A 72,089-nucleotide genomic window follows, 5' to 3' on the forward strand; every position below is an offset into this window, starting at 1 on the left:
CAAATGACTTCATGCTACTGAACTTTCTATTAGGAAGATTTCACCTTAGTAGGTGCAAGATAGGAAGCAAAAAGGTTTATGTTTTTATTGTGATGAAAAATACATTCGAGGCCACAAGTGTGCAAATAAACAATTGTTACTTTTAGAAGTAGAATTTGTATCTCTAGGAGGGTGTGATGTAATGTTGGGAGTGTAGAGTGGCTATCCATTGTTAGTCCAGTCCTTTGGGATTTCCAAGCTTTGAAAATGTAATTTACAGTGGAAAGGCATACTTATCAGTTGAGGAGTGAAGTTTCTAATCGTTTTATTGTACAAGATGTATCTATTTCAGATAGAGAAGGATTTGCAGATTGCAAGCTTGAGATTATTGAGGATTTAATGGTAACTAACACTGGAAGTCCTTCATCTGTTAGTTAACAAGAATAATTGGACAAGTTGTTATAGACATATTCCAGAGTTTTTCAATCTCCATCTGCCTTACGTCTTGTGAGGGATCAAGACCATAGAATTCCATTGGTTCATGAAGCTAAACCAACCAATAGAAGGCCTTATCATTATGGACCAGTACATAAATATGAAATCGAGAAGGCAGTACAAGAGTTGCTTCAATATGATTTTATTAGACCTAGCCATAGTCATTTCTCTTCTCATGTGTTATTAGTCAAGAAGAATGAGGGCACTTGGCACATGTGCATGGACTACAAAGAATTGAATCAACTTCCTATGAAAGATAAATATCCAATACCACTCATTGATGACTTGTTGGATGAGTTGCATGGTTCACACTTTTTCTCTAAGCTTGACTTAAGATCAGGCTACTGATGTGCATATAGGATACCACTAGATTCAAATGTATTCTGATGACATTGAGAAGATATTCTTCATAACACATATTCTTTGAGATGTCAGTTGGCCATACCAATGTCCCAACAACTTTTCAGGAATTGATAAATGAAATTTTCAAGCCATTTATGAGAAAAATTATGTTGGTCTTCTTTGATGATATTTTAATATATAGTATTGATTGGAAACAACACTTATATGATATCAAGCAAGCTTTTGAAGTGTTACAACATCATCAACTTCTTGTTAAAAAGCATTGTGTGTTTTTGGAACTAACAGAGTTTATAGGAACTTTCAATGGCCAGCATTACACATGGAGCAGGGGTCGTCGTTCTTCCGTATGGAGTGGGCTTCGTCATCCTTCCACATAGAGCGGGGGCGTCAGTGGTGCCTTAGACCTGGAGGTGGCGACTTATGCTCCTAGGAGCTAGGGTTGGCGATTTCTGTACCTTGAAGCTAAGGGGGAGACTTCCGTGCATTGGAGTTAGCCCTGCCACTCGGTATATATGCTCTTCAACGGTTAGCATTTGCTCAACAATTTGAGCACCACCTTCCACATATTCATCCTGATATTTGCCTGATTCATCAAAAAATTATGCACATTTTTCTCCAACTCTTCCATAATTTCTCGAATCTCACATGCGTGCTCACTCCCCTCGTCTTTTGGTTCAGTAAAGCAAGTTGGTTTTTTTTGCTCGATTGTAAAAGTTGGTTCAGAAAGGCCATGTTCTTCAACTGTCATAATGCACACAAATAGATTTTTGAGTAAGACAAATAAAAGAAGTAGGCACTATAGAAATTCTAAAGTAACAAACAACGCTATAGGAATTAAAAAGTTCAAGAAATTGAAATTAAGATTAACATACTATCACTTCCAATCAAGTTGTATTCACTGTCCACGGTCACATAGTTGATCTTTTCTTCACTTTCTTCCACATACGGATTCATTGATAATAACATGATCGAATCCACACAAAGCCTTTTTTGCTCAAAGACAATCTCAGCTTCTTGCATCAATAACTTCCTCAAGCTTGTTCAAATTTCACCATTTCTAAACATCTGAGATATGCCGAACTGCCTTCCAAAAAATCATGTTTTTCCTCAGTCATTTCCATGTTCTTCATTAAGACATCTTTCAATAATGGATACATAGACAAATTCTTATAATCTTGTCTAACACCATTGTTCTTGTTATTAGGACCATCATCAATATCATAACATATAAGATTTTCTAAATGAAACTATTCTTTTGTTCATGGGGCTTCAAATTATAGAAATTCACATTCAACTTTCTCAGCATATAATTTTTCTTCAATATTTGAATCACATCCATTATTTTTTCACTAGAACAAACAACTTTCAAATCTTCTTTAAAGAAATCTTCCTAGTCTGTTGTATGAAGATTTGGTTCCCCTTTGCCTCTATCACTACTAAAACTGGACTAATAAGTCAACAGTAGGTTTTTTGGTACCCTTGGTGGTACTCTTGGGTTGGATACTACTTTTGCTGGTCCTTCTATCATTCCTCCCCAGGTTATGGCTGATCTGACTTCATCTGTGGCTGCTCTGTATATTCAAGTTACTATTTTAATTGACTAAGTCTCTATACTGATATCTCAAGGGATTGCTCTTACTGCACAAGTGTCTGATCTTTCTACTCTGATCACTTCACTTGACTATTCTCTGTCTACAATTTAGAATGTCAATCCCAAATTTGCAAAGCTGGATCAGGATAGGGCTCAACTGGCATTAGTTCTTGATTACATGTTTGCACAAATTGATTGAGCTTTTGGTTTAAATGTTGGAGTTTTTACCCCAACTGAATATGATAATACGAGTGGTCAGACATTGTGTGCTGAATGATCATTGTATACTTGAATGCCTTAGACATATTTGTGCAAGATATACTCGTTTTATGCAGGGATGTATCTTGAGGTAGCCTACTCTACTGGACAACTTCGTGTATCTTGATGTAAGCTATGTTAGTCGTGCTTCTGGATCAGACCAAACATGTAACAAGTATTCCAAGTCAGCAATGACGTGGATCAGAATACTTTATACTTTATAAGTCAGCAATGCAGTCTACAGCTCCTAGGGTTACTACGGCACAGATTGAAGACTATTTATATAAGTCATCCAAGATTTGCATGGTATCGAAGCTCACAAATACAGAGCAATTTCTTTTTGGCTTTGGAGTTTCGTTTCATATGTTTTCTTATTGGAGAATAACCTTGGCGTGAGACAGCTCTTGGTGGAGTTGATCACTTGTTGGTGGAGTATCAAACAACTTCTTCTCAACTTAGAGTCTTTGGTTGTGACCAAAGTTTGATCAACTAACAGATTTGTTACGTTTTAGGAAACATACGCTGAATATTTGATGTACTAAGGTATATTAGGGTTAGATCATTTGTAATTTTTATTCGCATAGTGGATTATTTCCGAGGTTGGTCGCTTAATAGACTTGATGTTTTTTCCTAACGGGTTTCCTCGTTATTGTTGTATGTTAATTATTGTTTACTTATTCCGCATGTTCCATATTATTTGATTAACGATTCTTGAAGAACACTCAATTAAAAGTAATGATGAGTAGTGGTTGGCATTGACAGTTATATCGTTTAGACTCTCGAATTCTGTTATAGCACCACACAAATTGAAAAAAATATTTTGTTAAACATTATCTTGAGCCTGAAAAATTGGAGAAGAATGGGCTGGGTGGGCTGGTCCAAAATTACATGTGTAGGATGTTAACTACAATAGTACATTACACCCAAAAGGCCCAAAGGAGAAATTTTTTTTTTTTTATTGACAAGATTTGCTGAATATCCCAATATTACTAACTAAAGAAAATTATTAAGGCAAGTCAAGATTTCTACACCTATATATTGTAATGGGCCTAGGAAAATTTGAACATGAATGGGTTGGTGGGTCAGGCCCATTTGTACATATATATGGGAAAATTAAGGTCTATGAGCAACTAACTGGTATTTTGCTATTTTCAGGTAAAGCAAATAAAATGTAATTCTAAACTTTCCCACCTTCAATACCAACAATACCAAGCCAAAAAACCAGACTGAGAAGTCCGAAGACAAGCACAAGCTCTCTCTTGTAAGTCATATGTCTCTCTCTTTAACAACTCCCCTCCTACGCCTTATATTCAAAACTAGTGTAATAATCGCGCTACGCGTGGTAGAATTTTTCAATTTTTTAGAATTTTTTTATTGATACATTGTTCATCTCAAAAAATATTTTCCACGTGACATGTAAACACATAACCATGCCACTTACGTGACTTGATAGAAATGTAGGCATACTTTCTCGTAGCTTCCATTCTATAAAATTGTATAGATAGATGATGACAAGAGGGAAAATTAATTAAAAATAAAAATCAGTAACATTATTCATTATCTAAGCTTTAGTTGAAAAATGTATATGAACAACAATTCTTCAGGTAACTCTGCGTGCAAAATCTTCCAGTAACAGTTAATGAGGTAGGATAGTGGTGATATTGATATAGATGAGTCACAATGCCAGCCAGGGGAACAACAATTCTTCAGGTAACTCTGCGTGCAAAATCTTCCAGTAACAGTTAATGAGGTAGGATAGTGGTGATATTGATATAGATGAGTCACAATGCCAGCCAGGGGAACAGAACTCTGAAAAGACACCAAAGAAAATCAGAAGTCGGATTCTGTTGGTGCTTTGGGGTCTTGCTCAAGACCCTTGCGAGATTCTCGCCATAGCTGGTTCTCAATGCCGAGCTTCCTCAGCTCCACAAGGCCCCGCTCAACTGTGTATAGAGGATCAAATTATTAAAAAAAATAAAACTAAATTAAAGTTCCAAATTTTTCAATATTTTAAAAAGGTGATTATTTAGTTATCCAATTCCAAGTTGCAGGTTCAGTTTCAACACACCTCATTTCACAATTATTTAAACCTATGCAGGTTTGGGTAAGAAAACAGTTGGTGCATAAATCCCAATAAGAAACATGCTCTGAGAATGAAGGGCGGAAAAAAAAAATGCCAGTCAGAGACGGAGTACCATCAACTGCATCATGTGAGGTGGAAGATCGAGAACTGTGGTTGATCCAGAATTGCAAACGCTCTTCTGCTACATCCAATTCCACCCCATGGTTTTTTGCTCTTCTCCAGAAATACATAAGCCAAGCCTGCGTGAGGATATTGCAAAGCATCTTAATTAACAACCATCAGATCAATAAGATGGACTACGAATATACTACATACCAATTTATGCTTTAACCAGTGTCAGAAATACAACTTATCCAACCCAAGGAAAAACTCAATGAGAAAAAATAGCTAATACAATAAGACATCCACTTTATTCATCAATCTTAATTCACTTGTTTGTCCAGTTACTTTTTCTAGTTTGAAGTTGTCTCAACTCCAAACACGTCTTCAACCACTTAGTATATTTACCGCCACAGTTTTGCAAAAAGACTAAGAGGCCATTTCAGAATGTATCTGCTTGCTGTCCAGATCTGGCAACAAGAATGAGATAAGTGAAGGTATGAGTAAAAAGCCAGCCAACAACATGAGTGATTAACTCCAATTACCCAATGCCACTTTACCCACACACTAAGTTGAGATAGCCATTAAATCTTGTTGAAACAAGGAAATACTTGGTTGGCACTCAACACCCAACAATAGCAATGCATGTAGAAGTCGGCGAGTAATCTAAGTCCTAAGATTTATGGTGCTCCTTATAAATAGCCAGATTATAACATAATTAATAATTATAGCTTTATGTTCCTGAAAACCAAAGGCCCAGTGTTTTGACTTGTTAGCTCCTCTCGTATCTGATCTCCAAGTATGTACAATAATCTCTCCACTAGTACAAGCACAAAAGGCGAAGGGAAATCCTTTCTCATTGCACTCACGGATGATGGCATTATTGTTTTTGTCCAGGCACACTCACCCAATGTTAATAGGTAAAAGCAAACTACATATAACTATCTCTTTTGCTCTTCACTAATAATCTTCTTTTTGGCTCACATCGTGAAGGATATGTGGTCACATTTTTCATTATATCTTAGGGACTCTCACCATGTAATTTATTGGGAAACAAAATCTTGATGATCTATCTAGACACCACATATGAACCTATTCTTAATGGTGCAGAGATATAAATTATTAACTAAATCAATAAATTTTTAATAATTTGATAACCTATAAATTATTTTGATCCTGCTAAATCCTTAGGTTGTGAAAGGTACGGTGTTTCACGGACTTAATTTCCCCTCTCTCCCCTCTTTAGTATGTGTGCTTCTTCCATTGCTGACTGCATCTAGGATCTCACAAATTGACATACCACAACCTGTTATCAGTACTTCTCTTGGGTGATTTCTCAATATCAAGGGAGGGTAAGAAACCATGTTGTAAGATGTCCAAAAACTAACTCAAATTTTGAAGCATTCGCAAATGTCACATCTAAATCAATTTGGTAACTTTTGGTATTGCATGGTCGTGGAATTCTGGTTTATATGGTTCTCTTGTTTCTGCAATAGCCAAAGTGCGACTGAGACCACTCAAAATAATGTTTGCTGATGAATGCATTGAACTTATTGAAACTAATCATCACCTATTCATTACAAAATTAGAACATGATAAAAGATCTTATTCTAAATGGATCCACGTAAAGTCATATACCCAAATAATTATTCAATGGCAAATACTGCAATAAAGATATTGTCTTACCTGTTTAAAACACACATCTTCTGACTCATCTTGGCTCAATTCTGAAAGCAAAAAGACTTCTAGTTTAAAAAAAAATACCTAATACTTCAAACCAGAGAGATTGTCTTCGAGAGAGGAACATTTTTCATCAAATTAAGTAAATGAAAATATAAATCATAGATATGAACAGAACAAATCAACAATCTTGGAAACCATAACTGCATACATGTCAATATGGGAAGAGAATAACCAAAGGTCATAGAGGTTGTTTATCTCAATGAGGTAAGTGGAAAACATTTACACGTATAAATTCTTGAATGAAAAGCTCACCAAATGCTTCATATTGCCCCTCGGTTGGTAGTTTCACTTCATCTACACAATCATACCAAACACAGTTGTCAAGCAATTAGATGAGCCACTTTCAATAAGTTGAATCACAGAAAGAAGATTTTCTAACCACATTTCAAAGAAAAATTATGGCAGAGAATGAAAGTTAAAAGTGAGCAACGAGACCGAAATTAGCATGCCAAAAAAACTCCGAGTAAAAAAAATCTGGTGCAACCTAGTCATAATTTCTTTACAAGTGTTGAACTGTTCACACATGACATAAATTACAAAAGAAAACAACTTATCATCAGTCAACGGCCCACATTAACCCATCATCTAACAGTTCATCAAGCAAGGGAAGGTAAAGGTAAACAACTCCCGTGCACAAGGCTCCCACAGTGGGTGGGGTCGGGGATAGACAATATGTATGTATGCAGACCTTATCCCCACATAATATGTGGAGAGACAAACAACTATGATTCACTAGTAAGATCTAGTAAATTCTAAAATCTAATGAGAAACTCGTCTCCTGAACAAGCCAAAACACCTATGCACCGGATCAAAATCACACCAATTTCTAAAGAAGCATTACAAATCCTTATGCCACAATAGCGAACAACAGGGTAAATGCTTACTAATGACCGAAGTCTCCCTACCTCAAAAAGAAGCAATAAAAAAGTTCATATTTAAATCAAAGTTGAACTATTCTTAAAAAAAAGGAGCAATATGCCATCCGTTATATACTTGTCCTGAAAAATTCTTCATGACATGTAATAACATTGGGAGAAGTCTACCATATTATGTACTGCAGATATTTCCTGAACCTACATATTTCTTCCAAAGGGCTAAATAACTTTATTCCGGGCAAGTTTACAAAAGGATCATGATATCGTTCATCAATGACTAGCCATAGCATGGAGTGAGATGGTAGTCACAATTATGAAAACTTAGAAAAGTGGTTTTCATGATTCCATAACTAAGCTACTATTTCCAGCATTCTTACACTGGCTTTCAAGTTTTATGTATGGATAGGGGTATAAATAAACAAAATTGCAAAAGACTAGGCTGATCTGAGAAAATAATAAATGACTGAAAAAAGAGAATGCACCAAGAAACCATCTACTAACTTCATTAGGTTTTTCTGCATAATCCATTTCTTGGTTTCTACGTGTATTTCAACGTCCTATTATATACTAACAGCCATTGACATTTAAATGTCATTATCTTGTGAGTTGTGATCAATCTGAACCACGGACATTATACTTACTCACAGCTTGATATTAGAGTCATTTGTTTGGCCGACAGCCCGCAACATTTTTAGAATCACTAGATAATTTTCACACTAAAAAATTTAACCGCATCTTAGTTGATATGTTGCACATTTTATGCTCTAATCAAAATGGCACCATACGGCCCAGTCTATGTTAGGTTTACTATACTATTTTGGGATCACAAATATATGAACATAAAGGAAGTCTTAAAATCCAATGATGTAATGTCACACCTGAGGAAGTAGATTTCAGAGAACTTGGACGGCGATTTTGTGCCATGGCAAGGACTAGTGCATCCTCTACCTTTCCAAAAGAAAAAAATACATGAGCAAATCCCAACTGTAAACCGAATATATGTCAAATTATCAATAATTAAATTTAGAGTTATAATCTACATGGACAACTTTTTTCGAACTGTCAGTTGGATGTCAAATTCGGAAAATAGAGCAACAAAGGATATATGCAAAATAATGAAAAAGTAAGTAGTTACTCTCAGCAGACAAGATTGTGCCAGTTTACAGTGGCCAAAACTGATCTTCCATTAACTCCAATATAATACATTTTACATAATAACATCCAAAGCTGATTTTTTTATATGCTAATTCAAAAATAAAGACAATTTTGAGATGGCAAATGGTTGAAATTAAGAGAAAGACACCAAGGGGGTGCCACCCTGTTAATATGTTTCATTTGTCAAGAAAAACAACACTAAAGTATCAAGTCAAAATATGGTTGAAATGGTAAACTGATCCAAGCAGTTTCTGATCCAAATGTGGAACTCAATGCACTCACAAACAGACTTTCTCGTACAAGAAAGGAAAAAAAAAAAAGAAAAAAGAAGAGGAAATTAGGAGATGATGAACATTCCAAGAAGCAAATTGGACTCTCCATGAACAGCTGATCTACAAGAAGAGTGCAGACGAAGCAGAACCATAATGCATTCATCTATAGGGAAACTCAGAGCAAAATTACAATAAATTTGAAGAAACATGATCTTTCTAAACAAAATAAACAAATTTAAACCGGAAGGACATGGCAGAAACCTTTAATGAAGCCAGTTCACGTAAACCTCTCTCAACTAAAACCATGCTCTCAACGTTTCCATCCGTAGAAAGTTCGGTCAAGTCTCGTATACATTTCTCTCTTTCCTCTTCATTATTATTCACTGCTCAGAATTGAGTAAGAACCAAAATAATGAGCAGAGCTGAGACATAGTAATAATAATAAACAAGAAGAGTAGACAATAATTAAAAAGACATGAGGATATCATAATTCAAATTCAACAGGGTAGAAAAGCTGATAACAAAAGCCAAACAAACCAATTGGATAAATAAATAATTACGAGATGAGGTCTCATCTTTGGCTTTCTGTCCAGCAGCCAGTACAACTTCAAGAGGAAGAGGTGCAAGTGATGACCAATACTCAAATCTTGCTCCAGCAATCTCTGAAAGAATACCTGCCAAATTATTTTGTTAAGCCTGAAATATGGAGGAATTTCATCTGGAACATTTAGCTTAGAGCCAAAAAAAAACAGTAGTAGCAGACCAGCTTCATGAATATCCAAGGCAGTCCTGACACTTGAAAGTCCAAATGTAATATTAGCGCTTGTTTCCAGTAATCAAGAGAGTTCTCAGAATGTATTGATAGATTTCCAATTACAGCCACAGGCTTTTCAGTAAGAAACAGCAATGGGACATCCTAAACTGACTACATTTGTGACTTAATAAGCTCCAATATCATTGCTAGGAAATGATTGAGGTGTTATGAAAGAATAATTAATCAACTGCTACTACAGAAGGTAGGCAGACTGCTCATTAAAAATATGCATTCCAATGATTCCATTTTCTGTATATTTTATTTGTCTTACGTGATTCTCTGATAGCACTTTTTGTTTAATGTATGCTTGCTATAATTTCCGTACTAACTAAAAGAACCAAAATTATAACTATGAATAACCTTAGCATCAAGGGTAAAAATATTAGGAAATGGATGTTCTCTGATGGCACTTGTTTAATGTATGCTTGCTATAATTTCCATACTAACTAAAAGAACAAAATTTATATCAAAAAATAACCTTCGCACCAAAGGTAAAAATAATAGGAAATGAATATTCTAAAGCTTGAAAACCACAATAACATACCATGTCGAACACATAAGCTCCAATAGCGAGCAAGCCAACACCTTTTTAGAACAACTTCTTCCTAACATGAAAACTGCAGATTACGTAACTATGACATAAAGAAGTAACAAAACTAGATTTAAAAGATAAGCTAGGAATATAATCAAACCATCTCTTCTTGAGTCAATATCAATCTCTGTGTCATGGTTCGCAGTGACTTAACTTCACCCTCAGCTTCATGAAGCTGGTCCAAAGCAGAGGTTGCCTCTTCCCTAGCAATCTGAACCACAATTTTAGAAGTAGAGTTTAAATCTTCATTAGACATTGTTATCACGCATAGAAAGACAGCTGAAACATCTAGAGAGAGGGAAAACCATAATGGAGAAAATCATTGATACCTCAGCTTCTGTCCGAAGGGAATCAATCTCTCCCGGATTACCACCATGAGTTTGTGCCGCAACCCTCAAAGCTGCCTGTCCACAAACATCAACTATTTCATTACAACCTACATCCGATAGACTCTAACAAAAAGAATTAAGAAAGACATTATCATTCTACAATGCATTCTGAAAGAGTGACACATCAGCTAAATGAAGCAATAATTGACCAAAACAAGAAACTAGCTAAATACCGATCACGTAACTGTGTGCAATGTAGTTTCACTCCATCCTGTCTATGTTAAAGAGGCATAATGCCTGAATGTCTTTCACTCCTAACTTAATTGCATGTGGTAGTTCACCTCTTTATGAGAGTCTCCAAATTAACCTCAAGACTTATATTGGTATTTCATATATCTATCTGCCCATATAGGTTTCTCTCAGCAACATAAAAGTAAATACATAACTAAGAAAACAACCGAATAATAGTAACTCATAGCTGCGACAACCCGAAAATGTCACTTATAAGCAATTAATGCTTTCTTCAAATGCCAGTTAATCAAAACAATTAATGCTTTTTGCATTAATTTTTTTTTCTCCTGAGCACTTTGCACTTTGTTCTGATAAATAAAATTAAAATGGGAAATCTTAAATATACTTTCATCCAAAAACAACATCAGCCTTGTTAAGATTAGAAACTTCGTCATTCAACCCACTAAGTTAACTTGTTAGGTTGCTGGGTTGGAGCATTTCATATCATTTATACATATTCTAACACTCCCCCTCACGTGTGCGTTGGCAATCCAACGGCTTGACATGCGCACAATAAACGAGGCCTATCACTAGGGCTACTATCAAACAAAGTCCTCACTTGGGGCAACAACAAATGAGAGTTTATATGGTGGAAGCTAAGGTTTGAACCCAAGAAAACCTCAACCCAATAAGTTAACTTGTTGGGTTGGAGCATGTCACATCATTTATACATATTCTAACAAGCCTCATAATGCATCTTTTAAACTCAGATTTTCCAGAAAATATTAAGCATGCAAATGTCACACACCTCTTTCCTTTACTTCTTTTTCAATAAGCACAGTTCAAACAAACCTTGAGGATGCAACCAAATCAAATCTCACACAATTTTAGAAATTTAGATTTTGTTTAAGAAGTCATTTGTTTTTGAATCTACATGAATGTGCTGCTTGCCAGATAGATCAGACAAAAAAAATAGATTTAACTAGAATAAGTACATTATATGCAATGCTTACAAAAAAAAGTTACATTATCTTCTGTATATCTGTACCTTATGGCATATCAATGCCTTAATCCATCAAGGATCTAATTAACATAGGTTCAGATATACAGGGGAAAAATACAGATGAGCATAGAAATGACCATGCAAAACCTCATACAATATATACACGTGTGGAGTATTTAGTTGATTAGCTCTAGAAAAATAGAAATGCTCTATTGGTACAAACCTCCCGTTGCTGCAGCACTGCCTCCTTCCTGAAGAATAAAACAAGCAAAGGAAGCTAGTAATTTAGAAATATTGAAACATATCAAAAATTATCCTAGTCACAAAAGCTTGCCTGCTAAGGAGACGGGCCTCCAAAGTTACACCTTCCCCAAGAGTGGAAATCTAAGGAAGAGATAACATGAGACAATAATAAGACAGCATAAAAGAGGGAAAGAATAAAGCAAAGGTATGAATGAGGAAAGAACTTATATATTTAAATCACTCCATAATTGTCAGTACCATTAAAATTTAAAAGTATAAATCACAAACAAAAAAGATCAATAAAAAGAATTAGAATTCACCATCTTGTAACGACAGGTGAAAATATTAATCGGAGATAAATAAGACAGAGCAAACCTAATGTGTTAGACATAACTTACAAGCACTCATTATCAAGCATGGAAAAAAAACAAAAGAAGTTGGCACTATTTGTTAGACTACAAAAATTGATTAACTGGATCAAAACAAATTATCATTGCGTCCGTTCTTCTCCTTATGCTTATATAATTTGACAATGTCTGCTAGGAGAATCAGAACCATCACTCTCCCAGGATAACACGCTCACCAAATCCATACTTACCAAAGAATCTCATCAATAGAAGGGAAAGACCTTAAATACTCAAATGGACTCTATAACTGTAAATGCTAATATGTGTATCATACAGACAACAAAGGCTGAACAAATTCATCAAACTCATCATTCAAGAATCAAAATGAAGTAGAAAGAATGACTGGAAATATTTAAGACAGTGTAAACCACTTGCTTACATACAAGCACACATTCACCTGACAAAGAGAAAGGGGAAGAGAGAGAGAGAAACACTTGAGTTAATAAATATATTAATAAGACTGAAAATAAATCAGTATCGGGGTACCATTCTATTCCCTCTGCTTACAAAATTAAACAATGTTTGCTGGAAGGCTCTAACCAGGATCATGACTCTTATAAGATAATACATCCGACTAATCGATGTGTTAGAGATGTGTATTTTGTATATTTTAGTATAGAAGGGTAGTATGGTATTCTCTTCATTCTCTTGTCTATATACTCGCGTATTACTCATTTGTTATACAATACAACGTACAATTTTACCTTTGTTAACATGGTATCGGAGCTAGGTTTACTTTCTATCAAATTTTTTTTTTCGTGCCGCCTCTTTCCTTCCGACACTCTCCTTCTCCGGCGAGCTCACTCTCTCCTACTCACTGCTTCTCCGGCGAGCTCTCTCTCTCTCCTGCTCACTCTGCTCAACTGCTTCTCCGGTGATCTCTCTCCTGCACACTGCCGTGTGTGTGTCTTCAGTCATGCTGCTTCCCCCACTGTCACGCGCAACCCAGCCAGCAGATCTGTTTTTTATCTTCTGAAATTGCAGTTTGGCCCTCCAGGTTTCTGAAATTGCAGTTTGGTCCCTCCAGATTTTTTGAAATTGCAGTTTGGTCCCTCCACATTTCTGAAATTGCAGTTTGGTCCCTCCACATTTCTGAAATTGCATTTTGGTTCCTCCAGATTTATGAACTTACAGTTTAGTCCCTACAGATTTCTGAAATTGTAGTTTGTGTTGTTGGCAACTCTTGGTGCTGATTTTCCACCTTTGACGGGGACTGGTTCCTCGGCCACTCGGTCTTTGTCGACCTCGGTTGTTACTACGGCACTCTCATCATCATCGACAACTGTTAATTTGACCACCCCGGACCTTCCTTGGGATTTTATTCCCACTTCGACTGATTTTCGGCTCACTTCAGCCGGTGACTGGCCTACTTGGAGTGCCACGGTTCGTAATGCCTTGTTTGGCCGAGGGCTCTTATCTTATCTCACAGATGGTCCACCTGCTGATGGTTCTGATGATGTTTTAGCTGCTTGGACTCTTCGAACTAACCGGGTCTCCAGTTATCTGATTGAGTCTCTCGACCCAGCTCTCCGTCCTGATCTAGTTACTCGATCTGCTCATGTTGTTTGGACATCTCTTACCGCTCGTTTTGTTGAGCGCAGTGGGGCTCGTCAGTATTCACTTCTCACTCAGGCTGCTACTGCTCGTCAGGATGATCGGTCTATTCATCAGTTCTATCACCACATGCGTGGTTTTTGGCGTGAGTTGGAGGTTTTTCTCCCTGCTGGCAGTCATATTGCTGCTGATGTGGTTTTTTGGGATATGCGTCACATGTACGAGTTTCTGATGGCTCTCCGCCCCGAGTTTGGTCCTCTGGTTGGTCAGCTTATACATCGCGATCCCCCTCCCAACCTCGAGACTGCAGTTGCTGAGTTAGTCGCCGAGGAGACTCGTCTTCGCCTACTAGGTGGGGTCCAGTCTCCTCCTGCACCCTCTAGTTTCTCTGGTGTTCTTGCTGCAGCCCCCTCTGGTGTTTCCACAGCTCCTTCACCTCCATCTGGTCGTCCTACTAGCACTCATTGCATGCGGCCAGGTCATACTATAGATGACTGTTGGAAGCTCCACCTCGAGCGTCGTGTTGGACCTCGTGGCCGTGGCCGCCGTGCCTCCACTTCCACTGTTGCGGCTGTTACTCACGCACTTCCTTCTCCTGCTCCTGCTCCTGCTCTTGCTTTGCCTCAGATTGATATTCAGCAATTTTAGCAGTTCCAGCAGTATCAGCAGCATCTTGAGCAGATGACTACTTCTTCTAGCACTGGTAGCACTCCTGCACCCTCTGCTTTCTCAGCCACCGGTATGCCTAGTACTTGGATTTTTGACTCTGGGGCCTCTCATCATATGACCTCTGATGCCTCACTGTTGACTGATTGTAGTCCCGCACCTCCTATTCCCTCTATTTACACTGCTGATGGTTCTCCATTGAGAGTCTCTCAGGCTAGCTCTATTACTACTACCTCAGAGCCCTCAGACCATCTCTCTCTACCCTCTGTTCTTCATGCTCCTCAATTGAGCATGAACCTTATTTCTGTTGGTGGTATATGTGATTTTGGCTATGATGTTTTATTCACACCCTCTTCTTGTCGTGTGCAGGATCCGTCTACCAACCGGGTGATTGGCAGTGGTCGTAGAGTAGGTGGCCTCTATCATTTCCAATCCCTCCACATTCCCTCCTCACGTCCCAGTTTTTGTGGTCTTGCCTCTCCTACTCCTGATATCTGGCATAGACGATTAGGTCATATTTTTGAATCGCGACTGAAGAGTCTCTCCCTGTCTGGAGCTCTCGGTCGTGGTCCTTTTTCTGCTTTGAGTCCTTGTCTTGGTTGTAAGCTTGCTAAAGCTATAACACTTCCCTTTTCCCCCAGTGTATCCCAAACTTCTAGTGTTCTTGATCTATTACATTCAGATATTTAGGGCCCTGCACCTCTCCCTTCTATTTGTGGTTATCGTTATTATGTTTCCTTTGTTGATGACTTTACTCGTTATACTTGGGTCTATCTCTTACAGCATCGCTCTGAGATTCTCTCTGTGTATGAGCACTTTACCACTACGATTTTCACTCAGTTCGGTCGTCGTATCAAGACGCTTCGCTCTGATTGTGCTCTTGAGTACTTGTCTTCTAGTATGCGCTTGTTGCTCTCCTCTCACGGTACCATTTTTCAGCACTCATGTCCTCACACACATGAGCAGAATGGTGTTGCTGAGAGGAAGCATCGACACATTCTAGAGACTACTCGGGCACTTCTACTTTCGGCTTCTGTGCCTCGTTCTTACTGGGCTGAGGCTGTTCTCACTTCAGTCAATCTCATCAACATTACTCCCTCTTCAGTTCTCCTTGGTCGTATCTCTCCTCATGAGCGGCTCTTCAGCTCCTCACCTGACTACACTCGTTTTCGCACATTTGGCTGCACTTGTTTTGTCCTATTACCTCCTCCTAAGCGTTCCAAATTGTCTCCTGTTTCTGTCAAATGTGTTCTCCTCGGTATCAGTGCTGAACACAAGGGTTATCGTTGCTACGATCCCTTGACTCGACGCGTCCGTATCTCTCGTCATGTCTCCTTTCTTGAGGATGTTCCTTATTTCTCCTCGACATCTCAAAATCTTACCTTTCTTACGCTTCCGCCCTTACCCACTCCCGAAATTTCTACTCTCTCTCCTCCTGTTTCCTCTACCTCCATTCTAGATATTTCAATTTCTTCCACTCCCTCGATTCTACTCCTACTGAGCCTGATCCTCCATCTTCCTCGTCCTCTGTTGCCCCTGATTACATTCCCACTGTACCTGATCCTCCATCTCCATCTTCATCGTCCTCCTCGACTGATATTGTTCCTCCTCCTCCTTCATCTGGTATTACTCCTTATCCTCTTCACTACACCCGTGATCTTGACTATGTCCCATCTTCTAGTTTTGATACTACCTCATCCTCCTCGACCACTTGTCCATCCTCTGCTAGTACGGATCCTCCTGCACCTCGCTATCCTCAGCGCGAGCGACGTCCTGTGGAGAGGTATGGTTATAGTTCTGTTTCCACTTATGCTCTACAGTTTACTGCTTTTCTTACTGCTCTTCATTCGGAGTCTGAGCCTAGTACATACAGTGAGGCATCTCAGTTCGTTCAGTGGCAGCAGGCTATGGCAGAGGAGTTTGAGGCTTTTAGGGAGACTCGAACTTGGGATGTGGTTCCTCTTCCTGCTGGTGTTAGGCCTATTGGCTGCAAATGGATTTACCAGGTCAAACGTCGACCTGATGGATGCATTGAGCGCTATAAGGCACGTCTTGTAGCTAGAGGTTTTTCTCAGGTGCATGGCATTGATTATGATGAGACCTTTGCTCCAGTTGCTCAAATGACTACTGTTCGCACTTTATTGGCAGTTGCGGCAGTTAGTCAGTGACCTCTTCTTCAGATGGATGTGAAGAATGCCTTTCTCAATGGTGATCTTTCAGAGATTGTTTACATGCAACCCCCTCCCAGACTACGAACTCCTCCTCAGCATGTTTGTCGCCTTCGTCGAGCTATCTATGGTCTCAAACAAGCCCCTCGGGCTTGGTTTGAGCGTTTTCGTCAGGTGGTGACTCAGGCTGGATTTACTGAGAGTTCTCAGGATCACTCTCTATTTGTTCGGTCATCCCCTCAGGGGCGGGCGATTCTGCTGTTGTATATGGATGATATGATCATTACAGGTGATGATACCATTGCCATTCAGTATCTTCAGCGACACCTTCAGTCTCAGTTCCGGATGAAAGATCTTGGTTCTCTCAGGTATTTTCTTGGTATTGAGATTACTCGTTCTGATCATGGCATTCTGTTGTCCCAACAGAAGTATCTCTCCGACATCCTCAGTCGGGCTGCTCTCGTAGATACTCGCAGTGTTGACACTCCTCTTGAGCTTAATGTGAAGCTCCGTCCGACTGATGGTCAACTTCTTCCTGATCCGACTCGCTACAGGCAGATTGTTGGTCAGCTTGTGTACCTATGCATCACTCGTCCGGATATTGCTCATGCTGTGAGTATTGTGAGTTAGTTTATGTCTGCTCCCAGCTCAGTTCACTATGGTGCTCTCCTCCGGATTCTTAGGTATCTCAGTGGGACTATGACTAGGTCCTTGTACTTATCATCATCCTCGCCTCTCACTCTTCAGGCATACTCAGATGCTGATTGGGCAGGTGGTCCTACTTCTCGTCGCTCTATTACAGGCTACTGTGTGTTTCTTGGTGACTCTCTCATATCTTGGCGCAGCAAGAAACAGAATGTAGTCTCTCTTTCTAGCACGGAGGCGGAATATCGTGCTATGGCCACTACGGCTAAGGAGATTGTTCATCTCCGTCGTCTCCTTAGTCACTTGGGTGTCCATATTTCTGGACCCACACCGATGGATTGTGACAACAGGAGTGCTATCCATATTGCCAGCAATCCTGTTTTTCACGAGAGGACGAAACATATTGAGATTGATTGTCACTTTGTTCGTGAGCAGTTTCTATCGGATGTTCTCTCCTTGCCTTTCACTTATTCTGCTGCACAGTTGGCGGATTTCTTCACGAAGTCTCACACTGTTTCTCGTCATCAGCTTCTCATTGGCAAACTCTCGGTGTTTGACCCACCTTGAGTTTGAGGGGGGGTGTTAGAGATGTGTATTTTGTATATTTTAGTATAGAAGGGTAGTATGGTCTTCTCTTCATTCTCTTGTCTATATACTCGCGTATTACTCATTTGTTATACAATACAACATACAATTTTACCTTTGTTAACACGATGAACGAGAATATTTGCTCTAGGATAGATAGGAACCATCAATCAAAGATAAGAGGAAAGAAGACTGTTTAAGACAGTTTGGGCATATACAACATAGAGAGTGGTGCAACAGCGAGAAGAATTGCGAAAATTCAATAGAGAGTAAAATGAAAAGAGATATACCCAAAAAAAAAGACAGATGGAAGTAATAATACAGAATATGGCACTATAAGGTAAGTGGAGAGTGTACCTGTAAACAGTTAGGAGTTGCCAAAAAGAAACCATGTAGTGAATTCCAATGGATTTTCTTATGGATTCATGTGGCCTGTCTCAAATTGTTTGAGACAAAAGCTTTGAGGATGATGATAATGCGACTAACCAAGGGGAAGAAATGAAAAAATGGAAAGGGAGAGAAGAAAGAAAAGAGAGGAAAGGAAGAATATACTTAAATAGACTCCACCATGCTGATATTAATGCTTCATTGTCATCAACAAGAAATAAAAAGTGATATTATTAGAATTTTACCATCTTGGAAAGGAGTGTTCGAAATATTGAATAGGAAATAAGTAAGACAGCGCAAATCTCCTGTTTTAGACATATGAACCCCATTAACGCAGACAAAGAAATATGTGAAAACTCATTATTTGGCAAGAAAATGTATTAGCAAGACAGCAAATTAGTATATGGGTACTGTTGACTGTTCTCTTGTGTCACCTAATATAATTAAACATTGAAATCAGCCACTTACCAGGACTCAAGCTCGTAGTAACATTATCATATCACATTATTCCTAGACTTGATCAAAGAAATCTCGAGGTGGAAAAGATACAATGACAGAAAAGGAGGGAAAGAAGGATGAATAAGGGGGAGGAGGAACTTAAATATGCAATCCACTACAGTGCATCAAAATCCATAAAGACGAGCAGATCTAGTCTGGTTCACTATTGGTGTTCAAAAAGTTTTATGAAAACTATTAAGAGAGTGCAGACCCGATGCGTTATACATAAGAAATCCCACTGAGCCAAAGAAGAAAATGAAGGGAAAGGGCATAGGTATTCAATTATTCATTCTTCGACTAGAAAAACTAACAGACTAAGAAACGTTCGCATATTAGACAATTCTCTTCCCTCTGCTTAAATAAGCCAGGAATGTCTGAGAGGAGCCACTACCATGACCATCACCCTCATGAGTTACATATCTCACTAATCCTACTTTTGATTGAAAAAAAATATCATCTCTTGATTTGTATTTTCTCCATAATAAGTTTTTCTTGCCCCAGAGGAACAGGAAAAGTATCAATACCAGAGTAAAAATCTAGGGAAGAAACACTATGACTCGATAAAAAATGCAGCAGGCAAGAGGTGAAGAAGAAAGGAGGGTAGAGGAAGGACATAGAAAATTCAATGTTTAAATAGAGTTCATCGTAGTAAAATATATATCAACCTAAGCCATAAAGATAAATCGATTTAATGAGAAATCAAAGGAGAGTAAGAACTGTTGACAGGCAATACTTAAAACAGCACAAACATTGTACTTTAGAAATAAGTACTTGTTTACCCAGTGAAAGAAAAAGACATGAGTACTCGTTCAAAGACTAGGAGAATCACTTAAACACGACTACAGAAAATTAGTCTATGGAATATGGATACCATTATCTTCCGTCCACTTGTATAATCAAACATATCTTTAAGGAGTCACTTTTCAGGACCATCCATCACCCCGATAAGTTAAGAAACCTCAGAAATTCCAGGCTTGAGAACAGAAATCTCAACTCTCGAGCAAGATATTGCATTTTCAATGCAATTTTTGCTTTCCCAGAGGACCCAAGATATCGAGAATTAAGTTACATAAGAAAATGGGAACCCAAATCTTTGGTATATGCCAACAATATGGGCAGCAGATCCAGAAATTCTTTTGCAGTAAGACAAAGAAACAATTCATAAAATCAACATATATCATAGAGATGATCTTAAACATTAGCACCCGTCAAGTTTTCCAATGTAAAAAAGTAAATAAGCCACCAGCAGTTGTATAAGAAACATCCTGACCCTACTTTCTACTTTAAGACCTTACCTGTTTCTCAAGCTGCTGAGCTCTTGCCTCTGATTCCTCAAACCTCTCCTCTGCAAGTCGAAGCTGAATGGGAACACATCAGGACAGGAGCCAGGAAACATATAATTAATATTCTAAAATTTGCATAATAAGTCTATCCGCAAGACAGTTCAATTTGATTAGATCTGATCAACCATATGGACTAAGGCAACCTCTTTCAAAACAAACTCAATGCGTAAAGATATAAGAAAACCTGGATCAGCACAAATAAATAACATAATATTTCAAAAATTGAATAAATTCTTACAGCCAACCAGAGAGTCATATAATTGCGAAAAGTACACAAACAAAGTTCCAGCATCACCTTTTCAAGTAAATTTTCATTTTCTTCCTGAATCATGTCAAGCTGCAACAAGAATTGACACCACATTAATTTGGACCCCCAAAGATATAAAAGCCGTCAAGTATTCCTTGCCATGCAGAAAAATCAAATTAGGATGCCTCGAAAAAGAAAACTTAATTTCAAGAAGCAAAAGTGCAAAACAAAATAAGATATCTCTGTCACCAGCTGCGTATAATCCAACAAGAGAGTGCTACAGTCCATTGATATATAAAGCACAAAATATCATCTACTAGAAAAGCGTACAGACCTCATCTTGGAGAGCAGAAGTAGAATGGTGGTTCCCAGCTTCTCTTGAGTTGGCCATACTCCCAAAATCGATTGACAACCTATATATTATTCATGTTCATAATGATGTTAAATACAGAAGTTTCACTTTTTTAAGGAATGCAGAAATCAGATAAGACATTCATGCAGAGACTTAGTTACTACAAAAATTTAGAAAGTGAACATTCTATCAGTCATACTATTATATAATAACAGTTATAGGGTAAAAAGGTTCATGGTCCTTTTTATTTATTTTTAGATAAACCAAATATTTCATTAACAAGAAGGTGGGAACAAATGAGAAACACTTTTAATGACCATAATGAAAATGCTTCCATATTTATTACAAACAGGTTAACAACCCACCTTTGAAAAGTGCAGCTCATGAAACAGAGGGATAGACTTCTAATATTTTCCCAAATAGAGGCTATAATCATGGAAACTTGTGGACATGTACTCATTTTATTGCATAAATGGACTTCAAACACACACTAGATGGAAACCCACTCCATAAACTAGATAAAGGGGAAATTCCCCACAATTCTTGTCTGAATGTCAGTCAAATATTAGGAAATTCATAATTTACATTCAAATGTACCCCGCAAATGGAAAAGAGAGAAGACATCATGTTGATAAGATCCATCAAAAATAATATACAAGCGTTTGGAGCCTCACGTTACCTTTTATCTCTCCGGTTATCAGCAGATGACTCCGATGGGATTCCAGAAGTGGTTGGCCTCAGGGTTATAGGTACACTAGAAGGTACAATGGGAACTGTCTTCACACCTGTACACGTACGACTGCCTGATGAAGATCGAGCGGATGGAGGTTGCTCAATTGAATTATTGGGATGAGATGATCGACCAGCCATTATAGAACGAGCAGATAGAGGTTGCTCTGCAGAGTTGATCGTTTGATTCGTTCGATTAGCTGACGCTGAAAGAGCTGATGATGGTTGTTCCACAGAGTTTATGTAGAGAGATGATCGAGCACCAGATGCTGACTGTGTGGGCAGGGCTTGTTCTTGCTGGGTACGAACTGACTATTAAAGCCAACACAGAAATTTCAGTTAGGCATTATTTTTCGATAATTCAAAGACTACGCAAAGAAAATGATAAATTCATTGACAAAAAGGTTAATGTCATCTTGCTTTCAACCACCTCCCACTGTGGTATAGCCAGTTACCCACAACCTGCCACTTGCAGGTTCAAAACCCTCTCCCCAGGAAAAGCAATAAAACCAAAAAAAATAACATTTAAAAAGAGGAAAGGCATCTTCCTTTCTAGTTATGCAAACCTTGATTTAAAATTCGCAGAAAGAGCAACAACAAGCGACATCCAAGGGCCAAATTTCCCATGAAAAAAATTAACTTCAGAAAGTGCGAAAATGTCTAAATGGACAATGATGCTTAATAATTTATATTAAATGGTAATCATAAGATCATCACTCAATGCCAGACTTTACTATGGATGCTTAACTCAAAGCAGACAGTCCGATCCATCATAGCATATCCCATCAGGTTTTCAAGATAACATGCACATATTTTATTTTAAAAAAAATCTGTAAGTTTATAAACTATGTCAGAAGAAGGGACAAGTTTCCAAACTACCATACCCTTAGATTGTTTATCAAATGATCAACAGGATTCAATAGAAGATGAATAAAATACTGACAAATATTATAAATGGAGTTCTACCAAGTTTAAAAGAAATTTTCAAAACAATTTAAAGCAGAAGCAATAATATCTGTTGACCAAAAACAATTGTAGTATGAGCATTCATAATCAACATATGTTACCACCTCAACAAACAAATATAGAAAACCACATTTGTGATAGCCATAAGTCCAATTACCATAGAAGGTTGTGACCGCATAGACGCTTCACTGTTGTACCCAGCACTTGCCATGCCACCTGGTAAGCTATAGTCGTCCAGAAGCTTGTCCTCAACCTCATCCTCACCCTCCAGTTGGTTTGCTTGTGCAGGCCTCTGAGAAGCACCTTTAGACTGCAATATACGGAACAATAGTGCATATAAAAAAGGTACAGCAGCAATATTCATTTGAATCCCTCCATGCTCTTAAAAGTTTCGTTTGAAGCTTGAAATTTTTTCAATGGCATCTGCCATCTGGATACAGGCCAATTACCATAGAAGAGTATGACTGCATGGCCCTTCCACCAGGACGTCCAACACTCACTGATGCAATTCCCAAGCTATTATAATGAGAAATATTGCTCTCATCACTTTCCTCGTCACCACGTTGTTGTGCCATCAATTTTACAGGCGTCTGATTAGCATTTTTCATCTGCACTTTATTACACAAGTCGATAGTTAATACAAGAAATATATTAGTAATGACCAATTTCTGGAATGCAAACCATGACATTAGAGTTACTGAAAATATGCAAACCACAATATAGTGATCATCATTACCATGCCTTTGTACTAAAAAAAATTAACTCCAGCATGAGTAAAAATTGTAAAAAACTTGTGGGTAGGCCAGTTACCATAGGAGAACGTGATTGCACCGCCCTTCCTCTTGCACGCCCAATGCTACCTAGGCCACTCACCAAACTATAATCAAGAGAGATGCCATCTTCATCATCATCTTCATCTGCCCATTGGTGTGTCATCACTTGTGCATGTCTATGAGCAACAGCAGGTTTGGTCTGCACCATATAGCATGAGTTAATTCAGATATGTATATATCTGAAATATCAATTTCCAGCTATGCAAACCATAATAAAAAGAAGATGCAAATGCCAATGCAAACCATAAACAAAAAAATTGCAAATGCCAATGCAGCCACATCCATCCACATGTGCCACCCCTCATAGAGTAAACAGGGTCATAAGACACATCAATGTAGATAATTAGAATGAGATGGGCAGTCAAATATCTCCAGGCTCCATGGTAAAGAACAAGGACAAAACATAAAGTCAGTCAAACTATTCTACCAAGTCTTAGAAGTAACTCCTTATAATCCAATATTCAATTATAAGAAAAAAATGGTCTACAATCTATGAAAACAGCCGTTTTCAATAAATACAGTACAATCAGTTGAAAAAATAACCCATAAGTTCAATAGAATATATGTATGTAAAAATGATTGTGTCAGCAACTGCAAAGTATGGAGTCAAATCATTTTTTTCTACATTAATTTTTTTATAGGAACAAAACACAACTAGTCCACTCAAAATCGTCCTTCTTCCATGACATTATCTTGAAATCAAATCCACAAAATAATGAAATACTAAATTCGCATTAGGAATATGAATTTTCTATTTTCAGTTTCGTTTCATGGAAATTAAGGAGATTACAGAACATTTTTTCCTGGGAAAAAAAAAGAATGCTTAAAAAATTGCCGATCCAGGAAAGCTGTGAAAAAGCATGTTGTTTTTCATTTCATATCTCGTGTCCAATTCTGCATAGATTAAAAAGATCATTAACCCAAATTTTTGTTCTCACAACATGAACTTCGTTCGAACATTCGGGCTCTTCGCTTAATAATCAAAAATATCATTCGCAATCCCAAATTCAAAAAAATCTGAGTACCATGGTTGAGCGTGACTGCATCATGCTGCCACTAACATGACTAATGCTCCCTCTGCCACTTGCTGGTCTGTCATTCTTATCATTCTCCTCATCAGGCTGCTGGTGTCCCATTACCTTCACTGGCCTTTGTGCTGTAGGTTTGGTCTGCAGCATAACATTAGTACAAAATTAAGCATAGCTAAGAGTATACCTAGCCTGAAAACTAATTAAAACATGTTAATTAAAGAACATCAATTGACATGCACAGTGAAAAATTATGTTATTTAACAAGAACAACATATAGGCATATAGGCGTCCTAGTGGCAGAAAAAAAATTGTGGTTATTAAAAATCTTTAAGCAGTGGACAAATGCCAAGACAAACAAATGATGAATCATATAGGTAATGAGAATTAATTTTTCCAATCTACATATTGATATACCCTTTCAAGCATATCATTTTAATTGTTCACACTCCACTACTGTGAACCAGCCGACACCAACAACCCGGAATGAAGCCAAGAGAGTTCAGAAACTAGCCTACAGCAAAACTTTGACTATTTACCTAAATCTGATGCATGAACATTGAACTGGGAAAAGGGAAAAGTAACGTCTAGACATATGGAATAACATTGATGACTGGCATACAGCACAGTGACTAATTTACTTAACGTCACCCCTGAAATTCAATATAAATGTGAAAACAAATGAAAAGGAGCTTACACAAATGTGTAAAGGGGTCAATAAAGAGAAATTTAATAGAACTTCACTGTCAAATGCGTTGAGGAAAAAAAAACTCTTAGTTTTTGGAGAGGAATCCATAGTTCCATACTCATAGAAAAGCAATTAGAAGTCATCATCATCTTCCAAGGATTAACCCAAGCAAAATGGGGTCGGCTACATGAATGTAAGAGAAAAGTTAGTTGGTATCCAGTATGTGGGTTCACCTACACTATTCAGTTTGGTCTAGAGCTACTGACTCTACTAATCATATAGCGTGCATAGTCTTTTTGTATCTGTTCCATCCATATCTCATTTGACCTCTCTCTTGTCTTTTATACCCTAATGAATTCTCTTGATTTTTTTTGGCACCAAAAGCCCACACATTTCTACGTGCCGAAAACATCTTAGCCAATTTTCTCTCAACCTATCTTTGATGAGAGCTACTACTAAAAATACCAGTGTATTAGTAAATAAATTTCTTCAGGAAAACACAAGCAAGTAATCCATATATTTGAGGACACTCTACTTCTACAGTGCACGCCAAATTCAACTTGGTAGAGTCCAGTTCTTTGAACTTTGTCGTGAGAAACTCCTGAAGGAGGAATAGGTGCAGAAGAGGATGAAGGATTTTCAGAAACATCAGGGGCTTGCTGTCTGCTAACCCAGTTTTAACATCAATGGGTAGCCTAAGTGGGATTATGTCATGAGTTTCAGAAGCTCCAAGAGAGATCAACATCTTGGTTAAGACTTAAGAGAACCCCGAATGGTAACTTGATTGGACGGGCTTGGTTCTCGTTAACACTAAGGATGTGATTAAAGATTATAGTAGGCAGACACGTAGACTTCCCAGTTAAAATAACATGTAGGAGACGACAATGTCGTTCATTAAGTTCACCGTGATGTTCACTGGAAAGGATATTGGAGCAAACAAACATGTGCAATAGACGGTGTGTAATACGAAGGTATTTGTGTGGTAATTTATCACAAGTGAGATCATAGTGTATATGGGGCATAAAGATCATTCACATTGTGAAAAGAAATAACATAAGCCAGCCACTCTAAAGTATGTTTTTTTCCACGTTATTTACTAAATAAACATAACCCAAGCGTAATCTCCAATAAGTTGGAATTTGAGCTAACAAGAGAATGAAAATAAGTTAAAGAAAAGAAAATAATATAGGAGATAAAAAAATAAAAAAAAAGGAACCGCATTTGAAATTTTGGACCAGTGAGTTGGTCTGCAGGACTCGTCCACTTACTTCCTTCTAGTTGCAATCATCCACATTATCAATCATATAGTCAATAAGGGAGTAAAATTAGTTCTGCCCCTTCCATTTCCCTTTCATCAAGGCTAAATGCAATTTATTATTTCTAACCCTTAACACCCTAAATTGAGCTCAAGTGCCAACTTTTCATTGATCAAAACAACTTGATCCCGAAGTCCAAATATGTTGGCTCTCTTGTAACACAAAATAGCATGTTCAATCATAAATCATGTTTTTTTCCCGCAAACACTGACTAGGCAACCTTCCATCAAGCCTGAATAATACTGACGGACTGACGGTACACAAGCCTCAAAATTAAAACAAGCTACACATTTCAAAAAGAAAATAAATAAAAATTATTCTAGAGCGAAATCTTAGAATTGAGAGGAGATAGGTGTGCATTATGTCTCACCATAGGAGAGCGTGACCGCACTGGCCTTCCTCCCGCAAGCCCCATTCCTCCTGGCGCACTGGAGGTGTAGTTTAACAAAAGGTCGTCATCCTCGTCACCCTCATCTGGTGCCTGATGCGACATCACCTGCGCCAGCCTCTGCGCAGCAGCCTTGGTCTGCGCTTTTCTCATGTTGCCAACACCGGTCGATCCGGAGCGCATGTGGCCACGCAAGGGCGACATCATCGGCGATGATGGAGTCGCCGGATTGCCCCCGGAGCTCTTCTGTCTCACATGCACCGGCCTCATCCGATACTGCCAGAAAATTCTAGAATCAAAATAGCACGCATCCATGAAAACGTTTATCCTAAACTGAAACAAAACCTACCGTCCGAGAAAAACCTGCTTCAATTAAAAATTTCCAAAAATCCGCTTGCAAATGCCTTCTTGAGAACTATTCTCCCATGGCTGCGTCTTTGAGACTCAACCTCGGAACCAGTAATTAAGGGCAAAAATCATGGCATGTACCAATACAGCTAAGGAATCCCGTCTTGGCGACACAAAATCAAAAAAAGCAGCAAACGTATGTATTTGGAGCTTAAAATGAATCGGTTTAAGAATTTGTTTGATCATTTTGCTTGGATGGAAAAATTGAAGGATGTGATCCGATTGTGACGCCAAAAAGGGAGGGAAGGAAGGAAACAGATGGGGAATTTGTAACGGTCGGTTTCCAGATACTCCTCCAGGTATATATAATTTGACGTATTTACCCTTCCTCTTCGAAATCATGGTGTGGCCTATGTTTTAGAACCGGATCGATAGAGTCATGGAGCGGTTCGAGTAGGGCTGTTAAAAACCAACCAAACCGAAAATCAAACCGTATTTTTTAATTTTGTTTGGTTTTTTGATTTACACTTTGAAGTTTTGGATATATTCAGTTTTTGATTTACGGTTCGGTTTGAAAATTATATTTTCGGTTTAAAACCGAAATTATATTTTTATTATATATTTGTGTTATGTAGTTAATCAATATTTGTGTTATGTAGTTTAAATCGAAAACTGAAACAGAAATTTACCGTTCGGTTTAATCCGGTTTATATATGTTATTTGGTCTGGTTCGGTTTGGCTAAATATGAAACCGAAAAATTTCGGTTTGATCAAACCGAACCAAAATGCTTCCACCCCTAGCCCCTAGGTTCGACCATTAATTTCAAAGGAGGAGTCTTTTTTTTAACGAAAATGACCCATGAGAGCTCAACAAGTTTATTCTATTGATTTCATCAATGAAATATTTTTATTTCCACTCTTTTATCCCGAAATTCATTGTCTAAAATTTATTATTTTAATATAAATTCTATTATTTTTTAAAGCATAGTGTAGAATTTATTATTTTAGTTCTGAATTCATTTGTTTTTGAAATTCCATTGAAAAAAACAATAGAATTAAGATTTACTCGATAAAACTCATTGACAATGAATCTTGTTAGAAAGAGTTTTATGCGTTGATTCTGAATATATAATTTTTTAAAAAAAATCTAACATATATTTTGAGAGTTAAAACATTTTAAAATTTCGTTTAAAAAACTTGGGCTACCTAGCACTACTATTTTTTTATCGAAAATGACATGTAGTCCATGAGTTTGAGAGCCCAACAAGTTTATTCCATTGATTTAATCAATGAAGTAGTTTTATTTCCACTCTTTTATCCCAAAATTCATTATCCAAAATTTATTATTTTAATATAGATTCTATTGTTTTTTAAAGCACAGTAAATTCATTATTTTTGAAAAATTCATTGGAAAAAACAATGGAATTAAGATTTACTCGATAAAATTCATCGATAATGAATCATGTCAGAAAAAATTTTATGCGCTAATTCTGAATATGTAATTTTTTTAAAAATCTAACATGTATTTTGAGAATTAAAACGTTTTAAAATTTCATTTAAAAGAATTAGGCTCCCATTAGCTACCACTATATGGGCTACCTAGCACTACTCCTTTTTTATAAGCGCTAGTTACACTCCACACTTAACTAAGCACACGTGATAGGTATGATAATACCTATTGTTTTTGGTAGAAATCTCCCCCTCTTAAGCTTCCTTTTGATAAATAATGAGTGTATTTATGTGTTGATTTGTATTTTGATAGATCGATTGCGGTTTGGATGAAAAGCGACGGAAAAGGGGCTGAATTGAAGAAAATGTCTACCGACCTTCGTGTGTTCAAATAGTCATAACTTTCTGTCACGATATTGGAATCGAGCGAAATAAAAGGCATTGGAAACTAGACATCTCAAGCTTTCCGTAAACTCTAAAATCATATAAATCTGAGATCATATGGAGAAGTTATGGTCATTTGAAGATTCCTAGGGCAGAGCTGAAAATTTTGGTGAAGTGTGCCTAGGCGTGGCGCGCCTAGGCGCAACATTTGTGCACGCCCAGAATCACTTCTGCACGCCCAGTCCAGAGAGCATTTGACGTGAAGATAATTGAAAGTATGTACCACACCTAGGATTGCGCCTAGGCGTGTGCCTAGGCGTGCGCCTAGGCGTGGTACGCCTAGGCGTGAATTCAACACACCTAGGCGCACAAAACAGCTTTTGGGCAAGTTTTAATTCTCAATTTGCCCTAGCCGCACAGAACTTTTGGACTTCGAACAGATTTTCTGGAGAGCAAAAATAGAGGGGGAAGGTGATTCTTGGAGCTAGGAGGAGAGATTCTTCAGCTCAACTTGGATCTACTCAACTCATTGGGTTTATTCATGCTTTTCTCATCTATCTTCTTGTGTTTTTCTCTCTTTATGTGTAACTAAACCACTTTTGCCAAGGCTAGGATGAAGCCTTGTGTTTGATGACTTTGTTTATGACGTGATTTACATATATATGAGTTGATTTGGGTATAAATATTGTGTTTCTATGTTTGATTGCAATTTCTTCATGCTTGTTATGTTTGGCCAACACTTTAGGTTTTTGGATGAAATTGTTTGGAGAATTTACTTAGACAATAATATGTCAAGTAGATTATGCTTCCTGAAACCCTTGATTATGAATATGTCTCCCTTTAATTAGGTGACAATTTGTATGAATCCTAATCTCCATAGAACTTCATGAATTCCTATGCATGTTTAGACCAATAAGATGGCTAGAATGTATTTAGGAATGTCCGACCTAGACCAATAAGATGGCTAGTAATCGATTTTAGGGAGGTTTGGCTTAAGTGCGCTAAAACCGACTTAGGTACGGATTCGTTATGCCCGAATTAGCAAATATGTGTGTGAATTTGTCTCTTTGCAAGTCATTTCCCAAGGGGGATTCCGAAGCCTTGGTGTTTATCTCATATTCATTAACTCATTTCATTCGTATTAGTTGCATTAGTGTAATTTGCATCCTTATTCCAAGAAAATACCAAAAACACTTTACTATTTGCTTGTCTTAGTTTAATTACCAAACCAAACAATCTTGAGTTGAACTTTACTTTTGTTTGCATTGTCCATACATACATACAAGTATACATTTGGATTAGACATAACACCGTCCCTATGGATTCGACCCTTGCTTATCATTGTACTGTAGTCGCCGACTAGTACACTTGCTAGTAAGGTTAATTAAAACCCCAACACCACGCCATTAACCATCAAAAAACCCTAGATGAGGGTAGAGAGTTTGAAGTCTAAATTTTGTAAGATAAGAAGGCAACGCGCCATCATCCAAAGGATGGGAGTTATGTGGAGAGGCTGGTGATGGAGGATCTCTTATTTCAGGAATATCAACTTGCTCTAGTGGAGGAAGAGGTGCATTGCTTTGTCGCCTTACCTTGATGAATATAAACACTTCTTTATCATGTCCAAGCACAGAACAAGTCGGTCACCAATGTTGATCCTTGCAACAGATTCAATGGACCGTATAACAGAATCAACTGGGGTTGTTTTATAGATGAGGGTAGAGAGTTTGATGAGCAAGAGATGTTTATATAAGCTTCAATGGTTGTGGAAGGAGGTAGAGGAAAGCTATCGAGACACCAGCTGTAAAGCCAATAGATCCGGCGAGACGTGTACAACTGTGGTTGGAGACTTACGAATTGAACTGATTTTTCTAGTCGACGGAACTAAATTGATTTTTCAGCTAGGGTTAAGGGGTGTAGTTGTATTTTTTACAAAAAATTAAAATTGTGGTGTACTCATAAATGGTATTTTTTGCTACGGTTATTTAAAATAGGATGTAGTTAGTTAAATCAGGGGTGTAAATAGTTCTCACCTTTTTTTTTGAAAAGACATAATACCCTAACACCTTCATTAAAAAAGAATCAAAACATTTTACATACAGGATTAACATTCAAAGTAGAACGCCTCCTGATTAGCATCTCATCAAAGAAGATAAACAAACAAACAAAACGAATATTACAGGTTCTTCATATGCATTTGCATCAAGGCTTAAACCCTATACAAGTTCTTCATAGGAGCTTAAATGGTATAAATAATTGAAAATTAACTGCAAATACAAAAATAGAAAGTATGAGAAATAAATAATGAAGAACCTAAAAAGTTGGCAATTAAGTGGTATAATTTTCCCAAAATCAAGGAGTCTTTAGAGCAACAAGGTTGGCCACCATTAACATGGTAACGAAAGGTAGTTTACTTTGAGGGCATTATAATTGTGATCTCATGATGTGAGGTACAGTCAAAAGGTTCATGATACAAATATTGAATCCAGTGGGGGAAAATTCACCATTGTACTCTACATTATAGAACAACTAAATTGTAGGGTGGGTTTGGTTCACAGTTTGAGGGGAATAATTTTTTTATTTAGTTGAGTTTTGAGAGGGTGAGATTCTAAACTCATTTCACCCTTTGTTTTCTAACGTGGAGATTAGAGAATAACCCATGTAGAATGAGTCCTTCCTTGTGGATAATGGACCCTAATAGAGTATGTTTGGATTTAGAGTGTGTTTGGATTGAGGGATTTGGAGGGGAGGGGAGGGGAGGGAAGGGAAGAGAAGGGAAAGGAGGTTTTCTTCCAATTATCTTGTTTGGATAGTTTATAAAAAGTTAAGGGGAGGGATTTGAGGGGATTTGGGAGCAAGATTTCATTAAATTTTTGTCAAAATTCTTTCCTCCCAAAATGGAGTCATTTGGAGGGAAGAGATTATTAATTAAGTTATTTATAAATTAAAAACCTATTTTACCCTTGGACATAACACTTAAACATAAAAAATAAGGATAAACTAGTAAATTAAACTACTTCTCTTTCATTTCATTTTTTTTTTATCTATCCAAACATGAGAGAGGGAAATGTATTTTCCCTTCCCTTCCCTTTTCATTCTCTTCCTTTCCCTCCAAATCCTTCAACCCAAACACACTCTAATCCAAACACACTCTTAGAGTGTGTTTGGATTGATGGATTTGGGGAGAAGGGAAGAGAAGAGAAATGAAGTTCCCTTCCAATTCTCTTATTTGGATAATTTATAAAAAATTAAAGAAAGGGATTTGGGAGGAAGATTTCATTAAATTTTTGTCAAAATTCTTCCTCTCCAAAATGAAGTCATTTGGAGGGGAGGGATGACTAATTAAGTTATTTATAAGTTAAAAACCTATTTTATCTTTATTTGTGTTTGGATTGAGTGATTTGGGGAGAAAGGAAGAGAAGAGAAATGAAGTTTCCTTCCAATTCTCTTATTTGGATAATTTATAAAAAATTAAAGAAAGGGATTTGGGAGGAAGATTTCATTAAATTTTTGTCAAAATTTAACCTTTCCAAAATGAAGTCATTTGGAGGGGAGGGATGACTAATTAAGTTATTTATAAGTTAAAAATCTATTTTATCCTTATTTATAATACTTAAACATGAAAAGTAAGAATAAATTAGTAAATTAAATAATTTTGATTTACTTTCTTTTTTATTTATCCAAACATGAGAAAAGAAAATGTATTATCCCTTCCATTCTCTTCCTTCCCTTTTTGTTCTCTTCTTTTCCCTCCAAATCCCTCAATCCAAACATATACTTAGAGATTTGGGGGAAGGAAAGGCCATGAACGAAGTGAAGAGAAGAGAAGAGAAGAGAAGGTAAGGTATAATACTTTTTTCTCTTTCATGTTTGGATAGATAAAAAAAATTGGTTTAATTTACTAATTTATCATTATTTTTATGTTAAAGTATTATGTATAGTACAAAATAAGTTTTTTAACTTATAAATAACTTAATTGTTCATCTCTTTCTTCCAAATGATCTCATTTTCGAGAGGAAGTATTTTGGCAAAAATTTAATGAATCTTCCTCCCAATTCTCTTCAAATCTCTCCTCTTCATTTTTTCTAAACTATCCAAATAGAGAATTGAAAGAAAACTTTATTTCCATCCTCTTTTATTCCCCCAAATTCCTCAATCCAAACACACTTTTAAAGGAAAATACTATTTTACATTTATGTCAAATGAATAATTATTGTTGGATCATATTTAATTAGTCACGGGTGAATGTGACTCTACAAGAATCTAAAAGTTGTCTAAATTCATGATATTTCGGACCTACTATTGATTCGTGATAGCGAAAGCATATCCTTCTCAAAGATTCAAAGGTAATCAACAATATAGCAAAAAATAAAGTTAGTGATAATAAACATAAATTTTTATACTATTTCTTAAAAACAAAAAGGGTATTTTAGAAATTCTACGATTATAATTCTCATACTCATGACCACTCTCGATTTCGTACAAAATGTGACAATTCTCACTTTATACTCATATCATGCTCACTCTCGATTTCTTTATATGTTGTAACTTAGAATTAGTAGTGCGACTCAACATACATTTCAAATTAATCAAGAGTGTGATCCCTAGGATCACTATTTACAACTAAAACAATCCTAAAGAGTCGTAAAATGGGATTTAGGGCTATATAATTCCTTAAATTTTACAATTCACATCTAATGATAGAGAAAAGTCACATAATTTTTAAAGATAAAAACAAAAAAGTGATGTGGCATACCTTCCAAATCATTGGATTAAAATTGTAGACTATTATATTCTAAAGGGTTAATTATACTTTTAGTCACCGAAAGATCGGCTTTGTTCATATTTAGCACCAAAAGATTTTTTGTTACAAAGTGGTAACCCATTGTTCCAAAATGAGACAATTAGGGGATTCGGTCAGAATTGGTACAATTTCGGGCAGGGTCAACGCTGACATGGCAAATAGTCAACGTTTGCAAAATTGATTTTGCTTATTTGGATGACAACTTGGCACCCAACTCATCAGCTGCTTATATGTCATTAAAATATATTTAAAAAAACTCTACTCCCTCCTACCCTCACCTCTCTCTCCTAACCTCCTTATCTACAACAGAGTATAATCACATAAAATGGAACATAATTTCCTATATAAGAGTAGAATCATTGAGAATAATATAACAAAACTGTGCGATATTAACTAACTGAAAATGGATTTGAATGATAAAGGATTTGAATGATAAAGATGTTAGCAGGGGGTTCTAGGGTTTACAAAGTTTGAATTGGGGAAGAGAAAATGGAAGCACCAAAAACATCATGAGACAAGAAGCAGCGACAACAACTCTTGTGCTTCAAACATCCTGAGCTTCTTCATTACTGTCATCTCGCTTCGCCGGTAGAACGGATCATTACTCCCAAACGGAGCTTCGGTCAAGTCGAGAAGATAAGATCCAAAGTCTGGGTTATTGCGGATCGGGTAGGAAATCAGATGATTATGGAGTTATTGTGGTTATCGATTTTGTTCACCATCGATCTACTCCTTTCTCGATTTGCGGTTACAGATCTCTGTCTGAAGGGAGAGTTGGAGAGAAGTTAGCGTTCTAGAGAGAGATGAGAGAGAGCAGAGGTAGAGTTGGAGAGAAGTTTGTTATTTTATTAATTTTCTTTTTGTTGACCCAAATATGTTGAATGGATGCCACGTCAGTGGGAAGCTGCCCATTACTGTAGCAAATGTGACCGAATCCCCTAATTGTCTCATTTTGAAATAATGAGTGATCACTTTGTAACAAAAAATCTTTCGATGTTAAATGTGAACAAAACCGATCTTTCGGTGACTAAAAGTATAATTAACCCTATTCTAAATGAATTGCAGAACCCCCAAAGCTCGTAAAATGACGTACTTTACATATATAGAAAATTATAGGAATAAATTTCGAAATGACCCTTGTACTTTGCAAAAAAGTATAACTAAGCCCCTATATTTTTTCGGGCTAAACAGGCTCATGTACTTTCATGTTGGGCTAAACAAGCTCTTCTTACTCAATCTCGTTACAAAGTTGACATGACTATTAAACATAAGGTTATGTAAACTTTTGGTCACTAAAAAATACGTAAAATTTCATTTTAGTCACCCAAAGATCAAACTTTACTCAAGCCATGTTGTCCAAAATTAACGATTCTCTAACGACCAACGCGACTCCTCAGTAAGTTGACTGTCCTAAATTGTTGGACAAAGTCCCATATCGGTTAAATGATGCAAGGATAACTTGCATATAAGTTGGGTTCTCTCCTCCCTTCAATAAGGCCTTTTGGGGGGGAGAACATGGGAAACCCAAATTATTTCATGGTATCGGAGCAGGCCGGTGTGCACTCATCCTCTGTAAGAAGTCCACTCGTTGGGCCTAGGGCAGAGATACTCAGCCCACGAGTGCGGGGGGTGTTGGACAAAGTCCCATATCGATTAAATGATGCAAGGATAACTTGCATATAAGTTGGGTTCTCTCCTCCCTTCAATAAGGCCTTTTGGGGGGAGAACATGGGAGGCCCAAATTATTTCATAAATCCTCATAATTTGCCCGAGTGATCAAGTGTAGCAAAACAAAAATTGAGTGATCAACTTGGAACGTTTGATCTTTGCATGACCAAAATAAAATCTTGGGTATCTTTCAATGACAAAAAATTTACTTAACCCGTTAAACATATGAGGGATTTGGGGGTGTCAAATTCCTCAAAATTGAGAGTCTCAAAAATTGCCCCAATATCCACCCTTCAATTAATCCAAAATTCCAAAGGCATTTAATAAACCATGTAGCCACTCCAATATTGAGTGTCTCCCTCCCAAAAAATTTTCACGAAATCAAGGGACTTTTTCCCTCCTAAAACTCTTGAAGAAAATTGAGAATCGGATAGTCGAATTGCTTCGAACAGCTATAAGGCATTCTCCACTCTCAAAGTTTGCCACGCACTTCGAATCACGAAAATTAAAAGGCATTCTTCATTGTCAAAGTTGTTGGTTGGAGAATAGATGTTCATTGTTTCTGGTATTATCCTTATCTTTGGAGATTTTAAACAATAAAAAAATCAATATTTGTCTTTTATTTTTGAATAATTTTGGCAATCATGTTATTCTGAGATTTTTTATGGAGATGAAGAGCTGCTTGCCTTGCCTCTGTCAAGATGGAGGGCGCTTGAGAAATATGATGGAGGCAAGACATGGAGTGGAGGGGAGAAGAAGAGAAAAAAAGTTGTACAGATTTGAAATTTGAAACTGTAATTGGGAAATAACCCTAATATTGGAGATGCTATGTGGCTTATATATAGGGTCCGTTTGGTAAACAATTTTGACAGTAGCATATATTGTAGCATATATTGTGGACAATTTATGCTGGTATAAAATGGTAGTATATATTGTTGCTGAAATGCTGGTAGGTGTTTGGTTGTACTTTTGCTGGTAGCATATTAGTGTTAAAATTGTTGTGACAAATTACATGTAAGGGTATTGTGCATTTATGCTTTAAAAAGGTTGTAATGAATATTTATATTAACAATATCATTACATTTAATTTAAAAGTTTATAAATATTAATAATAACAAACAATTTATTAATACTAACAATAACATTTTAATTGATTTAAAATATTATAAATATTTAATTCACGAACAGTTCTGTAATAGTTGAGATTACAATAACGCATTTAAACAAATATTTTCATAAGAGGTTATTCATCACACGATAGAAAGTTGTTCGGCAAGCATATCCCGAAACTGAGACATACTCGTATCGTCAATTACTAAATATTCATCTTCTGCATTTTCAACATTTTGAGTGCCGAGATCAGTCATGTAGGCATCTTCGCTAGTGGACGGTGAGTCAATGTCAACAAAGTCAACGTCACCAGCAGCATGTAGCCGGATAAAATTATGCAGGGCCATGCAAGCAATAACAATCATTGACTGGGTCCTTATATGAAAAGAAGTCATTGAATTCAATATCCGCCATTTCTTCTTTGTAACCCCAAAAGTTCGTTCGATGACATTTCTGAGTAAAGCAACAACGTTTATATTGGTAAAAACCATTTCCATACCAAGAGGTGGCTTCGGAAACTTTAGCCTCTCCACACGCAGAGAATGTTCCAAAACACGACTATCATGCGCCGAGCCCGGCCATCCAACAGATATGTATGTATACATCATATCGAAGTCACACACTGCCAGTACATTCTGTGTGGGGACACCTTTTCTCCCAACATATTTTGGTTTATTCTCCGGACTTACAATAGCCGAGATATGACACCCATCTAGTGCCCCAATGCAATCCTTGAAGCATATACGATATTCAACCTTTGCATGGTCTCTTATATACCTCGGAGTTTCATGCAACGAGTTGCCACGAGGTTTGATTATTTCCTCCGACAATTTCATAACAGCAAGCAATACCGTATGGAACAAGCGACTAATAGGCTCACCAGAATGTTGAAATCGCTCTTGGATATCACGGTTTGACTGAGCATGTCCCAATGTATATACGAACATCACAACCATTTCAGGAATGCTCACATTTGTCGAACCCGTGAGGCCATGATCATCCCTTAAAACCATGCATAATCTCCTAAAAACATCAACCGGCATCCTAAATGCATCATGACAGCGAACGGGGTGGCCTTGAAGGACATCCACAACCCAATCATGACCTTTTAATGTACAAGTCCGACATGGATTTTTTTGCCTTGAAGCATTACTGGAAGTCCTTCCATCAAGGTATTGCTTGGCTAAAGTAATGATCTTAATTTGTTCACTGTCAACCATATCATCACTACTACTAGAACTAGAACTACTTGTTGAACTTGTACTCATATCTGCCACATAAGAAAAATAAAAGCAACATTAAAATTCCACCACACCTTCACGTACAGAAATGCAAAATTGAACATTAAAAGCAATTGAAATTGAACATCAAATGCCCACATGCCTGAGACTGAAACATTAACCGAAGTAATTGAAATCAAAGTCAATCAAATTATTGCACAAATAGTCTAACATTTTAAGAAATCAATATCCTGGAATTAAGTGGAACATCCTATTGAAAAGCAAAGCACTCTAAAAGAAAATTCCATAAATGATATGATGCCAAATGTTTAGAAGGATCACGAGGTTCCAGCATTCTTCTTGTGTAGACGCCCAATAAAACCATAACTAGCACTAACTGGTAAAGCCAAGAACAGTTGCCTGTGCGGAGTCGAAAAGAATAGTTCCACAGCAAAGTAAAACATCTCAGGATGTGCAAATTCAAGGTCTAACTCCACTAAGGCCTTCACAAATGCATCGTATGATGGATCAACTGGAACCAAAGGCTGAATAGGCTGCACTGGCTACCGAACTGGAACTGGAACAACAGGAGGCATTGGTTCTGTCTTCTTTTGGCGAATTTCCTTCTTCTCGTATGCAATTTCCTTTTTTACCTCGTAGTGTTCTTTTTTAGAAGCAAAATACGATCATTGTTCTTTGCTTGTGCATTGAACTTCAGTACACATTCCCTTAAACTCAGGATCCTTTACATCTTCTGTCGTGGCTTTCTTCCTCTTGCGGCTTCAAACTGTTGAGGCAGAACCTTGAAGTGGTGTGCTTGCCTTCACAGGTGATGAACCAGTTGACATAGTATCAAAAAAATGTTCTGAATCTGCTTGAAATGGTTGTGGAGTGTAGCAATCATCTCCAAAGGTTTCAGGAAATCCATCCTCCACTACAATAGCAGGAGTGAAGCAGTCATCCCCAGTAGCTGTTTGGCCACCCCACAACTTATCTTGCTCTTCACGTAGAGGCAATCCAGTTGTCTTAAACTTCTTGAAGTTAATATTCTCCTGCATTAACCAATATATATTCATTCAACATAATTTAAATGAAAATAAGCATGTACTAATTGAAATAACTTAACAAATACCTGAATTCGAGCTGCCCACCAATCATCACTTGCCTGGACCTTGCCTGTTTCAGAATTGAAGCCAAGACCTGTCTCAACAGTCATAAGCCTATTAAACAACTGCCAATTCTGTTTCATATTGTCGTGTTTCGTCTTCAACTTCTGTGGGGTGCAGCTCAACCCACTAACTTTCTTAAACTCTTCCGAAATTTTATCCCACTTCAATAGGCCAATATTTTTCTTCTTCCAAACATGTAGCATATCCAAGAAAATTTTGGTAGAGTCATTATCCCATTTAAATTTACCACCCTCTGTCTCTACCAAAGTTTCCTTCCCTTTCCTACTCATTCTCCCAAACTAGTGACATGTAAAAAAATGAGGCAGTGAAACAACAAAGAAACTTGTATATATACAAGGAATTCATCACTACTGCAGAGAAGGTAACAATGCTCTAAACAAACAAATTCCCCAATATACTAGTCTATAAGCAATAAATTTTGATCAGGTGTCACTGTTCTAATAAAAGTTTTAGCTTCACAAAAGGAGAAGTTTTCATCAAGGGGTTCAAGGTGCAAAACAAAGTTAAATTATTGATAACTTCCTCACTCTGAGGAGCACCTTCACAAAAGGAGAAGTTTCCATCAAGGGGTTCAAGGTGCAAAACAAAGTTAAATTATTGATAACTTCCTCACTCTGAGGAGCACCTTCTCAAAAGGAGAAGTTTTCATCAAGGGGTTCAAGGTGCAAAACAAAGTTAAATTATTGATAACTTCCTCACTCTGAGGAGCACCTACTAATACGCAATAACTAGGTATATTGCCTTCAATAGCTGGCCATTTGCACCTAGGCAAAATATTATCCAATATTTATAAATCTCATTTCTCTGGAGGGCACATTTATCCAATAGGCTCACCAAACTAGTGACATGTAAATAAATGAGGCAGTGAAACAACAAAGAAACTTGTATATATACAAAGAATTCATCACTACTGCAGAGAAGGTAACAATGCTCTAAACAAACAAATTCCCCAATATCCTTGTCAAAACTCAATGAATGATTCGTACGCAACATCATTCATATATAAGAAAGGATTACAACATTGAAAAAATTCATAGTAGAAGCCCTAACTAGCAGAATCGATAGAAGCCCAAAAACGCACAAAATCGAAGACCTAACTACAAATCTAGAAGAGAAATCCTTTAGATGAGGGAGATAGGTCTTACCGGTATGAAAATCCTTTTTTTCGGAGGCGAGATCGAACGGCGACCGTCGTCGTGGTTGGAGCAGGTGGTTGTGCACAAGCGAATGAGTACGGCTGAAAACAACGGAGAAGGAAAATCGTGATTGTGTTTTGAAATGAGTAGCCCTAAGGGTATTATTGGGGTAAGGCATAAACATGAGGGTATTTTGGTAATGTAAAACCAATATTGTCTCAAAATTGTCCAACTTGGGACAATTTCGTTTAGGCAATAAAATTGTCTAAAAATTGCATGGGAATATGCACCACAAAATTGCTGTTTGTTTACCAAGTAGCATATATTGTTACAAAATTGTACTGGGACAATATATTGCCCTCAAATATTGTCTGTCAAACTGGGGCATAGCCTTTGGATTAATTGAAGGGTGGATATTGGGGCAATTTGAGAGCGCCAAATCCACATATGAGATGTATTTTCTAATTAATTTCTGATTAATGACATGGCAAACACATGATGTTAGTCAATAAAATGATGATATGTGTCAAAATTATGTTATATCAATTATAATTATTTTTTCTCTTAAACTTTCTCTTTCTGCATTCTCTCTCATATTCACCATATAGCCTTTGGACCTCCCTGTGTTCTTATCTGTGATAACAACAGCATCAAGGATCTCCCCACCATTTGAAATTGCCTTTATTGAGACATATTAAAAAGACAATTTCAAATGGTGGGGAGATCCTTGAAGCTGTTGTTACAGGTAAAGAACATAGGGAGGTCCAAAGGCTATTCACAAATGATGAGGTCCTATTTTTTGATATTTTGGCAAAATTAACTATTGAAAGAAATCACCTTAGCAATGGTTTTTCCTATTTCTGAAAAAAAAAAATACAAACTTGGTTGGCATGTTGTTTTCATGAATCATGAGTGGTTTTTGCATTAAAAGACGTATTAACTATTTTGAGCCCTTTTTGACGTAATTGATTGCTTTGAGGTGTAAAGTCCTAATTACCTATTTTTATTTTTAAAATTATCGACTTTTAGCTTGAAAAGTTAAATCGAGCTTGGTTAAAACGCTGTGGGTACAATCACCTTGAAGGATCCGATCCACCAACCAAACTTCGCCACAATAAAATCTTGACCTTCCTTTCACTTTCCTTCTTCTTCACGGAGTCACAGTGGTGTTTCCGGTCAACCAAACAGATCACTAAATCCAGTTTACTCTCTCCCTCTGATTCTATACAGAGGAATCCAGTTTACGTTTCTGTCTCATACAAGCGACGTCGTTTCTTCGTTCCGTCTAGAAGCGAGCCCGGCATTCGAGTCAGTGTCCTGTCAAATTTGCTTGGGAAGAGATGATCATCGTCGTTTTTCATTTTTGATTCTGTTTGGCGATCCGAGTTGTGAAAAGTGAGTTATAATCGAGTCCATACAGAGTCTACTTCATTGAGTTGTTTCTGTGTTCGTGTATACACATTTCTTGAGCGATATGAGGAGATGAGAGTTGATTGAACTCTAATCAGGAGGTTCGTGTGGGTTCGAGTTTGATTCAGGATAGTTAACGACTCGTTTTTATGACCTGAGTTGGAAACGAGTCGGGATTTTGAGTCTTTGGAGATTATTCAATTCACATAAATGCAACCTGATATTTGAAAAAAAAAAACGTGCATATTTTCGTATTGAATGCGATTTGCTTGTTTTGATTCTGATCCGACTGAGAAAAAGATAAACAAGGTGGAATCAGACTCGGTATTTACGCCGTTGGTTCTGTTTTGTCCTGTACTTGTTTATTCTCCTAAATTCGCGTCGGCAATTCGGCATTATCATTTGGGGTTCCAATGATGAAAAGTTGATTACGATTGGTTCAATAGTTTTCGTCACAGTTTTATCGTATGCTTATATCTTGATGTACTATATAGTGCAAGTTCTTTCCGATTGGATTGGTGTATTGGTGTCATTTTTTACTTGTTTGATTACGCAGCGAAGACATTTGGATAGTGAGGGGATCGGTTTTCAAATCGCGGACTTTGTGGAGGAAGAATCATGAGTGCGCAGCTTTTGGAAATACAGCCCTGCGAACTAAAATTTATATGTGAGGCCATGATTACTTGATGACCCCTTTTGTATCATTTTCTTCTATTCTCTTAGTCACAGATTTTTTTTTTCATTTTCATTTTTGATGATTCTACCATTATCATTATTGATTTGCTTAAGGCCTGTTTAGTTGAAGAAAATAGCCAGCAGGTTGGAAAGATTGGGAATCTCATCTTGCTTTTTTATTTTTCACTTTTTGCTTTGTAATTATAAATACCTAGACTTCTTTTTCGATTTTCCTTTGTGAAAAAAATGCAATTAGAACTTTAAAACTTTGATTTCCTCATTTAATTTCTTCTTTTTAGTCTGATAAATTAAACAAAGCTGATGTTTTAGTAAAAAGGAGAGGACAGCTAGGCTCCCTGTTCTCTGCTGCGTGACTTTAGTATTATAATTCCAGAGTCCTCTAGGATTAGAGTCACCGTTTTGTATAAGTATGAAAAGGTAATTTGTACATACTCTGTTATGTCTACATTTTTTGGGTACTTCTTTTTTTGTTTTCTGTCAAAATTCAAAGCTAACTTAGTGGCAATTCAAATTGTATATCTATTTTGGTAGTTGAACTCAAGAAGCAAAGTTCATGCTTGGTTCGACTAACTAATAATTCCTATCAAACAGTTGCTTTCAAGGTGAGAAACCTGTTATCTTTGCTTAAATTCAGTTTCCTTTTTTTTTCTTTTTCTTTTTTGTGAATTGATTCAATATCATGAATAAGTAACAATCTAATTTGGCAGGTCAAAACTACATCTCCCAAGAAATATAGTGTTCGACCAAATGTCGGAATTGTCATGCCAAAGTCGACTTGTGATTTTACTGGTACGGTTTTCAAATTATTCTTTAAATTTATCTCAACTGTGTGCATACATGGCTTTATGCATCCATGTCTGTGCACGCACAATATCATTGTTTTCTCACTGTCACTGGCTAAAGTCCAAGACTTAATTGCTAGTATATAATTTCTTCATTACCATGATAAGAAGGGGGGAGGGGAGGGGGAGAGAGAGATGTGAGACAGCCGAAGAAGTCGTAGCAGAAACTCTAGGGCATAAGGCCTTGACAAAATTATCGGTCATACTTACGATATGAATACCTGAGAAAAATTGCTTTGTTGTCATCAACCAGAGACTAAGTTGACCTATGGGATTGTGTGGGTAATTTAAAACTTTGAGCTGCTTATATCACTTGATGTAATTGTAGGCTAGGAAGGCCAATCAGAACTGAAATATATGATGCTCTCATCAGTGTCCTTCTTACTTTTTCCCTGCACCATGCTGTCTTCTTCAATTGGTTTCTGTATTGCTAATTTGCTATTGATTTTAATTTTCCATGTGATTTACTACAGTCACAATGCAAGCTCAAAAGGTTGCTCCACCTGATATAGTCTGCAAAGACAAGTTCTTGATCCAAAGCACAGTCGTACCTGACAAGACAACTGAGGAAGATATTACAGCTAGCTTGGTATGTGTTTGTTGCTATAGTTTGTCTTGCTTCATTATGTGGTCTCCTAATATGTTATTTGGCAGTTTGCCAAAGGTGATGGCAATTATATTGAAGAGTCCAAGCTGAGGGTGGTCCTAGTTAACCCACCTCATTCACCCGTACTGTCAACAATCAATGGAACATTGAAGCAGGGTTCAGTTTATGAAGCTTTTACATTAAAAGATCATATTCTTAGCGGAGTTGAAAATCTTACTGAACTGCATCATGTTAGACAGGTCTTTTTTTTGCTCTCTCTCTCTCTTTCTCCTCACACCTCTAAGCTTGGGTTTAGGTTGCATTGATATTTAAAATATGTTCATGTCTAGTTCAACGAAATTTGGTTTATTGCTATATTGTTTTTGTTTATTTCAGGTCATTGGGGATGTAGAGACCAAAGTAGTACAAACTGAGAAGTTGAATCCAGCCATGGATACAGAGTTGAAGCCTGAAAAGGATACTGAGAAGAAGGAGGTAGCAAATGATGCAGGTTTGAAGCTTAACAAGGATGTGAGTGTGACTAACATCAAAGATTTAAAGCCAGCAGTTGATTCTGATTTCACTGGAAAGAAAGATGTAATAAGTGATACAGAGTTGAAGACACTGAAGGATATGGATTTTAGACCAACAATAGATGCAGAGTTTAGAACGGCTACATATACGGAGTTCAAAACTGCAAAGATTGTAGAGGAGCTTAACTTGGCTGAAGATATTGAAGAGATGAAGTTGAAACTAAGCAAGCTTGAGTCAAAACTAAATGAGGTCTGTCTTTTCTTGTATTTGTACTCTAAATAATTATGTAAGCAAAATTAAGATAGAAAAAACTCTGGTTTTACTCTTAAGAATGGCATCACAAATTTTTCGGTTATCAATCAGGTAGCTCACCCTTATGTTATGTCATCTTGTTATTTATTTTTTTAAAGATCGATTATCTATTTTAATTATGGTATAAGTTTTGTGCTGGTCATTTTTGTTTGTGTATCTCTCTGTGAAACATTCTGGGTGGGGAGGAGAGGCAGTTGGCAGTTGGCAGTTCGTTTATAAATTTCTCATCCTAATTAGTTAGCTTTTGTAACTGTGAAAATGTATGATTGCCAACTACGCATTAATTTATTTCTCTTGATCAGATGTTCTTGGGTAGGAAAGTTATAAGCATAGTTTTTTGACCTGTTTGGGAAGAACTAATCAAAATTCATTTTCATATTCATCCCACTTTTAAGTTAATTGCATAGATGCTGAGGTGAAAGTTTTTTGTGATATTAGAAAATGTAGTTCTTTTACCAACTGTTAATGGTTCATGTCCTGGATGTCCCTTAAAATTAATTTTCTCCTGATGCTCCTCATACAGTCTACAAAATCAGTCTAATTCGTGTTCATGTTATTTTACTGAGTCCATTTCTTTATCGAAGTTTTGTTGTATTCATGTTGGATTTGTCGCTGTTAGAGGGTTTTTATTTCTCTCCACATGACATTTGAAGTCTACTGTCATTCCTCTTCATAAAAATGGGAATGAACAATGTCACTGGAAAGATCACATTCAATAGTCAAAATTCTATTGGACACCTGTACAAAATTTTGAAGTTTCCTTGCTTTATGCATGTTCTTAATGGTGATGCATGCTTTGCCTTGCTGCTGCTTAAAATTCCAACTGAAAGATTAACCAAGTTTGTGAACTTCATTTGCAGTGAAAAACTTTGAAAATCTTCCCTGCTTTATGCATGTTCTTAATGGCGATGCATGATTTGCCTTGCTGCTGCTTAAAGTTCCTACTTAAATATTAACCAAGTTTATGTATTTCATTTGCAGGCAGAAGCTACAATCTCAAAGTTAACAGATGAGAGGAGACTAAGCATTCAAAACAGAAAAGTATTAGAAGAGGAACTAGTAAGTTTTGCATCTTTATTCAGTTTTATGTTTTTGTTATGTATCCTAGGCCACACATTCATTGTCAGATGCTGCATTATCTCAGTGTTAGACAATAGATCATCTCAGTGTTAGACACTACATCATCTCATTTAGCTGATAGCTGCCAACTACAGATGACTTTAATGCACTTTGCTGGAGCTTGGATGATCATAAATGATAACAACAGAGTTCTTTCACCTCTTCTGCCTGATTTATTCCATTGGCCTTGCTTTTCCAATGAAGCAGACTCTTATAGAGTTTTTTTAAAGAAATATTTTTAGAGCATGTGTCTGCAATATATTTCCTTCTTTCCGTTTTTCCCCTTTTGGTACCTTGGCTATAGACCTCTTAGTCATAAAGGCAGGCATTAATCTCTTCTCTGTATTGTTCACCCCCCCCCCCCCCCCCCCAACAACACCCACCCCTCATTTTTTTACAGGACTCAAAACCAATTTTATTCATTCTTAATAAATTTACGTTGATGAGATGTTGCCTTGTTTTCTCCTGCAGGAGATCTTAAGGAGAGGGACAAGCTTAAGGAAAGTTCAGGTGGGATTTCCGCTTTTGTTTGTTTGTATGGTGGCACTCATCAACTTAGTGGTTGGATACCTTCTACATTGTTGAAAATGAATAATGGCTTATGAAAATCTTTATCACAAGCCATTTAGAGCTATGGGGTACAGGCAACCTCCTTGTCCAATAATTTACAAGGGATGGTGTCATGGTGCATAAAGAACATCAGTGTTTGCCCAATTTTCTTCATGGTCATCTCCGAGTTGCTTGTATAAACCAACTCAATTAACCAATTAAGGGAACTCTGGAATGTAAAGAACAAGTGCACATGTTATGTTGCTTGATAGGATGCTTTCTCTAATGATAATGTCTTTTCTCTATTGAGTTGGCTCTTTTTTGTTACAAGTGGCTCTTCCTAATAAGAGGGAGCTCATGGATGTCTTATTTTGCATTGTTGTTAAGTACAACATTGTCTGCAACTACCGAGGGGTAGATGAGTCGGCCGGGATGTATTCTATCAGTTGGAGGATTCAAGAGAGTTCTTGTATCTTCGAAAGTTGGACGGACTTTAAAGTACTTGCTTTTCCTGTAGTGATTTCCATGTTATGGTTTATGCCTTTAATGATATGATCTTTGGATGAAGTTCTGTAATTCACTAAGCCATTAGAGTCATTAGTGGTTAATTCTGTTATAATCAGTTTACTTTCCGTTAATAGTCTGTTAATCTGACGATAATAAATCTTTCTTTTCCAGCACAGTTACAATAAAAAAAAAAAGAATAACTTTACATTCCCTTTCCACCCCTTTCTCTTCCTCTCCATCTCTCACCTTATCTTCTTTTCTTCTTCTTCTTCTTCCTACTTTAATCAACCACAAAGACATTGGGGGCAAAACTACCAAGATACACAACCATCTTCTTCTTCCTACTTTAATCATCATCATTTCTCACAACCTTAAGAACATAAACTAAAAGCTTAGCGGCGGCTGGCAGATCTGATTGATCTGGATAGGCTATAACATGAAACCATGTTACCATGGTCTCTAATGAGGAATTCCACCCAAAATATGTGAGAAAACATGGCATTGCTTTGTGCATTAGCACCTTCTCTTGAAGACACCATGTCACCACTAGTCCCTCCCCTTTGTTTTATCTGAAAACTCAATTGGTAGTTCTCCACAAATTTTCTCTAAAATTTTATGGTGGTGGCTCAATCACCTAGAGAAAATGGTTTAATCACCTAGAGAAATGGCCTATTGATACACTAAAAAAACACAATCAATTCACCTTGCACGAAGATGGGATTCGTGTGAGCTGGATGGAGAAAACAAAAATTGAACTGGACTATTCTGACGACTCTTTCTTCTATGTAGACATCATCAATAACTTCTTAGTTTGGGGTTTTCTCTGCAGCTGAGAGAACGGGTGAGGAAGAAGAAGATTTGTGAGAGAGAGGAAGAGAAAGGAGACAAGTAAAAGTGAGAAAAATGTTTTTAATTGCAATCTTTAAAAAATATTAAAAAAAATTTGTTATAAACCGTCAGATTAATCAGAGGATTGGATTTAACATTGAAGGGGTCCAATGTTTTTTGACAAAAAAACTCCCTCGAATCGGGTTAATTATACTTTTAGTCATCGAAAGATTGACCTTATTCATATTTAACACCAAAAGTTTTTTTTGTTACAAAGTGGTCACTCATTGTTTCAAAATGAGACAATTCAGGGATTCGGGCAGTTTTGAACAGTTTCGGTCAGGCTTTTGACTGATGTGACATTTATTCAACAAATTTTGATCAAAAAATAATTATGTGAAAATTTGACATATATGACTTGTAAATTCCATCTAAATAAAAAAAATTTTAAAAAAAATACATGTTACTAAAAAAAAAAAATGAATATGTTACTCTACCTTCATCTCTCCCATTGGTGGTGGTGGTAGTGATGAAGAAGGCGGCAATAGGAGCGGCAGCGGTGAGTGCACGGGCGGCGATGCTGGCCTTGGATCGGAAGATGCCAGTAAGCTCAAGATGCTCATCTCCCATGTCCAATCTACCTATTGAGTATGTTTTTCTCTTACCATATCTACCTAGGCGTAGTCAATGAATGGGTTTGATTCAAATCCTTAAGCTTGGCCTGCCAAATGGATCTGATTCAAATCTCGAATTCCTTCTAGCTTTATGGGTTTTGTAGGAGCCATATGGTTTTGATTCAAAGGAAGGTTACTAGTATGATTCTATGAGAGAAAGTTGCAGAGAAGATCTGACAGTGGCAGTGAGGCTCGCCATGGGAGTAGCAGAGTATGAGAGAGGAGAGAGAATGAGGGGTTGGGGAAAGTGAGATCTGGACCGTTGGATTTTTTTTGCCACATAGGCATATGTTTACCAATAAAATTATACTAAATGCCATGTCAACAAAAGTTCTGCCCAAAATTATACTAATTCTGACCGAATCCCCTAATTGTCTCATTTTGAAACAACGAGTAATCACTTTGTAACAAAAAATCTTTCGGTGTTAAATGTGAACGAAGCCACATTAAGATTTCTTCACATCTTTTGATGCAATCACATCAATCATATTAAATAATTAAGATTCATTCCATTATTTTTTATGTGTTTATTTTTTACTTACTCAATTATTATTTAAAAAACAACAGTTATATATATTGTAGATTTTTTTTATGGGTAAATCTAAATACACATAAATTTTTGCTAAATACACACATTGATTTGACACCACACAAAAAAATAGGGTCACAAAAAATTATGCTATGATATGATTGACTTATGACACAGCAGGTCTACTTTTGTACGAAAGGTGAACGTTCACATAAAAAGAATAAAATAAATAATTAGTCTTAGAAAAAAAAACTTTGGGTAATATTTAAGAAAATATCAACATAGGATAACCCAACCTTCTTTCATTCTTCTCAAATAGCTCAACTTCTATTTGATCTCTTTCACTGTTTCACAGTCCTTCTGTCGCAACCGGGGTCACGACGCGGACCGGCGTGGGAGGATGAAAAATGTTTAGAGTCGCCACCAATTGATTTAAGGTGCAATTGGACACCGAAAAGACCTGCGAACCAGAGAAAAGGGTACGGGGATCGATTGAGTGTGGGGAAGGTGTTAGGCACCCCACAACTCCCGTTTGAAAACGGTTACCCGGATTAATCTAATGGCTATCTTATGGAAACTTGCTCTTTGCAAGGTGTAATTGTTAAAGTTTGAATTATTACTTTCAACACACTTATCAACTTATGATAGTGTTTGAAAAAAAGCTTGGAATATTACTATCAATTTATGATGATTTTTATTTGGAAATAGGTTTGAAATAACACTATCAACTTATGATAGTTTTGGGAAAAGATTTGTAAGAATACTATCAACTTATGATAGCATTAAAAAAAATTGTAATATTACTAAAACTTATGATAGTTTTTATTTGGAGCCACACTACCAACTTTTGGTAGATTTAATTTTAAACACCAACTCATGGTGTTAATGATAAAATGTCCTACCAACTTTTGGTAGGTTTAATTTTAAACACCAACTTATGGTGTAAATGATAAAATGTCCTACCAACTTTTGGTAGGTTTAATTTTAAACACCAACTTATGGTGTTAATGATAAAATGTCCTACCAACTTTTGGTAGGTTTAATTTTAAACACCAACTTATGGTGTTAATGATAAAATGTCCTACCAACTTTTGGTAGGTTTAATTTTAGATACCAACTTATGGTTTATTTAATAAAATGTCCTACCAACTTTTGGTAGGTTTAATTTTAAACACCAACTTATGGCATAAATGATAAAATGACCTACCAACTTTTGGTAGGTTTAATTTTAAATACCAACTTATGGCATAAATGATAAAATGACCTACCGGTATAAATGATTAAATGACCTACCAACTTTTGGTAGGTTTAATTTTAAATACCAACTTATGATATAAATGATTAAATGACCTACCAACTTTTGGTAGGTTTAATTTTAAATACCAACTTATGGTATAAATGATTATTTGGAAAAGTGTCATCTATCAATTTAACCTATTATTGCCAACTTATGGCAAATTCATAAATGAAATCAAATAAGGTCCATAATTCAAATAAAGGAAATCAACTTATGATTTCTTCAATTGAAATGACCTATATTCAATTTTAAGCCTATATATTCATAATCCACACTTGTACAAATAATAAATGTCGAAATTATACAAGTCGACATGAATAAGATAAATTACACAATATGGGGGGCCAAATATACACAAATTGCAATAAACCAAACAAAATCTTGAAATTGCTCAAGCCTCCATCAACTCGTCCAAATAATATCCAAGCCCGAGCCTCGTCCAACAAAACAAACATAAAGAGAGGGAAAAATAGAATACTCAAATGTAAATCAAGATTTAAATCGAGTCAAGACCACATTATGAGATTCACACGTATCCAAACCAAGAAAATCAAATCCAAATATGGTCTCTCCCGCTTTTTCCAACAAGAAATAGAAGAAAAAAAATGCAAAGAGAAAGGGCTCAACATATTAGTATCAAAAACACTCACAAGGTGAATGCAAGAAACACCATGTCTATTCTTAGTCAACATCCAAGGATGCTAAAAATGAATGAAACATTGGAATCAAAGTGTCAATAGAGCAATACTTGAGTAAAAGATATGAGAGGTATGAAGCTTCTACCAAAAAAATCCAAAGAATCGGTTTTCCCCCTCTCTCCTTCTCTTCCTCTCTTCTTTTTTTGTTTTGCTTCACCAAAAGCCAAAGCCTCCTTCTTTCTTCTTTTCTCTCACGCCTCCTCTCTTCCTCTCTTCTTTTTTTTGTTTTGTTTCCTCTCCTCCTTTCTTCCTCTCTCTCACGCCTCCTCTCTTCCTCTCTTCTTTTTTTTTTGTTTTTTCTCTCCCCCCCCCAAAACCAAAGTCTCTTCTCCCCTCTTCTTATTCTTTTTCTTTCCCCAATTTGTGCCACATTTCTCTCTTTGTCTCCTTCTTTTTATTCTTTTTCTTTCCCCAATTTGTGCCACATTTCTCTCTTTGTCTCCTTCTTTTTATTCTTTTTCTTTCCCTAATTTGTGCCACATTTCTCTCTTTGTCTCTTTCTTTTTATTCTTTCCCCAATTTGTGCCACATTTCTCTCTTTGTCTCCTTCTTTTTATTCTTGGCTTTTTCTTTCTTATTTTTTACTTTTCCATTCTTCTAGCAAAAAGATTAAAACAATTCTCTTTTTTTTAGATATTTTCTAAGATTTGATCTTATTGGGTCAAGATTTGAGTATTTAAGGATCCAAGAAAGGGATTATGAATATCTATGTGCTTATAGGTCAAAGAAATGAGCTTTTGCATTTTTTGTGTTCTTTTTCCTATTTTTTCTTTTTCGGATCGGACGAAATCCGGTTACTACAGCTGCCCCCCTTTGTATGTCCTTTATGAAATAAAAGGCAAACAAAGGCGTAGTCAACCGAGTTTCGTACGAGAATTGAAATACACGGGATCACTATGACCATTCCTGGTTTGGCCAAATGTTTGTTCAAGAAAATAAAGGGGCACGGGATCACAAGGCCATTCCCGGCTTGGCCAACTGTTTGTGCAAGAAAATAAAGGGGCACGGGATCACGAGGCCATTCCCGGCTTGGCCAAATGTTGGTGCAGAAAAATAAAGGGCACGGGATCACGAGGCCATTCCCGGCTTGGCCAAATGTTTGTGCAGAAAAATAAAGGGCACGGGATCACGAGGCCATTCCCGGCTTGGCCAAATGTTGGTGCAGAAAAATAAAGGGCACGGGATCACGAGGCCATTCCCGGCTTGGCCAAATGTTGGTGGTAGAAAAATAAAGGGCACGGGATCACGAGGCCATTCCCGGCTTGGCCAAATGTTGGAGCAGAAAAATAAAGGGCACGGGATCACGAGGCCATTCCCGGCTTGGCCAAATGTTTGTGTGAACTTTATGCAAGAAAATATCCATGAGTGTATGAATGTATGAAGAGAAATTGTATTTTATTTTTTTCATTTTGAAAATTCGACTTCGGTTAATTGTCGTCAGCACCATCACCCCTATCATCCTGCCATTATCCCTCATGAGAAGACTGCATCTTTTGATTCCATCCTATCTTCAATCTGCCATGTTACCCTTATTCTTGTATCTTTCATTCTCTTTTGTCTGATCTTCCCATCGATTTACTGTTTACATCTGATTTCCATTAAATCCGACGTATCTTTAATGCTAAACAAAATCTCCCTGGCCTCCACTAATGCCTTTTAACGCCATTTAATTTCTTTTAGCCCTCCTAGAGTTAAGAACACCACAATCTCTCCGACTCCCCCATGCCTTTTAGCGTCATTTAATTTCCTTTAGCTCCGTCATAGCCAAGAACACCAAAATCTTTCAAGTCCCTGTGAAGAACAATATCCTAATGCACTTGTCATAATTCTTTTATTACTTTACTCAATTTCAAATAAATTCAATAGCATGGCGATGCTTGTACTATATGAGAATTTTGCGCAAGCAATCAAAATTTTGATGAAAACAATCAATGAATTAGGAACTCAGAAATGAATGACCTCAGAGCATTTTATTAAAATGGATAGATAACAAGAGAAACTGACGAGGTACGTATATGATTCCAGAAGGTTAGAAACAAAGGAAATAGCAGAAATCTTTGCAAGATATGAATGAAATAATTCCGATTCCGCACAAAACTGCCCCAGTTTTGTGTGCCCCCATTTTGCAATTATTGAATCTGACTACTTCCATATCACTCGTCTCCTTCGCAGCCTCATCATGCATACCCCTGAACATAGCCAATTCACCTGTGTACAGCCTCGCCATCTGTTATTCATTGTATTTCCTTATATTCATCTCAAATCCTCGAAAGGCCTCTGCCTCATTCCCCTTAGTTGCTTTCACCACACCCTTCTGATCTCAATATTATTTGAAGCTCCCATGAAGGGTTTTCACTATAGTAGAGACTTTTCTTTTTTCCCTAATTTTTGCCTGAAGCGCCCACGGGGGATTTTCACTCCAGCGGGATTTTTATTGCTCTAATTTTTGCCTAGACCGCCCTTTCGGGTTTTCAATCTAGCGAGCTTTTTACTCTAATTTTTGCCTAGATCGCCCTTTCGGGTTTTCAATCTAGCGAGTTTTTTTTTTTTTTTTTTTTTTTTTTTTTTTTTTGCTAGGGGTAATACTTTTTGATGGCGTCTGCATTCACCGGATTAGGCAATTCTTCTCCATCCATTCTTGTCAATATTAATGCTCCTCCTTCAAAAGCTTTTTTCACCACATATGGTCCCTCATAATTCGGTGTCCACTTCCCTCGGTGATCCTTTTGAGGTGGCAAAATCATCTTCAACACTAACTCTCCCCCCCTGAAGCTGCGAGGCCGAACTTTCTTATTATGTGCTTTCATCAATCTTCTTTGATACAATTGCCCTTTGCAAATTGCTCTTAATCTTCGTTCTTCTATCAAATTCAACTGCTCATATCTCGTTCGAGTCCATTCTGATTCTTCCAAACCTGCCTCCAGAACTACTCGAAGGGATGGAATCTCCACTTCGATAGGCAAAACTGCTTCCATACCATACACCAAAGAGAAAGGAGTCTCCCCGGTAGATGTGCGTATTGATGTCCGATAACCATATAGAGCAAAAGGGAGCTTCTCATGCCAATCTTTGTAATTCTCTGTCATCTTCCTGATGATCTTCTTGATATTCTTATTCGCCGCCTCAACAGCCCCATTCATCTTTGGTCGGTATGGCGTCGAATTATGATGACGAATTTTGAACTGGTCACAAAAACCTTTCACCATTTTGCTATTGAAATTCGTGCCATTATCAATAATAATTCTTTCCGGGACTCCATATCGACAAACAATCTCTTTCCTCAAAAACCGAACAACCACGCTACTCGTCACATTAGAATATGAAGCAGCCTCCACCCATTTGGTAAAATAATCAATGGCAACCAAAATGAAACGATGCCCATTAGAAGCCTTTGGCTCAATTGAACCGATGACATCTAATCCCCACATAGAGAAAGGCCATGGTGACGTCAACACATGTAATGGATTAACGGGAACATGTGTCCTGTCTGCATTAATCTGACACTTGTGGCATCTATTTGCATAACTTATACAATCCCTTTCCATGGTTAACCAATAATACCCTGCACGTATAATCTTCCTTGCCATTGCATATCCACTAGAATGAGTCCCACATATCCCTTCATGAATTTCCTCCATGATTTGCTTAGCCTCAGCAATATCAACACATCGTAAGAAAACTATCCTATCATTCCTTTTATAAAGAACATTTCCACTCAAGAAGAAAGATCCCGCCAATCTCCTGATGGTACGCTTATCATTTTCTGATGCTCCTGATGGATATTCCTTCTTCTCAATGTACTGTTGAATATCATGATACCACGGTTTACCATCAGGCTCTCCCTCCAAATTTAAACAGTAACCTCGAACTTCTCGTTTCTCGATTTTAATCACCTGCACTTCCCCTTTTGGGTCTACATCAAACATTGCTGCCAGAGTTGCCAGAGCATCTGCTATTTGATTTTCTCCCCTTGGGATATAATCCAGCTCCACCCAATCAAAAAACTTGATTAATTTTTTGATATGCTGGTAGTATGGAATAAGCTTGCCATCTTTGGTTTCCCATTCGTCATTCAATTGCCTAATCACCAACTGTGAATCACCATAGACCTGTAGCCTCCTAATCCCCATATCAATGGCAGCTTGAATTCCCATCGTACATGCTTCATACTCAGCCACATTGTTGGTACATTCGAAATACAACTTAGCTGTAAACAGTATAACCTTCTCTTCAGGTGATATTAACACTGCACCAATTCCGCATCCTATAATATTAGAAGCGCCATCAAACAACATAGTCCATTTTGCCAAATTCTTTTGATTCTCTTCTTCTATCGACACAGTCATGACATCAATATCTGGAAATTTCAAATCCATAGTTTGAGTATCATCAATCGCTCCCTCTGCCAAATAATCTGCTATTGCACTCCCCTTGGTTGCCTTCTGTGTGACATATAAAATATCATATTCTGATAATAACATTTGCCATTTAGCTATCCTCCCTGAAAGAGAAGGTTTCTCAAAAATGTACTTGATAGGATCCATCCTGGAAATCAACCATGTAGTGTGATAAAGCATGTATTGTCTAAGTCGATGCGCAGCCCAAACCAACGAGCAACAAGTCTTCTCTAACATCGAATAATTTGCTTCACAACTGGTAAACTTTTTGCTTAAGTAATAAATGGCATGCTCTATCCTTCCTGATGAGTCATGTTGTCCGAGCACACATCCCATCGAACTATCTGAGACAGTCAAATAGAGAATAAGCGGCCTGCCAGCCACAGGAGGCATCAACACTGGAGGACTTTTCAAGTATTGCTTGATCTTTTCGAAGGCTACCTGACAATCTTTATTCCACTCAGTAGAGTTACTTTTACGCAACAATTTAAAGATAGGTTCACAAGTAGCCGTCAACTGTGAAATGAATCTGGCAATGTAATTCAATCTTCCCAAGAAACCCCTAACCTCCTTTTCTGTCCGAGGGGGTGACATCTCCAAGATCGCCTTCACTTTATCAGGATCTACTTCGATTCCTTTCCTGCTTACAATGAAACCTAACAACTTCCCCGAGGTTGCCCCAAATGTGCACTTAGCTGGATTCAACTTCAATTGATGCTTCCTTAATCGATCAAACAACTTCTGGAGATTCACAATATGATCTTCACCTTCTTTGGATTTTGCTATCATATCATCGACATATACTTCAACTTCTTTATGCATCATATCATGAAACAAAGTGACCATGGCCCTTTGATAAGTGGCACCGGCATTCTTCAAACCAAAAGGCATGACTTTATAACAGAAGGTTCCCCATAGAGTAATAAAAGTTGTTTTCTCGCGATCTTCTGGTGCCATCTTGATCTGATTGTAACCCGAAAATCCATCCATGAAAGAGAAGGTAGAATGTCTGGCTGTATTATCCACTAAAACATCAATGTGAGGAAGAGGGAAGTTATCCTTTGGGCTTGCGCGATTAAGGTCTCTATAGTCGACACACATCCGAACTTTGCCATCTTTTTTGGGGACAGGTACAATATTCGCCACCCATTTTGGATATCGAGCCACTACCAAGAAACCAGCATCAAACTGCTTCTTCACTTCATCTCTTATCTTCAACAACATGTCTACTTTCATTCTCCTCAATTTTTGTTTCACAGGGGTACATTCTGGAATTAATGGCAACTTATGAACAACAATGTTTGTATCAAGACCCGGCATGTCCTGATAAGACCATGCAAAGACATCCTGGTAACTATGCAATAAATCTATCAACTTCTTTTTGCTTTCTCCTTCAAAGGCAGCTCCTATCTTGACTTCCTTTTTCTCCGTTTCAGTTCCCAAATTCACGACTTCAGTTAACTCTTGATGCGGCTGTATTATTTTCTCTTCTTGATTGACTTGTCTTAATATCTCAGGAAAAATCTCCATTTCTTCGTCTATTTCATAGTCAGATTCAACATTGCTAATGGGTGCATCAAAATCTGGGTCATTAAGTTCGTCCTCTTTATTATCATCATTTTCAATCCTGTTAAAGAAATGAATGAAAGTGGTTTTGAGAATGGAGAATAACACTTGAATGGAAATGAAGAAACATGAATATGGATGACTATCAAGAGATTTTCATTTCATGGAAAAGGAAATGTGAACAAAGATAGAACATGCAATCGCCATACTATAAAATCTATTGAAAGCAAAGTAAAGCATGCTCATTACAAAAGATCCAAACGAAAGCCGTGAGCTAGGCCCACGATGGTAGTGCACTCGGGATTACTCTTGCAGGTTCTTGAGAGATACTGGGAGCTCCAAACTGGTCCAGTTGCTAAGTTTGAAATTTGAAGGACGCGAGATGACAAAGCAAGGTCTAGCAGCTGAACTCTGTTCCCCTTCCACCACAGCAACTTGGAATTTTTCAAAATGATCACATATATTTGCCAAAATCGCCCTAGTTACACCAGTCGAGTTTTGAAATGACAGTTTTCCAAAAACTGCCCCAGTGTCAGTCAAACTTATCTTGTTTTGCATCCCTCCATACACAAAACTGTCATAAAGCCAGGGAATCGGTTTCTTTTCAACTTCCAATTCCTTTCCTTCCAAACGGGCAAGCCTCTTCGCCTGTTTTTCTGCTTGCACACGATTTCTGTCAACCCTAGTTGGCTTATAACCCAAACCCCAGCGTTCTGGATGTTTCACCATTTCTACTGGCTTCTTAATTCCCTGTCGATTCTTACCGAGTTCTTCTCCTGGGCGAAACCCCTTTTTCAACATAAATTTTGCTACATTCTTCGTAACCTTTGATATTTGTGGCTTTAGGGGAGAAAGTCCTTCCTTCCCGTAGCTAGCACTAGCAATTTCAAAAGATTGGAATGAACTCTGAATCCCCTCTGTCGGAGCATCAATAGGAGAACTATTAGACAAGCTGGCAACCATCCATTCTGACTGACCCTTTACTATGTAAACCCTTCCATCATAAACAAATTTGAGCATTTGGTGCAACGATGATGGAACAGCTCCCGCAGAGTGAATCCAAGGGCGTCCCAACAGGCAACTATAGGTTGGTGAGATATCCATTACCACAAACGGCACATTGAACATTACACTTGCAACCTGTAAAGGTATTTCAATTTCTCCCATAATCTCTCTACGTGTTCCGTCGAATGCTCTCACTACCATTGGTACTTGTCTTAGATAAGATCTGTCAATTGGTAGCTTCTCAAAAGTCTCCTTTGGTAAAATATTGAGGGATGACCCATTGTCCACCAGGATACTTGCTAATTCCTTTCCACGGCACATGGCTGAAATATGCAAAGCTTTGTTGTGCCCCATCCCTTCAGGCGGAATATCATCTTCAGTAAAGGACAGCAAATGGGAGGCCAACACATTTCCTACAATGCCATTGAAAGAGTCTGTAGGAATCTTGTCTGATACATATGCCTGGTTTAACATTCTCATCAAGACTTGTCGATGTGGTTCAGAGCTCATTATCAACTCCAAGATCGAAATTTTTGCAGGGGTTTTCTTCAATTGATCCACCACCATGTACTCACTCTGCCGAATAATTTTCAGGAACTCCTGAACTTCCACGTCAGTTACCACTTTCTTTTTCTCTTCTGGGCGTACAAAAAGACCTTCTTCTGGAATAAAACCTGACTTTTCAACTTCAGGTATTGCTTTCCCTTTCCTTTTACGCTCTGCTTCAAGGTCCACCATTAGATTCCCTTCTGTCTCATTTCTCGTGTAACATCTTCCACTCCGGGTAACTCCACCGACGCCAGAAATATTATCTACCACTTCTCCTTGCTTTCCACTAGCTCCTGCTTCATAATTCCATGGCACAGCCTTGTCATTCTTGTACAAAGGATCTATTTTTGGAGTCACAGTCATTGGCTTGTCCTCTGTAGAGTATTGCAGAACAAAAGGTTTCACACAATTCGGCCTTGGTCCTTGGTAGTAACCCCCTAAGACATTGATATGGCCCTCTCGACTTTCTCCTTCTTCAAAAATAATTCTCCTCAAATCCATCAACTCTTGTACGTTCTCTCGAAAATCATTGCATTCTTCAATAGTATGACCTTCCATTCCACTGTGAAATTTGCAAGTCTTAATTGTGTCAAGTTGATTACTTTGGCGGAAAGAACTCATCATTTCAATCATCCCTTGCTCCGTTAAGATGTCAAATAACTGGCTCAATGGCATCGTAATCTCTGACACCCATCTCTTGATAACACGAGACTCACCAACACAATTCACACCCTCATTTCCATGGTTTGGCAGCGGATTGTTGTTAACATTTGGTTTGTCCACAGCATCCAAGTTGAGCCATTTTGCTTCAATCATCCCCTGAATTAACCTCTTGAAAGTCAAACATGCTTCAGTTGAATGTCCGGGTGCGCCCCCATGGTAAAGACATGTAGAATTTGGATCATACCAGGTAGGATATGGAGGCTGGTGAACTCTTCCAGGTATTGGTACTACCGCCCCTTGGGCTTGTAGCTTAGTGAAACACTCCGTATATGTCATAGGTATAGGGTCAAAACGTTCCACCGGCCTTCTGGGTCTTGGATTTTGGAAATTTGGACGAGGGTTTTGGTAGGTATTTGGGTTCTGAAAGTTTGGGTAAGTGTTTGGGTTTTGCGAGTACTGATTGGGTAGCGGTGTATTGAATCGGGGTGGGTAAGGATTTCGGATGTGGTGTTGGTTATAGTAGACTTCTGGGTTTGACATCCTTGGGGCATTGCTTCTAGGGCGATAGTCTGAAGTAAGCGCACCATAAACAGCGGGATCAAAATTTACAGAATGCACTTCAGTCTTTTTGCCTTTACTTCCTTTAGCTGGGTCCGGTTTATCAAGGGTGGGATAATGCAGAGTACCTCTCTTCATACATCGTTCAACTCGCTCTCCTGCCTGTATCATATCAGCTAGGTTATTGTGGCCACCTCCTGCCAAATTGGAAGTATAAGGTTCCTGGAGAGCATCAATAAAAGCATTCAACAAATCCTTCTCTGACAGTGGTGGAATTATCTGGGCTGCCAAATCCCTCCATCGATGAGCAAACTCCCTGAAGCTTTCCCCACTCTTCATTGTTGTATTCTGCAGATCATAAATGGTAGGGATCTTCTCTTCATTGTGCTTATATTGCTTCATAAACACTTCAGCCAAATCCTCCCACGAAGCTACTGATGAGGGATTAAGGGTATTGAACCACCTTTGAGCTGCCCCAATCAGACTATCTTGGAAATAATGCATCAACACTTTCTCATTGCTTGCATATGGCTGCATACGTCGACAATACATCGTTAGATGATCCAATGGAACTCCAGTGCCATCAAACAAACTGAATTTTGGTAGTACAAAATCATGCGGAATATTCAGATTCTTCACAAGGCACAAATTGGCCGGATTCAACATCCCTGAAACATTAAAACCCTCCATGGCTCTTAATCTCTTTTCCAACTTCTTAATGGCAACTATTGAGTTATTTTCTTCATTCTGAACTTCCTCATTCACTACTCTGGCGGTTACAGCTTCCGTAATATTAGCGTTGACTGGGAAGGGATTATCATGCACATGGGTCTCAGCTGAATGAATATATGTCGGGTTCTGAGTGGTTGCCTGTTGGGAAACATACTGATGCTGATGTAAACCAGGCAAAGGCTGATTACGAATAGGAGTAAACCCGGGTGGGTAAGTTGGTATTTCCTGGTGCAGATGATTCTCAGGAATCTCTAGTGTTTCAGAATTTTCAGCTACTCCCTTTCCTTTCATCAGCAACGCCATATTCTTCATCAATAAGGCCATCTGTTCTTTGATTTCAGCTATATCCTGATTCTGACTATGCTCACCCATTTCCTGCTCCATATTCTCAATAATTCTTGATTGTAGGCGAGTCTGATAGGGGTGACGATGTTGCTTCTTGAAAGCTATGATTAATGATGCACTTAAATCCCCTGATTTGAAAAAAATGTAACAAGGTTAGTTTTCTTGTTTTGTTATTTTTCTTCTGCATGCTTGTGTGTGAATCCTATATAGTCATTGCAATTTAAAAAGACAATAAAAGCAAAACATCATTTCATTAAAGCGAATTTTATTTTTACATGATAGCCTTGAAAATAAAATTAATCCCTAGTTTGGAAACCCTCCATGCCGGAGCACTCCAATCATCTCTAGGTCCTTGCGAAGATTGGCCAAGAATTGTAGGACTTTCCCGAATTCTGGCCCCTGAAGCACTTCATCTTGGCTCAATTTTGCAGCTTCTTCCTCAAAGGCAATAGCCCATGCAGACAACTTTGTCACTTGGCACATTGCTATCTCAATTCGACGGGTAAGCGTAGACCGTGCCTCACGATTCTCTACAAGTCCATCAAGTAATGCCTCATTCTCATCTGCTAGCCTGACCATCTCAGTCCGATTATGGTTTAGCAACTCTTGATGTAACACTCTTAGCCGCTTAATTTCTTCATTCATTCTTCTCATGGCTGCTTCCATTGTGACATTTGCTTGCTCAATTCTTTGGTGTTGGGACTTCCACGCTTTAAGTTCCTCTAATGCATGTGACATCCCCACTTTTGCCCTTTGGAGTTCAAATTGTATTTGTAGGTTATTTTGTTCCAGCTGCTTCCTCTTCTTACTCACCATTTCCAGTTCTTTCATTTCCTCCATCTCTTGTATCTTTGCTTGAGAGAGCTCTTCTTGTGTTAATTCATACTTCCTTTTATAGCTTTCGGCTTCTTGAGTCATCCTCAGTAATGCTTCTTCCAAATTCTGAATCTTCTTCACAGTTAAGTCCTCGACTTCTTCAGTGTCAGGCCCTTTTCTTCTGTGACCCGTATGCTCATTTCCTTGAAACCTCAATTTATTTTCCCCTACTATATTCTGAGGTATCCTTGTTCTTTCCTTATGGGTATTTCCTCCTTGGATATGATCTTCAGAAATAGTTTTGCCCCTCTTCTCATGCCACTTAAAGTAAATTAGGGTACCATCTGATGTGTGCTTGCCTCGATTCGTAATCTTGAGATTTTTCCATGCCTGAAGTATTTTTCGTACCGTAGGTACAATCAACTCCAAATCTTCTCCATCATCATAAGAAAAATCAAGATCTAACAACCCATGTGTTGCTGGAATACAAGGATTAGACCCTATTTGCCTAAATACTAATGATGGTGCTTGACTGACAGCTCCCCACGGGCCTAAAAGAGGGACCCAAGGAAAATCTCCACACCTGTATAGAAATGTGTCAGGCAAAAACCAAGGTGCTTTTCCTTCTACACTGCGAACATCCAGGGATTGCAAGATCTTTTCCCATTTTCCAATATTCGGGTGGCCAGGTTTCCACTTTGCCTCTGTGAACTCCAATATCGGTCTCCTTTCTGGCCGCGTATGATCCTTAAAGCCAATCTTTGGAAAATCAAGCTCCCTACAATACTTAATGTGACTTACTAACCAGATTCCGAGCAAAGCTGAACATCCATTGAACCTTGCTTTTATATTGCGACGACAAAAGTTGAGAGAACGAATCGTTTCACATATTATTGCAGGAACTGGGTTCACACCGCGATCTACCTGATTAAAAAGCTTGATCACTCTCCCTTCCACATATCCTTGAGTGCAAGGAAATAATATAGCTCCATATATTGCAAGTGCCAATGCTGACTGTCTCAATGTTGTCTTCGGCTTTCCCTCCACGTATTTCATCAATTCCTCAATTGGAAAACACCACTTGCTCCCTTTGAATGAACCCATCCTCTTGACATTCTCACTCTCACATCCCAACATCTTGGCAATAATTTTTTCAGCTGACATGTTTTCCTGGAAGTAATACATTTTTGTATTATGAGGCTCCAATTGTAGTAACTGAGCATATTCCTCAATTGTGGGTGAGAAATCTATTTGCCCAAATGTGAAGCACCTATATGCGGGATCCCAATATGAAATGGCTGCTTGAAGCAATGTCACTGGTGTATCGACCCTTAGCAGACTCCCTATGAGACCATATTTTTTTGAGAACTCCGGGCTTAACTGCGGACTTTCCTTTGCCCATAAACTTATCAGACGTGGCAATGTGTGACTCTGAAATTCTGTCTTCATTACCCTTGGTAATAAGACATCCTCTTTCAAACTATCTCCATGCTCGGATTGCATTCTGCTCAACTCATCTCTTACGTCATAGATGTCCACCTTTTCATATACGGACACCCTTGACGCCATCCTGTTTCAATTGAAAGATGTTTTGACAATATTATCAAACCAAATTGCAATGACTGTGCCTATGTGAATTTCATGGGAAAGGAAACCAGTAATTACAATTAAGAATGTGTACAACAAAACATCAAATGAATAAATCACACAAAAATAAAACATGCCATTATATGGGGTAACCTAACTTTCTGGAGGTTTCGGCCATGGATCTAGGGCTTTATAAAGTGCAGGGGTAAGTTTATCTAACTACTCCGCGAGGTCCCAGATCATGTTGCTTTTAAAATCCCAACTATTGGGACAAAAGATCCTCCCTTAACTTTTAAGGGAAGTCGATCCGGTGAGGATATCTTCCACTATCCATGCGGAGACGGAATCTCACGAGAATAGTGGTCAACCCTCTCTAATACTAAAGGTAGAGCCCGGGTGGTAGGCTACAGTGAGTGTAAATGTATGAGATGACAAATACTTTACCACAACAAAATAAATCAACATCCCTAACATATAAAGGAAACAAACAATTAATCATACAAAAAGAAGTAACCGTAGCCAATCAATTCAATCATATGGGTTTGACCCTCTTAGGTTTAAAAAACCTGAAAATCCCCAGCAGAGTCGCCAGTTGTCGCAACCGGGGTCACGACGCGGACCGGCGTGGGAGGATGAAAAATGTTTAGAGTCGCCACCAATTGATTTAAGGTGCAATTGGACACCGAAAAGACCTGCGAACCAGAGAAAAGGGTACGGGGATCGATTGAGTGTGGGGAAGGTGTTAGGCACCCCACAACTCCCGTTTGAAAACGGTTACCCGGATTAATCTAATGGCTATCTTATGGAAACTTGCTCTTTGCAAGGTGTAATTGTTAAAGTTTGAATTATTACTTTCAACACACTTATCAACTTATGATAGTGTTTGAAAAAAAGCTTGGAATATTACTATCAATTTATGATGATTTTTATTTGGAAATAAGTTTGAAATAACACTATCAACTTATGATAGTTTTGGGAAAAGATTTGTAAGAATACTATCAACTTATGATAGCATTAAAAAAAATTGTAATATTACTAAAACTTATGATAGTTTTTATTTGGAGCCACACTACCAACTTTTGGTAGATTTAATTTTAAACACCAACTCATGGTGTTAATGATAAAATGTCCTACCAACTTTTGGTAGGTTTAATTTTAAACACCAACTTATGGTGTAAATGATAAAATGTCCTACCAACTTTTGGTAGGTTTAATTTTAAACACCAACTTATGGTGTTAATGATAAAATGTCCTACCAACTTTTGGTAGGTTTAATTTTAAACACCAACTTATGGTGTTAATGATAAAATGTCCTACCAACTTTTGGTAGGTTTAATTTTAGATACCAACTTATGGTTTATTTAATAAAATGTCCTACCAACTTTTGGTAGGTTTAATTTTAAACACCAACTTATGGCATAAATGATAAAATGACCTACCAACTTTTGGTAGGTTTAATTTTAAATACCAACTTATGGCATAAATGATAAAATGACCTACCGGTATAAATGATTAAATGACCTACCAACTTTTGGTAGGTTTAATTTTAAATACCAACTTATGATATAAATGATTAAATGACCTACCAACTTTTGGTAGGTTTAATTTTAAATACCAACTTATGGTATAAATGATTATTTGGAAAAGTGTCATCTATCAATTTAACCTATTATTGCCAACTTATGGCAAATTCATAAATGAAATCAAATAAGGTCCATAATTCAAATAAAGGAAATCAACTTATGATTTCTTCAATTGAAATGACCTATATTCAATTTTAAGCCTATATATTCATAATCCACACTTGTACAAATAATAAATGTCGAAATTATACAAGTCGACATGAATAAGATAAATTACACAATATGGGGGGCCAAATATACACAAATTGCAATAAACCAAACAAAATCTTGAAATTGCTCAAGCCTCCATCAACTCGTCCAAATAATATTCAAGCCCGAGCCTCGTCCAACAAAACAAACATAAAGAGAGGGAAAAATAGAATACTCAAATGTAAATCAAGATTTAAATCGAGTCAAGACCACATTATGAGATTCACACGTATCCAAACCAAGAAAATCAAATCCAAATATGGTCTCTCCCGCTTTTTCCAACAAGAAATAGAAGAAAAAAAATGCAAAGAGAAAGGGCTCAACATATTAGTATCAAAAACACTCACAAGGTGAATGCAAGAAACACCATGTCTATTCTTAGTCAACATCCAAGGATGCTAAAAATGAATGAAACATTGGAATCAAAGTGTCAATAGAGCAATACTTGAGTAAAAGATATGAGAGGTATGAAGCTTCTACCAAAAAAATCCAAAGAATCGGTTTTCCCCCTCTCTCCTTCTCTTCCTCTCTTCTTTTTTTGTTTTGCTTCACCAAAAGCCAAAGCCTCCTTCTTTCTTCTTTTCTCTCACGCCTCCTCTCTTCCTCTCTTCTTTTTTTTGTTTTGTTTCCTCTCCTCCTTTCTTCCTCTCTCTCACGCCTCCTCTCTTCCTCTCTTCTTTTTTTGTTTTGTTTTTTCTCTCCCCCCCCCAAAACCAAAGTCTCTTCTCCCCTCTTCTTATTCTTTTTCTTTCCCCAATTTGTGCCACATTTCTCTCTTTGTCTCCTTCTTTTTATTCTTTTTCTTTCCCCAATTTGTGCCACATTTCTCTCTTTGTCTCCTTCTTTTTATTCTTTTTCTTTCCCTAATTTGTGCCACATTTCTCTCTTTGTCTCTTTCTTTTTATTCTTTCCCCAATTTGTGCCACATTTCTCTCTTTGTCTCCTTCTTTTTATTCTTGGCTTTTTCTTTCTTATTTTTTACTTTTCCATTCTTCTAGCAAAAAGATTAAAACAATTCTCTTTTTTTTAGATATTTTCTAAGATTTGATCTTATTGGGTCAAGATTTGAGTATTTAAGGATCCAAGAAAGGGATTATGAATATCTATGTGCTTATAGGTCAAAGAAATGAGCTTTTGCATTTTTTGTGTTCTTTTTCCTATTTTTTCTTTTTCGGATCGGACGAAATCCGGTTACTACACCTTCCCCCCTTTTTTTGATTTTCTTTTTCTTTTTTTTGTTCGATTTTTGAAGAATGTTCTCATTCACGAGTGGAATTGTACAGTTAAGGTATTCACAACGCTTTCCTTCTCAGATGCACCTGATTTTTCTAATTAATTTAAAGGAGTTGTTATTTGCACACGTAATCAAACTTATTGCACACATCTACTCAACACACCCAATTTAACATACACATATTGAGATTTCTAGATTACCCTCCACTCTTTATTAAGTATTCCAATTTCATTTTTCTGGATTAAAGTTGTCTGGTTCTCCGTAGTCACTGATCTCAAGCTTCACAATCCTTCAAAGCTCAATGATACAAGCATGGCTATGCTTTTGCCAAATCTCTCTCTTGGTTGTGGATTTGGATTTCTTTTGCATTGGGAATCAATTGCAAAGCAACATTATTTTTTGGAATTTCTTCAAATGAGTCTTTTGTTTTTCTACATTAATGATTAATTTGTATATATATTGGGAACCCCACACATTATTAGAACAAAACTTGAATTTCTCAATTGGAGTTCTCCAGATTTTCATATGGGATTTGTGTAATACCCTGTCATAAATAAAAATAAATAAAAAATAAAATAATAAAGAGGATAAAGAGGGCTTAGTTATGAAAATGATAAAATTATGGAGTAAAAAGAATTGGTATTTCAAAAAAAAAAAAAAATATATATATATATATATAGTAAGTGGGTGAAGGTATGCAGGTCGCATACCTTCACCCGAGCAAAGTAAAAAGAAAGGGGAAGTGATCGTGCACTTCCTCCACAACTCAAGACAACCCAGTTCCGACGAGATTTTCGGCCAGCAAGGGTGCTCCAAGGTTGGAGTGTACACCCCACTTCATTAGCTTATAGAAAGAGAAGAGAATAAGGTAAGTTCTTACAAAAATTGAAGTTAGGGTTTCGTGGGTTTGGTTAAGTTTCATGAGATTGGGGTTTTGGGTGCTTAAACTTGTGAATTTATCATGGGTTATGAATTATAATTTCATATTTGAACTTGGATTGAAGATTTGGTGTTGACCAAGAGGAGATTGGGTTAGGGATTGAAGAGTTGAGCAAGGTAAGTGATTTACTTTGAAATTAGGAACTGATTATGGAGAGAATTGATGAAATTGATGATATGGAAAGAGAAATGTAGTTGCATGTGTGTATGGTGTAGGTTGATTAAACTTGGAGGAGTTGGTGACGAGTTGCTCAAACGAGATAGGGATTTTCTTAACCCTCAATTTCGAAACACTATTGGCTATCCGAATCGTGTTAAATTCATTTGTTTCCACCTTATTGTTCAAGGGGAAACAAACCTTTTGTATATATACTATTGTGTATGAAATATCATTATTGTTGGGTGCTTGTGTTTGATGCATTTAACCCTTTTGATGCTCGATCTCCTATCGAGTGGTCGGTAATCTTGACATGTATTTTGAATGGAATGGTACGCAATTCATGTTTTGCAAAATATGTATGTGACATGATATGCATTAGTTGCATGATATGCATTGGTGGCATGGTATGGAATATCTATGGGATGGTGCACTAGTGGTTCCAAAAAAATCGGCTCTAGTGGCATGGTATGAAAAGTTTATGAGAACATGTGCTAGTGGATCCGGATATTTGGCTTTAGCGACATGGTTCTGTTTGGTGGACCGGTTATATTTGCTTGGCATGACATGGCATGTTGCTGCATTGCGTTCCTTCTTTATAATATTCCAACCTTACTCCTTATTTTATACTCATATTCGATATCCCTACTGAGCCTCCTGCTCACTGTTTATTTTTCCCCTCCTCAGGTGATATAGGTACTAACGCTAGTGCTCCGATTATGGATCAGCAGAGAGGTGAGTGATGTGGATGGCTTGGACTCGTGTTAGTGTGATGATTCGATTTTGTTATTGTGTTTGATTGGTCTTTTGTTTTAGTTATATATTGGGATACATTTGAGGATGTATGGTGATTGATGATTTGGGATTGTTTTGGCTTGAGGTCTTTGCTGGTATATGATTATGGGATTGATGGATGTATATGGCCTGAGGCCCTGTTTGTTTGGATCGGAGGTGTTATTATTTGGCTTTTTATGATGTGGTTTGAACTGGTGTGTTGTGGTGGAAATTGGTTTAGTTTGTTATGTTTGATTTAAGGTGCATTCTCCGATATACAGGGAGATGCTGCCGGATTTTTGTTTAAATTTTATTGCTTTTAAATTGTGAGTTGATTTAATTGGAGTCCTTGTTTAGGTAGCAGCACGTGGGTGCACACACGTGTTGTCAATAAGTTACGTTCCTGGGATGGGGCGTGACAATTTGGGGAGGAAATACAACCTATTATGCGACGAGAACTCAAAGGCGTGGTTGGGCTTTGTTAGTCTAGACCCAGATGTCCATCTTCATTTACTTCAAGGTGAGATAGATAAAAGGTCCCAAGCACATCTCTTAATAAGTTTGCTAACCATTTTTAAATGCGTGTTGTAAGGTGGTAACATCTTCCTTACACTCAACCAACCTCCGAACTCAATTTTTATTCTTGCGGATATGGACCATTTGGAAGAAATGAGAGCTTGGGCCGAAGATCTACAATTGTCAATTAGTAGTTCTAGTGATCAGGTATATATAGATACTAAAGACATTTTTTATTTGTTTCACAAAATATTTATGTTCGTCAATATTGCATCCTTACATTGGGTTTGTACAAGACATAATACTTGATGGAAATTGCGGCTTTCGGGAAATAGCTGCTTGTCTTGGTTTTGGCGAACATGCATGGGATACTGTCCGTTGTGACTTGATAGGTGAGTTGGCCACATTCTGGTATGAATATGTTGCAATGTTTGGTAGTGAAGAGCATGCATTGGGTGTTCATAATTCACTGAATTTCTTTGAATTAGATAGAGCAGCACTAGTTCAACACTTGATGACAATGCCAAACATGGGTCTCTTGATTGCTTCGAGGTACAATGTCATACTACAAGTTCTTAATTCTGCACAGAACTTCACATATTTATCACTGCGATAAACTCCTCCATTGTAGTATCAACATGTTGTTATCGTTATCAAACACGTTAATAATAATCACTACGTCCAGGTTTCCTTAGCTTGGGGTTACCAGATGCCTACTATTATGCCTAAATGGAATTACTTCAGGTATGTGCGTGGGTTTTACGATATATGGAACAACTTGATGCATACATGTAGCATATTCGTTCTAGGTTTCCTCCTAAAACCATTGTGGTAGAAGATTAGTAATGTAACATGTGATATTGTACTTTAATAAAATTGAAGTCAGTTTATTGGGAGATGTGTTCAAGCATGTCCATTGTTTTTGCTAAATAATATTTTTATGAACTAGACTTGCATATTTATAAAAAAATGTTAATTAGTAGTATTTTAGTTTACAACTTACATATAGAAATAATTTTAATTAGGTGGTCCTAAGTTGAACAGACTATATAAACTCAAATAATAAATAAACCAATATTCTAAAAAAAATTAATATTGATATATTTTTGTGAACAAAAAAATTGACTCTCTTTTAAAATGCTTGTCAAATCAATAAATCAATGTTTGTGTCTATTTAGCAAAAAATCATGTCCTAAAACCCTAAGTTGTAACCAAGTCTAATTACTTGTCAAATCAATAAATCAATGTTTGTGTATATTTAACAAAAAACCATGTGTATTTAGCAATTCTTTTTTTTTATTTGTATGGTTACAATTTTTTAAATTTTTTTGCTAAGATGCATAAACTATTAATTACTGGAGCATTTAAACATCTCTAATGTATCTATATACATTCATATAATTATTTGAAATAACATCAGTTATTTTTTAAATCATAGACCAAGCAGCAACAACTTTCTCCTTATGCCAAACAAAATTAATTGACAAAGATATTAAATTATGATTATATTAAAATGAGTTTTGCACACACATCTGACAGAGTTAAAATGAGTATTTGGCCTCATTTTTACCTCAATCAAATAGCTTGATAAACGTAGATCTTCAACCCACAACTTTTATTGTTTATCCATAATACTAACACAAGTTGCTATTTGAAACAATGACACAAAATGAGAAGAGAAATAATGAAGGTTGTATAAAATTTGATAGAGAAATATGTTTGTAAAGGATGTGATGAAAGGGCATAGTCGGTAAAAATATTAAATAATTAAAATATTACAACTTTCACTATTTTTGTACTAATATGTATAATCAAATCAAATAATTGTACAAATATGTACATACAAAATCCGGACATTGAAAAATCAAATCAAACAACGTATACAATATCTCAAAAAATATTGTTCTTTTCAATAATTGAATGAATGCAAATAAATACATCAAAAGACGTGTTGAATATTAATAATTATTCTTTTTATTTAATTATTTGATTTGAAAGACATTAATGAATAAGTAAGAAGACTAATATGTCTCTTCATACCTATTATTATAGGTTTTAACAAAGTAAAAACAAGTATGCATTTAGATTCTCCCCAATGGTAATAAAGAATATATCACTTAATATGTCTTGATAGTAGTAGTAAAAATTAATATTAAGTGTGTATGCTATTGTAGCACATTTCAAGGGAAAAAGATTTGCTGGAATTATTTCAATAATTCCACATGATCTACACCATTGAATGCATTGGATGTGGTGTTGTCAAATACAATGCACGATTACATCGGGTGGTGGACATATGTTGGAATTGACTAGAGTAATTCCAGCCCCCTATCCCCATTTCAAGCACTCCATAACACCAACTACCAAAACGAGTGTACACTGGATCGGATTGGATCTAACTTGGTGTTTCTTAACATATGAGAGACAATTATTTATTTTTTAATTAATAAAATATTATTGAAAACCAAGGGCGGAGCCAGGATTCCAAACAAGGGGGCAAAAAATTAATATTTTAAATTAAATAAATAAAATATTAACAAAACATAAGCTCAAAAATGATAAATTAGAAACATATTAGATGAGTTAATGCCTATTTACATTGAAAGTTGGTAGTGGTAGACTCTCGCTACTAGTTCTCATGTTTTGGTAACGATTCATGATCACCTCATCATCAATGTCATTAAATATGTCTTGCTCAAGATATGTAATCAAACCATCTGTCATCCATATTGATCTCCCATTTGATTACACAATTGATTCTTAACAATCTTCATTGCAAAAAAATATCTCTCAACACTAGCAGTTACAACTGATAATAATGAGCCTATATACCAATTGATACAAAATATCCTTATTTGTCTTTACCATCTTTTTAGCAAGATTGCTTACTCCTGTCAAGTTTAAGAACTCACTATTCAACTTCACATCAATAAGACATGCTCCAACAAATTATCAAGAGCATCGAGTTGTATTTCTAAGAAATCTTTTGGATAAATTTGAGCAAAACGAAGTATTTTCTCCTAATCAAAATCCGAGAATGAATCATTTGGACTCAAGCAAGAAATACATAAAAGAGACTCGGTATTCACTTCATTGAATCAATTGTTAATCTCTTGAAGTTGCAATTCAATGACAACATTAAGCAATTGAACCCGATAACGATGCTTGTTTGTCACCTTTTCAACATTACGTCGTGACCGTCCCTGAACAACAAAAAAATAATCCATGTTAGGCATTTCTATAACATGCTTACTACAAAACAATGAAACCTCATCTAACAAATTGTTCCACCCATTATCTCGCAGCAATTGTAAACGTGTCTTAGCTACTTTGACCAAACTCATAACATTCACAATATCTTAATCCTTTCTTTGCAATGCTTGTGACAATTCCCCTAAAGTTATTTTCATAAAATGAAGTCCAAATACAATATCAAAAGATTGCAACAGATCAAATAAAGTGCATGTTTAAACTCTTTGATTAAATTTCGATGTCTCCCTTATGAACTCAAGCATATCAATAATAGAATTGAACAACTTAATTAAGCTTATCAAAGTGTTAAAATGTGAGTCCCAACGTGTATCACCGGTTCGTTTAAGAGTTG

At 37.1% G+C, this 72,089-nt stretch overlaps 4 protein-coding genes across 6 annotated transcripts; 1 reads left to right on the top strand and 3 right to left on the bottom strand.

The window, feature by feature from the left end:
• Positions 1-4,214: 4,214 nt before the first annotated feature.
• Positions 4,215-27,600, bottom strand: LOC120008929 (coiled-coil domain-containing protein SCD2). Of its 3 annotated transcripts, XR_005470563.1 has the most exons (23): positions 27,275-27,600; positions 26,908-27,201; positions 24,531-24,674; positions 23,483-23,644; positions 23,122-23,280; positions 22,830-22,982; positions 21,657-22,018; positions 20,960-21,038; positions 20,674-20,715; positions 20,331-20,393; positions 12,217-12,266; positions 12,106-12,133; positions 10,649-10,723; positions 10,420-10,530; positions 10,272-10,332; positions 9,474-9,587; positions 9,175-9,296; positions 8,365-8,434; positions 6,864-6,905; positions 6,555-6,595; positions 5,277-5,338; positions 4,882-5,008; positions 4,215-4,629 (listed from the first exon to the last, which is right to left on the bottom strand). XR_005470563.1 is itself a non-coding variant. In XM_038859313.1 (22 exons), the coding sequence occupies exons 2-22, from the start codon at positions 27,193-27,195 to the stop codon at positions 4,517-4,519; spliced, it is 2,394 nt and encodes a 797-aa protein (XP_038715241.1). In that variant the 5' UTR covers positions 27,196-27,201; positions 27,275-27,595; the 3' UTR covers positions 4,215-4,516. The 3 variants fall into 3 exon arrangements, 2 of the variants coding, with proteins under 2 accessions (XP_038715241.1, XP_038715240.1); XM_038859313.1 differs by lacking the exon at positions 5,277-5,338 and having other exon boundaries at positions 9,474-9,575; positions 27,275-27,595; XM_038859312.1 differs by lacking the exon at positions 5,277-5,338 and having other exon boundaries at positions 27,275-27,594.
• Positions 27,601-36,828: 9,228 nt separating this feature from the next.
• On the bottom strand, positions 36,829-38,598 carry LOC120008792. The gene is made up of 4 exons (XM_038859161.1): positions 38,593-38,598; positions 38,307-38,471; positions 38,068-38,077; positions 36,829-37,958 (listed from the first exon to the last, which is right to left on the bottom strand). Exons 1-4 carry the CDS (start codon positions 38,596-38,598, stop codon positions 36,829-36,831), a joined length of 1,311 nt encoding a protein of 436 aa, XP_038715089.1.
• Positions 38,249-39,427, bottom strand: LOC120008439. Its single transcript, XM_038858759.1, has 2 exons — positions 39,041-39,427; positions 38,249-38,960 (listed from the first exon to the last, which is right to left on the bottom strand). The coding sequence occupies exons 1-2, from the start codon at positions 39,365-39,367 to the stop codon at positions 38,691-38,693; spliced, it is 597 nt and encodes a 198-aa protein (XP_038714687.1). The 5' UTR covers positions 39,368-39,427; the 3' UTR covers positions 38,249-38,690.
• Positions 39,428-41,303: 1,876 nt separating this feature from the next.
• On the top strand, positions 41,304-46,860 carry LOC120009969 (vesicle-associated protein 1-2-like). Its single transcript, XM_038860707.1, has 9 exons — positions 41,304-41,629; positions 42,201-42,311; positions 42,872-42,942; positions 43,048-43,129; positions 43,656-43,771; positions 43,837-44,028; positions 44,165-44,551; positions 45,596-45,673; positions 46,205-46,860. The coding sequence occupies exons 2-9, from the start codon at positions 42,263-42,265 to the stop codon at positions 46,316-46,318; spliced, it is 1,089 nt and encodes a 362-aa protein (XP_038716635.1). The 5' UTR covers positions 41,304-41,629; positions 42,201-42,262; the 3' UTR covers positions 46,319-46,860.
• Positions 46,861-72,089: the final 25,229 nt, after the last annotated feature.

The sequence above is a fragment of the Tripterygium wilfordii genome, chromosome 11 (assembly GCF_013401445.1).
Source record: "Tripterygium wilfordii isolate XIE 37 chromosome 11, ASM1340144v1, whole genome shotgun sequence".
NCBI classification, from domain to species: domain Eukaryota; kingdom Viridiplantae; phylum Streptophyta; class Magnoliopsida; order Celastrales; family Celastraceae; genus Tripterygium; species Tripterygium wilfordii.

Bases quoted from the DNA above. Each gene is read 5' to 3' on its own strand.
- LOC120008929 (XM_038859312.1), bottom strand. From the start codon at position 27,195: ATGAGGCCGGTGCATGTGAGACAGAAGAGCTCCGGGGGCAATCCGGCG. The intron at 9,297-9,473 runs GTAATTATTTAT...AATTCTGAGCAG, and splicing joins CAAAGATGAGACCTCATCTC to TGAATAATAATGAAGAGGAA. The intron at 8,435-9,174 runs GTTTCTGCCATG...TCTTTTGGAAAG, and splicing joins GTGAACTGGCTTCATTAAAG to GTAGAGGATGCACTAGTCCT.
- LOC120008439 (XM_038858759.1), bottom strand. From the start codon at position 39,367: ATGAGTAGGAAAGGGAAGGAAACTTTGGTAGAGACAGAGGGTGGTAAA. The intron at 38,961-39,040 runs GTATTTGTTAAG...TGGTTAATGCAG, and splicing joins GGTGGGCAGCTCGAATTCAG to GAGAATATTAACTTCAAGAA.
- LOC120009969 (XM_038860707.1), top strand. From the start codon at position 42,263: ATGAGTGCGCAGCTTTTGGAAATACAGCCCTGCGAACTAAAATTTATA. The intron at 43,772-43,836 runs GTATGTGTTTGT...GTTATTTGGCAG, and splicing joins AAGATATTACAGCTAGCTTG to TTTGCCAAAGGTGATGGCAA. The intron at 45,674-46,204 runs GTAAGTTTTGCA...TTTCTCCTGCAG, and splicing joins AAGTATTAGAAGAGGAACTA to GAGATCTTAAGGAGAGGGAC.